Here is a 72,089-nt window from a genome sequence, read left to right on the forward strand (position 1 = left end):
CCTTCCCATGAGGTACATTTCTGCTTCTTTTGCAAACCCTGGCGAGCCTATTTCTTCTTTCTAGAAGATGTACTGAGCCACCCAGAGATTTGAGTGTACTATTGACATGCTAATTTGACAATCGTGGCATTGCCTCAATTCATGATTTTCAAACTTTACTCTTGGTTGGCTTTTTGCTTCAAAAAAATTTGACTGAATTTGCCTTCGCCACTACCATCAAGGGCTTTTTGGTCTCATTTACATGATTTCAGTTTAAGAACATTTGAGCTAGAAAACGATTTTCCCTCACTGCAATAACAACAATGACGTGACTACTCATACAGCACCGAACTTACACTGGCGTGGCCCAAATTCCTTAAAATAATTTACATAAGTTTATTTTTAAAACTCCTTTCATTGAAGATGGGGCAGAGAAAGCCAGAGTTATGTCCTTAGGAGTTATAAACTCTTGACATATAACGTCAATGGTGGGAGGGCAGGGGACAAACACATTAAAGATCCAACAAAATATCTAAATAATGAATCAGAGACACAACCTGTAAGCCACTTTATTAGGAATCAATTTCCAAAGCATCCATATGTGTCGATCACTCCCTTTACTCCAGCCTCTTCTGGCTGTATTCACCAATATCGTCTTTTTCCAAACAGCTTTGCTGTTTCTGAGTTAACCTGAGAACTCAAAAAGGACATCAGTTCCTCTAAGTAGTAGGACTGATACTAATATTGTACCTGATAGGATCTGATATCTATAGTGTGAGACACTTACATTGTCTATAATATTTATTTATTTATATATTTAATTATTGAGACAAGGTTTTACTATGTTGCCCAGGCTAGACTCAATTCCTGAGCTTAAGAAATCTTCCCACCTTGGCCTCCCAAAGTGCTGGGATTACAGGTATGAGCCACCCCACCCAGCATTGTCTATGAATTTAAAATTCTTTACCTTATCCTCACACCATTCCCAAAATACAACCATTTTTAACCCATTGAACATTTTTAACCCATTGATTTGATGTCTGCTTCAGTTTGTTCATGACTCCTGTTTCTTGATGAATTTTGGAACCTGTGCTGAAAACTACTCAATCAGCTCTCAATCCTCTTTTCTAACCCCACCTTCATATTCTCTGTACCCATAAGCATCTATTAAAACTTTGAGAGCTGTTTCTTGTCCTATTTCAAGTGTGAGCAGTGGTTTGAACTTTCTCCTGCAGCTGAGTTAGACTACAACAGAGACTGACAATATCTTCAACCATGACTGAGTTAGACGTGCTTTCTGGACATTGTATAATAGATCCCCCATTCTTGTTCCTGTGCTCTAATACACTCAGGGGGGATTCATTGTTGCCATTGCAATGCTTTAATCACTTCTAATAATTTATATTCCTATATGATCACTTTGAGCAGCATGAAATAATAAAAAGAATGCACTCTGACATCATACAGGTCAATAATACATTTTAAAAATTAACACCAAAATAAAATATGCACATGGTGATAATTCAAATTGTTCCAAAGAGTTTATTATAAAAAGCAACCATCTTTCCTAGCCCTACTGTGCCGATGCAAGTTCTTTAAGCTTTTTTTTTTTTTTAATTTTGAGACAGAGTCTCGCTCTGTCACCAGGCTGGAGTGCAGTGGCTCGATCTTGGCTCACTGCAATCTCTGCTTCCTGGGTTCAAGAGATTCTCCTGCCTCCGCCTCCCGAGTAGGTGGGACTACAGGCATGCGCCACCACGCCCAGCTAATTTTTGTATTTTTAGGGCAGATGGGATTTCACCATGTTGGTCAGGATGGTCTTGATCTCTTGACCTCATGATCTGCCCGCCTTGGCCTCCCAAAGTGCTGGGATTACAAGTGTGAGCCACTATGCCTGGTCAGCTTTTTTTTTTTTTTTTTTTTTTTAAGTTCTTCCAGTGATTTTTTCCATGATTCCAAATAAAACTCACATTTCTATTTCTGCAAATTGCAATCCAGTACTCCTTGCTCCTCTAATTCTTTTCCACTTTCCTTTTTATTTTTGCATTTTCTACTTTGAATTTTGATAATTATGTAATGATATTATTACTTTTCATTAATCTGTTGGTTACTTTTATAATTCTAAATACATTCTTGGCCATCTGTATTTTGCTTCGTTTCATTAAAATGAGAACAGTTGTTCCCATACTCCACTCATGTTCCTTCATCCCTTTCCTTCTTACTTCAGCCACATTTTAAAGTGTACCATGTCAAGGTTGTTGACATTTGATTCTATACTACACCATGGCCAAATGTCCATGCTTTGTCCGAAGGCTAACTCTAATCAATAAATTTTTACATAATCACACTTCTTTTGGGCCAAGATATGGGTTACCATTATGTTTTCTTCTCTGTGGGTCCTGTGTTTCAATTCCAATTTATTCAGAGGAGATTGCTTCCATCACTCAGATCACATGGCCTCTATTTGCTTAGACTCCATCTATTATCTCAACTCAAGCCACATTTTAATTTGATTCCCATTTAAATCCTGCCTTTCTTGTACTACTTTAATTTTTTTCTGATATTGCTAGTTACCTTTCCTTGAATTATCTGCTATACCCTTGATCTTCAATCCTCCCAATCTTTCTATTATACAATATTGTGCTTTGATCTGTTCTTCTCAGCATCCTCCTTCTGCTACTCCACACTAGACTCACTATCCTTTAGTCCTGTTCATGGTTGTTATCCAAGGACTTCCCTTCCCATCTCATTTGGTTTCGATCTACTGTTTCTACTGTTTTTCTTACTGTTTAGATCTACTATGCCTTTCTCTTTTTTGTGCTGGGCATAACTGTCAACATACTTGAGTGTGCAAGGAAATCTGGTTCTAAGATCCTGTTATGCCAACCTGATAGGAAGTTCAATCCCAGTTATTTTGGAACTCTTTTCTCCTCATTGCAATTGCATGAGGATCCAGGAAGGTTATGTGTTTTCCAGGAGGACAGGGCAAAGGGAGAAGGGCTTTTAATCTGCAGTGTGCCAGGATCACCACTGATTGTCCCATTGTTCAACGTGGGTTTTGGGTAGATCTATCCACTTTTAGGAGCTTTTTGGAACTTGTATTCTATACGCCAATGTTACATTTTCTTCTCTGTGGGTCTTGCGTTTCAATTCTGATTTATTTAGAGAGATTCCTTTATCTTAACCTGCAAAATAGGTGGTGCAGAGGGAAGCTTGAATGTTGTTTTACATGTAGCAGCCATAGGAGGGCGACTTCTTACTTCTTGCTCTGCAGTTAAATTCAACTTGTGTCTTCTCTAAATTATAAACTTTAAAAAATAAAACATTTTGTTTATTTGTCATCCTATTTTGGAGTTCTAAGAAAAGACAGATAAAGAAAAAGAGGGCCATCTTCTAGTTAAATGAATTCTGACAAGGGCCATGTAGAGTTGTTATGGAATTCTCCCGAATTTGATAAAATATCCACAAAATGAATGTATGTTTAATTTTTTTGGAGGAGGAATGATAAAGGAGCAATACTCACAAACAGCGTGTTGACTGAAATAGTTAACAACCATTGCATTAGGAGGTATCAACTGCTGACTGTAAGACGTAGACATGTGGATTCTTCTTGAGAATGACAAAAAGTGACACTAATGACCTGACAGTGAAGAAGAAAAGGAAACTAAAAAATGCTATAAGTAAGTTGGGGGGCCTTATTTAATGTAGCAGAAGTTGGTTGTAAGGGCACAAGCATCCGGTATAATCACTGATCTTCAAACTGAGGATGTAGAAGAGTAAAGTTTAAATGATCTTCATTAACAAAGATGATGGTGTCTTATTTATGCAGTTCTTTACAGTTTTAGAACATGTTTTCCATTGAGGACACATGGACACAAAGAAGGGAATGACAGACACCGGGGCCTACTTGAGGATGGAAGGTGGGAAGATGGAGAGGATCAAATACTACTTACCAGGCCATACGCTTAATTACTTGAGTGATGGAATAATCTGTACACCAAACCCCAGTGACACCCAGTTTACCTATATGACAAACCTACACATGTATCCTGGAACCTAAAAGTTAAAATATTTAAGAAAATGCATGTTTTCACACAGACCTACCTTTTCGCAGCAACTTTGTGAGATCAGGAGGCAAGCATCATTTTACAGATGAGGCAACTTTGTTTCAGAGAAACCAAGTGATGTGCTCCAGATCGATAATTCTGTTTATGATTTTGTGGACTCTGTTTTGTGCGTTAAGACAGCTTTTTATCAAAGAGGGATTAAATTGAAGTGTATCTACTTCAGTTCCTGCAAACTGTTGAACTTTCACCAACTGTTAAGTTTCCACAAAAACACATTTAACATTGCATTTCCTGATAAAGTTGAATCGATGGACTGTTACTGGTTACAAGTGGCAGTGCTTGGGTATACATATTTCTTTGTTCAAAAGTTTAATCTTTTCCTACTTGTATCTCCACTAAACAATTGTATACATATGCCAAGTTTATAGGTAGCTACTACTAGTTAATTGCTAGGGCTGTTTCTACCTGATAAAAAGAGAAAATTATATAGTGTTAAGTAAAACTCAAGTACACAGGTATTAGGTACAGTATAGAAAGCTGGAGTATTAATATAGAGCCAATAAGCATATCAAGGGTTTTCATTCATTTTCCTTTAGTCAACACAGGAATGAATTATTAGGAATAAAGCACTATAGCAAGATGTCAAGAATTTAGAATCTAGGGTTGAAAATATAAATACTGATGTGAACAAAAATAATGGAATAGCAAGTACCTAGGAAGAGGTATAAAAAGAAAAATTGAAGTCATTGGTTAATAAGAGAGTAAGAAGAAAAAATTGTTATATCTTTCAGCATCCAATAATGAAATTATATTATAACATAGATATTATTGACAACATCTCTAATACCTGTGGGGCCTTGGGCACAATTTGGTGCTCAGTGTATAGCTAACAAACAAAAATTTAAAACACTGTGTTTCTTGAGCTTAGATACATGAGCTACATATTTGAAAATTAATTTCTTTAAAAATATTTAAACAACAATAGCAATTTCACATGGTTGAGTTTTTGAACACTTCAAAAACTTCCAGCAGATACAAATGCAATGATTACAGAAATTGGTGCTATATTTAAAGGTATTGTAAAGTATCAGTGCCATATGCTTCATTATTTTTTCCAAAACACACATACTTATTTTTCTGTCTATCTAACTAACTTGCCTCAAATATATAGTTAGGTGGTCATACTGGCCTAGTCCCTCTTCCTGAAAATGTCAGATAAGCTTTCACCTTAGGGGTTTACACAAGCTGTTTCCTCTCTCTCTCCTGGGAAGGTTCTTCTCTCTGAAATCCACATGACTAACTCTCATCATCTTTAAGTGCTTACTGGAACGTGACCTCGGTGAGACTTTCCCAGATGAATAGATTCGAATTATACCCGTCCCACTCTCAGTAGTTCCAATCCCATTTGCCCTGTTCTATTTTATCTATTATTACTTAATATATGATTATCTTTAATTACTTTATCTCATCCTACTAGAATTTAAGTTTTATGTGGGCAGTGATGTTTGCCTCTTTTGTTCCCTGTTTCATAAGGGTCTAGAGCTGTGCCGTTTTATAGTGTAGCCTCTGTTCACTTGTGGCTATTTCAAGTTAAAAAAAACTTAAATACAATAAAAAATTATTTCCTCAGTCTCACTAGCCACATTTCAAATTCTCAATGGTCTCCTGAGGTTAATGGCTACCATGTCGGCCCATCATCACGGCCAGTTCTATCAGACTGTGAAGGGGTAGAGCACTGCCTGTCACAAAACAGGTAACTGGCCTAGTTTGTTTATGCTGCTATAACAGAATCCCAGAAAACAGAGATTTCTTTCTTTCTTACAGTCCTGAAGCTGAGAAGTCCAAGGTCGAGGGGCCCACATCTGTTGAGGATCTTCTTGCTGCAACATCCCATGGAAAAAGGTGGGAGGGCAAGAGAGCACATGAGTGAAAGAGAGCAAGAGGGGCCAAACTCACTTTTCTAAGAAGCCCACTCTGATGATAACAAACCAACTGTATGATGGCATTAATCCATTCGTAAAGGCAGAGCCCTTAGGACCCAATCACCTACCATTAGGCCTCAGCTCCCAATAATGTTGTGTTGGGGATTAAGTTTCCAATACATGAACTTTGGGGGACACAATTAAACCACAGCAGTGATCGGTAAATTGTTGAAGAAATTAGTGCTGAATGACTAAATGTTAAAATAAACATTTGGAGAAAGCTGAGCTAAAATAAATCTCACATCATAGAATGAATTATTTGGGATAAAAGAATAAATATAAACTTATCAAAAATCATTGCAGCTAAGGTTTTAGTAGTTCAATCACAAGAACTTGAGTATATAGTGCAGCAGTAATTACATAACACTCTCAGCTTCTGGATTGCAACAAACACTTACTTTCCAAGAGATTTATGGAGGACTAAAATATCTATCGGGCACTTAATTTTCCTCTAACACTTTCTTTTTTCCTTGATATTACTTGGCCTTAAATATCTAGATTGTACAATTTATCATAATTCTCGTACATGATTTTTCCTTATGAATTATGGGTTGTGCTTTATCCTTAAAAGATGTGAAGAATCTACAAAGTGGGAGAGAAACATATCTTAAATGAAATTTATGACTACTATTAGAAATTCTAGTTTACCAAACAGTTCTACAAATAATAGAATTATGAAATAATCTAATTCCTCTTTTTCTGCTTTGTTGTATTATATGAAGTTTAAAACCATTTGCAAAAAGGTCTTTGTCTTCCTAAAGTATACTACACTGTCTTTTAGTGTTTATATTCACTGCTGTTTCTTTTTTTGTTATGTGTTTGATTTCTGTTTTTGTTTATTTTTAAAACAGCAAAGAAGATATGCACATATTTTAATTTACACTATGGTTCTGTATAATTTTTTAAAATTATTATATTTTAAGCTCACTGTTGTTTCATTTCCTTATTTAAATATCAGAAGTCTCAATAGTTTTTAATATAAAATTAGCAATTCTTATAGTTGTTATGGTGGCAGTTTATTCTGGCAAAAATTAATGTGCATTTTAACTTTAACTGCTTAATAGAATTCAAGATATAATTAATTATATATAAGAATCAATAGAATTCAAAACATAATTATATATAAGAATTGATAGAATTCAAAATATAATTAATTAATTACATATAATAATATAATTCAAAATATAATTAATTACATATAATAAAATTCAAAATATAATTAATTATATATAAGAATTAATAGAATTCAAAATATAATTAATTAATTATATATAAGAATTAATAGAATTCAAAATATACACAGCAGAATTTTCACCACAAGTCGTATTTAGAGTATTTGTGAATATTTAAAATCAAATACTCAGATATTAATAAGGAATTTGAAAAATATGTTGTTTTTATATTACTAACGTTGTTATACCTTTGTGATCCTATGATCAGTGATCATTCCAGTTCAGGGGTGCTAGAAAGAAGTTCAAGTTGACATTCAGATCTTTGACATTTCATAAGCTGAAACCAAACAGTAAATTTTGGCAACATACCTAAACTGAAGCATAATTTTCAGAGCATTCTTGGTGGGTATTGCAATATGTACTTTTGTATCTTATTATGTTTCAGTCATATTATTTTGATTCCTTTCCAACGTTGCAACCATTCATTGCATCTAGGTGAGATTAAGTGATCTGTTTGCCCACCAATTGATTTTTGGGCACGAAATAAGACTCATAATTATTTCTATTCTTAAACTTCACTTGTGACATGAAACAGTCTATTTGAATCATAGTTTTTATATAATTTAGGTTTTTTTTGTAACCAGATATCTCTCTGAGAAATGTACTTCTAATATCTTGCTTGGTAAATGTTATATAACTCATTGGATTAACCTGTTAACACCATTCCAAAATGATGTATTTCTTATTTTATCATAATCAGTAAGGCCATGTTCAGATTTGACTTCTAGGATATGAGTATATCTATGTTGTTAGCTCTTTTGCTTAGTTTTTCTGACCAGTTCATCATTGTGCAGTACATTGTGAGCCCTCTTTCCACTCAGTTACTCAGAGTATGGACTCTTGGCTCCCCTTTGCACTTGGTCATTGAGTGTAACAACAGATGTATATTGGTCTTTCCTGTTGTTGGTACAGAATTGACTTTTCCCCCAGGATTAGTTATCATTTCTGGTACCTATTATATAATTTTACAAAGCAAAACAAAGTAAATAAATACTTATGCTTGGAATTGTATACAATCTTACTAGAGGAAACTAACATTTACATATATTAGTGTAATGTACATATCAACATGCTTTTTTTTACTAAAATCACTTAAAAGTAAAACATAATACTTATGATATTTTATATTATAAAAATTATTTCCCTTTTTGGATCATTATAAATTCATGAATTTTTATACATTGAAGCAGTTCCAATTAATCATCATAATGAAATAAACAGTTTTTCTACCTAAATTATTTATTTTTAATGAAACAATTTTTTCCTTTCAACTTTTATTTCAGGTTCAAGGGGTACATGTGCAGGTTAGTTACATGGGTAAATTGCAAGTCACAGGGATTTGGTGTGCAGATAATTTGCCACCCAGATAAGCAACATAATACTTGACAGGTGGTTTTTTAATCCTCACCCTCCTCCCATCTTCTACCCTCAAGTAGGATCTAGTGTCTATCGTGTCCTTTCTTGTGTCCACGTGTACTCAATGTTTAGCTTCCACTTATAAGTGAGAACGTTTGATATTTGGTTTTCCATTCCTGTGTTAATTCGCTTAGCGTCATGAACTTCAGCTCAGCAATATTGTAGCAAAGGACATAATCTCATTCTTCTTTATGGCTGCATAGTATTCCATGGTGTATATGTACCACATTTTCTTTATTCAGTCCACTATTGATGGGCATCTAGGCTTATTCAGTGTCCCTGCAATTATGAAAAGTGTTGTGATTAACATATATATGAATGTGTCTTTATGGTGGAATAATTTATATTCTTTTGGGTATATACCCAGTAATGGAATTGCTAGATCAAATGGCAGTTCTATTTTAAGTTACTTGAGAAATTGCCAGACTTCTTTCCGCAGTGCCTGAACCAATTTATATTTGCACCAACAGTGTATCAGCAGTCCCTTTTCTCAGCAACCTCACCATCTATTGTTTTTGGCTTTTTAATAGTCATTCTGACTGGTGTAAGATATCTCATTATGGTTTTGATTTGCATTTCCCTAATGATTAGCAATATTGAGCATTTTTTCATATGCTTGTTGGCCATTTATGTCTTCTTTTGAGAAGTATCTGTTCATGTCCTTTGCCCATTTTTTTTAATGGGGTAGTTTGTTTTTTGCTGGTTGATTTAAGTTCCTTATAGATTCTGGATATTAGACCTTTGTCAGATGCATAGTTTGCAGACATTTTCTCCTATCCTGTAGGTTGTCTGTTTACTCTGTTGGTTTCTTTTGCTGTTCAGAAACTCTTTAGTTTAATTAGTTCCCATTTTTCAATTTTTGTTTTTGTTGCAATTGCTCCTGGAGACTTTGTCATGATACCTTTGCTAGGGCTGATGTCCAGAATGGTATTTCCTAAGTTTTCTTCTAGGGTTTTTATAGTTTTAGATTTTACATTTAAGACTTTAATTCATCTTGAGTTGATTTTTGTATATAGTGAAAGGTAAGGGTCCAGTTTCAATCTTTTGCATATGGCTAGCCAGTTACCCCAACACCATTTATTGAATAGGGAATCCTTTCCCTATTACTTGTTACTGTCAGCTTTGTTGAAGATTAGATAGTTGTAGCTGTACAGCTTTATTTCTGGGTCCTCTAACTTGTTCCATTGGGCTATCTGTCTGTTTCTGTACAAGTGCCACACTCTTTTTCGTTACTGTAGCCTTGTAATATAGCTTGAAGTCAGGTAGCACAATGTCTTCAGTCTCCAGAACTGTTCTTTTTGTTAGGGTTGCTTTGTCTATTCAGGCTCATTTTTTGTTCCATATGACTTTTTAAATAGTTTTTTTTTTTTCTAATTTTGTGAAGAATATCATTGGTACCTTGATAGGAATAGTATTTAATGTGTAAATTGCTTTGGGCAGTATGGCCACTTTAATATTGGTTCTTTCTATCTATGAGCATGGAAAGTTTTTCCATTTGTTTGTGTCATCTCTGATTTCCTTTGAGCAGTGGTTTGTGATTTTTGTAGAGATCTTTCACTTCCCCAGTGGGGAAGCTGTATTCTCACGCATTTTATTCTTTTTCCGGCTATTGTGAATTGGATTGTGTTCATGACCTGGCTCTCAGCTTGGGTATTATTGGTGTGTAGAAATGCTACTGATATTTGTACATTGATTTTGTATTCTAAAACTGTTGAAATTGTTTATCAGATCTAGGACACTTTGGGTAGAAACTATGAGGATTCCTAGGTATAGAACAGAGATACAGTCTGTGAAGAGAGAGAGTTTGAGTTCCTCTCTTCCTACTTCAGTGCCTTTTCATTCCTTCTGTTGCCTGATTGCTCGGGCTAGGCCTTCCAGTACTGTGTTGAATAGGAGAGGTGAGAGTTGGCATCCTTGTCACATTCCACTTTTCAAGGGCAATGCTTTCAGCTTTTCTCCATTCAGTATAATGTTGGCTGTGGACTTGTCATAGATGGCTCTTAATTTTTTGAGGTATGTTCCTTCAATGCCTAGTTTGTTGAGAGTTTTTAACATGAATGGATGTTGAATTTTGTTGAAAGCCTTTTGTTTATTTATTGTGGTGATCCTGTGGTTTTTGGTTTTAGTTCTGTTTATATGATGAATTACATTTATTGACTTAATATATGTTGAACCAACCTTGCATCCCAAAGATAATACCTACTTGATTGTAGTGGATTAGCTTTATGATGTGCTGCTGGATTCAGTTTGCTAGTATTTTGTTGAGAATTTTTGCATTAATGTTGATCAAGAATATTGGCCTGATGTTTTCTTTGTTTGTTGTGTCTCTGCCAGGTTTTGGTATCAGAATGATGCTGGCCTCATATAATGAGTTAGGAAAGAATTTTTCCTGCACAATTTTGTGGAATAGTTTCAGTAGGAATGGTATCAGCCCTTCCTTATACATTTGGTAGAATCTGGCTGTGAATCCATCTGGTCCTGCACTTTTTCTTGTTGGTAGGCTTTTTTTACTAACTCAATTTCAGAACTCGTTATTGACCTGTTTAGGGATTCAATCTCTTCCTGATTCAATCTTGGGAGGTTTTATGTGTTCAGGAATTTATCCATTTTTTTCTAGGTTTTTTTAGTGTGCATGCATAGAGGTATTCATAATAGCCCCTGAGGGTTTTTTGTATTTCTGTGGTATCAGTGGTAATACCCCCTTTGTCATTTCTGATTGCATTTATTTGGATCTTCTCTTTTTTTTCTTTGTTAGTCTAGCTGATGGTATACCAATCTTACTCATTCTTTCAAAAAAAACCAACCTTTGCTTTCATTAACCTTTTGTATGTTTTTTCTTATCTCCATTTTATTCAATTCAGCTCTGACTTTGCTTATTGTATTTCTTTTGCTAGCTTTATGGTTGGTTTGCTCTTGTTTCTCTAGTTCTTTTAGTCATGATATTAATTTATTAAATTGAGTTCTTTCTAACTTTTTGATGTGAGCATTTAGTGGCATAAGCTTTCCTCTTAACACTGTTTTAGCTGTCTCAGTGATTCTGGTATGTTGTATCTTTGTTTTCGTTAGTTTCAAAATATTTCTTGACTTCTGCCTTAATTTCATTGTTTACCCAAAAGTTATTCAGGAGCCAATTGCTTAATTTCCATGTAATTGTATAGTTTTGAGCAATCTTTTTAGTATTTATTTCTATTTTTATTGCACTGTGGACTGAGAGTGTGGATGGTATAATTTCAGTATTTTTGAATTTGTAGAGAATGGCTTAGTGTGTGGTTGATTTTACAGTATGTGCCATGTGGCAATGAGAAGAATGTATATTCTATTGTTTTTGGATGAAGAGCTCTGTAGATGCCTGTTAGGTCCATTTGGTCAAATGTTGAGTTCACATCCTGAATATCTTTGTTAGTTTTCTGCCTCAATGATTTGTCCAATAGTGTCGGTGGGGTATTGTTTTCTCCCACAACTATTGTGTCATTATCTAAGTCTCTTCTTAAGTCTCTAGCAATTTATTTTATGAATCTGGGTGTTCCAGTGTTGGCCACATATATATTCAGGATAGTTAAGTTTTCTCATTGAGTTGAATCCTTTAGGGCTTTATGTAATGCCCTTCTTTGTCCTTTTTGATCATTATTTGTTTAAAGTCTGTTTTGTCTGAAATAAGAATAACAGCCCCTGCTTCTTTTTGTTTTCTGTTTGCTCGGTAGGTTTTTCTCTGTTTCTTTACTTTGAGCCTATTGGTGTCATTGGGCATGTGAGAAGACAGCAGCCAGTTGGTTCTTGCTTCTTTATCCAACTTGCCACTCTATGCCTTTTGATAGGGTGTTCAGCCTGTTTACATTCAAGGTTAATGTTGATATGTGCAGATTTGATCCTGTTATCATGTTGTTAGCTGGTTGTTATGCAGACTTCACTGTGTATTTGCTTAAGAGTGCCAGTGGTCTATGTTCTTGAATGTGTTTTTGTGGTAACCCGTAATGGTCTTTTCTTTCCATGTTTAGCATTCCCTTAAGGATCTCTGATAGGACAGGGCTGATGGTAACAAATTCCCTTAGCATTTGCATGTCTGAAAAGGATTCTATTTTTCCTTCACTTATGAAGTTTCGTTTGGCTGAATATGAAATTCTTGGTTAAAAATTCTCTGCTTTAAGAATGTTGAATATAGGCCCTCAATCTCTTCTGGCTTATAGGGTTTCTGCTGAAAGGTTCACTTTTAGCATGATGCAATTCCCTTTGTATGTTACCTGCACCTTCTCTCTAGCTGCCTTTAATATTTTTTTCTTTTATGTCGACCTGGGGGAATCTGATGACTATGTGTCTTGGGGATCGTTGTCTTGTATAGTATCTTGCAGGGGTTCTCTGAATTTCCTGGATTTGAATGTCAACCTCTCTAGTTAGAATTTTCAAGGACAATATTCTCAAATATTTTTTCCCAGTTGCATGCTCTCTTTCCTTCTCTTTCCGAGACACCAATGAGTTATAGATTTGGTATCTTTACATAATCCCATATTTCCCAGAGGTTTTGTTCATTTTGTAAATTCTTTTTTCTTTATTTTTGTCTGACTGAATTAATTCAAAGAATTGGTCTTCGTGCTCCAAAATTCTTTCCTCAACTTGATCTAGTCTGCTGTTAATAGTTCTAATTGTGTTATGAAATTCTTGAATTGAGTTTTTCATCCATATCAGCTCAACTTGGTTCCTTCTTAAAATAGTTAATTTGTCTTTCATCTCTTGAATTGTTTTACTGGATTTCTTAGATTCTTTGGAATGGGTTCCAACTTTCTTCTGAGTCTCAGTGGTCTTCATTGTCACCGAGATTCTGATTTTTATGCCTGTCATTCCTTCCGGTTAAGAACCATTGCTGGAGAGCTAGTGCGGTTGTTTGGAGGTAAGGAGACACTCTGGCTTTTAGAGTTGCCAGACTTCTTGCGCCAGTTTTTTTCTCATCTGTGTGGGCCGATGTTCCTTTAACTGTGGTGTAATTTGAGTATAGTCAGTTGGCTTCATTTCTGGATGTTTTCAGGGGACTGAGGCTTTGCATGGGATCTTTATTTGTGGCTGAATTCTTGTTCTTGGTTTCACAGGGAGGTATGTTAGCAAAGCATTTTTGTTGTTGAAATTTGGGCTGGGATGTAATAGATGGTGCCTAAGCGTAATGACTGGCAGGCAGGCTGTTGATCATCCATGTGGCTCCTCTGTATTTCCTCACATTTGTAGCTGTGCTCTGTCTCAGAGCTCTGATATTGTGGGCTTCTCTAATACTTGAGATTAGTGGCCACAGATCTTGGCTTGGCATTTCCAGGCTGCTCACCACAGCTCTGGGGTGAACTCAGGCATTTTGTTCCCTCCCCTGCTTGGAGGCAGCAGGGCCAGAAACCTTGGCAGTGGCAATGGCAGAGGGCCTGTCACTTGTCTCCATGGGCTCCACTTAAGAAAAGCATAGCTGCTGCCAATCAGAATGATCAGCATGGGGTGAGGTGGCTGTATTGTGAACCCAAGCCAGGGGGCCCTGCCTGGTGAAGAGCAGCAGGGGCATGAGGCTCATGGGGAAGACAGTCTGGTCTCTCCTCTGTAGTGTGACTATGGCATTCTGAAGGCATAAGCATTGAGACTCTTTGTTCCTTCTCCGGCCTAGTAGCAGCATGGGTAGATACCACTGTAGGTAGTGGCAGAGGGGCTGTCAGTTGCTTTTGGGAACTCCACCCCAGAGAGACATAGGGCTGATGCCGGTGGGCATGTTCAGCTGGAGATGGTGTGGCTATGCTATGGGCCCAAGCCCAGGGCCCTGCCTAGTGAAGAGCAGGGGTCAGGGGCTCACAGAGAGGAGAGACTGGCTCACCTTGTATGGTGGCTGCATATGCTGGAGGTGCCAGCAAAGCAATCAGAGTCTGTGTTCATTCCCTAGCCCTAGGTTAGCAAGGGCGATACCACTGCAGTGACAGTGGCAAAGTGGCTGTCAGTGGCCTCTGGGAACTCCACCCTAGAGAGATACAGAGCCACTGCCAGTGGGAATATTCAGCTGCGGTGGGGATGCCATGCTGCGGGCCCAAGAGGGGGGCCCTGCCTGGTAAAAAGTAGAGGGCAAGGGATTTACAGGGAAGAAAGACTCGGCTCCTCCTCATAGGGCAGCCGTAGCATGCTGGAGGTGCCAGGAAAGCGATCAGTCTCTTTATTCCTTCCCCAGCCCTAGAGCAGCAAGACTATATGCTGCCATGGCAGTGTAGAGAACCTGTGGTTTGTCTCTGGGATTTCCTCCCCAGAGAAATGCAGAGCTGCCGCCAGCTGAAGTGCCTCAGTCGGGGCGGGGCAGCTGCGCTGGGAGCTCAGGTCGGGAGGCGCTGCCTGGTGAGGAGTAGCAGGCACATGAACTTGCATGGAAAAGTGCGGGCCTGGTGGAGGGCAGGGCTTGGGGGAGTGTCAAGGGGATCTCCTGAGCCCAGGATTGTACAGGTTCATGGCAGAAGTATGTGTCCCTAGGGACTGTCACTCACTCATCATTTTCCCATTGTGGGAAGCCTCCCTTGGTTCCATGCCAGTCCTGGGTGGGCAGCTGTCCTGTGTTGCTCTTCTTTGCTCTCTGTGGCTCATGTTACTTCCGTGATGAATCCCAAAGTGTCCTCCTTCAAATTTTGTAAACTTGTTCTTGCAGTCCTGTCAAATTAACTATTTTACCTTTTACCTGTGATAAAGATTGTATCTACTACAGAATCGCTCTCTCTCTTTTTTCTTTTTTCTTTTTTTTCCTTAACAAGCCTGATTTCTATTATCTAGGAAGATCTTAGTTTTTAATTAACAACTCTGTCACGTCTTCTTCAACTCAAAAACAAAGGTTAATGGAGGTTTTGCTCATTGTTCATATTGTCTTTTTGTAATCTTAACTGTCTTGGACACAGCTTTTCATTCAGCTCAGAGAACTTTCTAGAGTAGAGTTTCCCTCATATTTTTGAAATTATAGTCACTTTCTGGGAACAACAGAATGTACCAGACCTATTCTATTTTTCTCCTGTTCTAAGCAAGATTTATGTATTCTCTAGGAGTCCCAGGTCCTTTTGATAGAAATAAATATTACTTTAGCCAAAAATCTAGTTTCCAGGGTTGCATATCAGAGTTTGTCATTAGTGCTATTGTTGCTATTGGAATACTTCTTGTAGTGACTGAACGGTGCCGGAAAATATATGGATTGCCAAATTTATAATTTTACCTCCTTCCGTCCCCAATTTAACATAGTAAAGTAGTAGTTCACTCAAGATCGCAGAATACATATACACACATATAATTAAAGTAATATGTAGTTTAGGGAAGAATTCAGGGAAAGGGCTACATTCTAGATTGTAGAAATCTTTCTTAAAGTATCTCTAAGCTGTTACGTACTTGTCTGAGTGAGCTTGGGCCACTATCACAGAACACCATAGACTGGCTGGTATGAAAGACAGACATTTATTTCTCGTAGTTCTAATAGCTGAAAGTCTAAGATCAGAGTGCCAGCATGGCAGAAGTGTGGGTCCCCAGGGACTGTCACTCACTCATCATTTTCCCATTGTGGGGAGCCTCCTTTGGCTCCATGCCAATCCTGGGTGGGCAGCTGTCCTTTCTCACCTTTCTTTGCTCTCTGTGGGTCATGTTGCTTCCGTGATGAATCCCGGTGTCCTTCAAATTATGTAAATTTGGTCTCGGAGTCCTGTCAAATTAACCACTTTACCAGTGAGGGCTTTCTTGTAGCCTTGCAGATGGCTGCCTTCTTGAGAACTCTTGGGTCTCTTCTTTTTTTTTCTGTTTCTCTCTTTCTAATATTTATATAATTTTCCCATAGCTTCGTTTCTACAATCACAACATTCCTGAGGTCAACAGGCAGGGTGTAATCATTCTCTTTTACAGAGGGAGAACAAGGAACTTAGGGGAATCAAAATGGGGACACTAACAGGATTTCTGTGGAAATTTAAGTAAATGAGAATTTGTAGTAAATTTTTTATCTTAAAACAAATAACTCACCTTGGCCGAAAAATGGGATGTTACGCAAAGTCCCCTACTGGGCCGGAGGAGAAAAGGACTTACGTCCTACAGGAGCACAAACAAGGCAGACCAGGACCCAGCAGGCAGCCAAGGCCCAAGCACACAAAAAGTAAGCAGAGGCAGGAGGTGGAGAGCAAAGATGCTGGCAGCCCTGCGTCTTGCTAGGTCTTCATAGCTGTGTCTCTGGATTTGTAGGCCACTCCTCGACGTTTCAGCTCCCGCACGGTTCTTTGGGGCAAGCGACCAGTGACTGACACCACATATACACCTGGCTTAAAGTTATTAACTCGCTGTCACTTGGAGACCCAGCTGTCGTCTGGACTCATCATCGCAATGATTCTATCAAAGGAGGAGCTGGTGCAGTCATATACCATCTCTCAGTTACCCTTCATCTGTAGATTTGCGTCACAATAGTCACAACCATCATATTCAAACTGGTCTATAGTACCTTGACCAGTGAACACAGCAAGCAGGCCCACAGATGCCGCAGGTCCCTCAGCACCGTCACCAGGGCCATCTTCTCCAACGAGAAGAGCAACAGCAAGGAAGACGGGCACAGCCTGCGCCCCCGCAGGAAGTTAACAGCTCGTTAGCCTGGTCTCTTCTTATAATTCCATCATGAGGACCCCATTCTCATGACCTCATAATAAACCTAATTACCTCCCAAACTTTTGGCCTCCAAATGCCATGACGTTGGAGGGTAGGGCTTCCACAAATGAATTTTGAGGAGATACAAACATTCACTCCCTAGCAGTGCTATAAATGAAGTCAGGGACTCTGATGGTGTCTTTAGCACAGAATCTTACATTTTCTTTGTCTTTGCCTTAACACAACTCTTTTTGCTCAGGTAGAAAGTTCTTGGGATTTAATTAACAGCTCTATCATCTCTTCGTCAAGTCTAAAACAAAGGTTGCTGTGTCTTCACATAAATGGACACACAATGTGTACTTTAAAAGCTTTTGGGCCGGGCGCGGTGGCTCAAGCCTGTAATCCTAGCACTTTGGGAGGCCGAGACCGGCGGATCACGAGGTCAGGAGATCGAGACCATCCTGGCTAACATCGTGAAACCCTCGTCTCTACTAAAAAAATACAAAAAAACTAGCCGGGCGAGGTGACGGGCGCCTGTAGTCCCAGCTACTCGGGAGGCTGAGGCAGGAGAATGGCGTGAACCCGGGAGGCGGAGCTTGCAGTGAGCTGAGACCCGGCCACTGCACTCCAGCCTGGGTGACAGAGTAAGACTCTGTCTCAAAAAAAAAAGCTTTTGTTCATTGTTCACATTATCTTTTGCTCTCAGACTCAACTTTTTATTCAGTCCAGAGAACTTTTTAGTATAGAGCTCACCTCAAGAATATAACTGTCTTTGAAAATACAATATTCACAAAAAGAATAACAAAAGAGGGGATATTTACTAAATTTTTACTGGGCATAACAATTATTTTTTTAGGGCGTTACTAAATTTTTTGTCTTAATGAAAAAAAAAACAAATTGAGAAATTCCACATTACACACTGATCTAGTGATCTCAACATACTTGTGGGTTTCTACTAACTGTTGTACTGTTTTTGGGTATTGCTTTCTCAATTTCCCTTTTTTTTTTTTTTGCCTCATCTCCCGGAATGAATCAAAGGAAACCCCAGTCTCTGAAAAAGACTTCTTTTGAGTTAACTTTCTTCTATTGGGAACTTTCTAATCTCACTAGAATATGTAACATTGGTGTTTGATCTCAAGTATTTCTGAATATATTCCTCTATCCACAGAAATATACTCTGGGGGAAAAAAATAGAACAAGTTCTTGCCCTCCTGACTATTGAACAAGAGACTAATTAGACAATGGGGCTAGAAAAACCTCAAAGTAAACGTGAGTACTTTCTCTCCTTTCAATTTCAAAGAAGCAGAAGGATTTATAACTAATTTAAAAGATATGAATTGACGGTAGTTTTAAAGATTGTTGATGGTGATGGGGAGGAGGAGGAGGTGGAAGGAAATAAAAATGACATTGATGAAGAGGAAGGACGTAGAGTTAAATAAGTTGGATAACAGAAACTTCTTCATAAAATGTCGATTGGACCAAAAGGGGAGATAAAACATATGAAAGAGAAATAAGATGAAAAGAAAGAGTAATATGAGAAGATTCTTTTAAAGAAAAAAGAGAAAAGGAAGATGTAGAAAACACACTTAGGCTTATGCTGTATCAGACGCTCTAATTGTCCCATTTTTATGTTTGACTTCAGTGACACCAGCGGATTTGTATTGTGATAATATTAAATAATATTTTTGATAGACATATAGAACAAATGTGGAAAGGTATAAATTAAAATTAAAGTTTTATTTTATCTCATCACCTTACCATGGCAACCTGTAATCACAGCGTGATCCTATTGAATTACCTAAAAATATTGTTACCTTTTTAGGTAACAATACTTCTTGGAGATTTTTTGCAACAGTGTATACTGATTACATGCTTATTTAATTACTATATAGAATATCACTGTGTGAAGTGACCATAATTTAGAATTTCCACTATTGATAATACACATGTGAATATTAGATTACAGTATGTTTTTTCTATTTTGAAAAGTACCGCAATGAATATCTTTTAACATAAACAAGCTCAATTATTTCTACAGAATAGATACCTATAATTGAAATTATTGTGGCAAATGTAATGCATTTAAAAATGGATAAATGTTACTAAATTGATCCTTCTAAAAGGCATTCCTAATTTTACAGTCGAGGCAGCAGGATTTATTTTCTTACCAAGAGCACTTATTTCCCCTCAGCCTTACCAACACTGCATGTATTTAATTTACTTAAAAAATCTGATGTGTGAAAAGTTATACCACAATCTTGTAGTTTACAGTTCCCTGATTGGGCATATTTTTGTTTGACTAGGGGCTATTTATAACTTCAGCAAATTAAAATTTCAGCAAGTTTCCTGCTCAGAGTTTTGCTCAGCTTTCTAGTTGATTTTGAAATACTTTATACAGTCTGCATATTAATATTATGACGAGACTTTCCTTGTGAATGTTCCTTGACTCTAACATTGCTTGTGTTATGTAGAAGTTTTAATTTTTATGGAATAAAATTATCAATTCTAATGGTTTTTGGGTTTTGTATCTTACTTATAAAATTCTTTTTATTCCAAAATTACCAAGAAAATTTACACTTTTCTTTCTTATTTATTCATCAATAAGCTCTAAAATTGATTTATTTGGAAAAAATACTTATGCTTTTCTCTAGATCTAAAATATTTTGTTTACTCTCGTTTTTAGATTGCTTCTTGGTAGAATTAGCTTTCCTAGCTTGTAGCTGAGAGGAGGTTAATCTCTATTTTTCTTTTGGTGCCAGTGGAAGGAGGCGTGCATTCCCAGTGGATCCCTTGGGTTATTGCTACAGTTTTCATCTCACTTCTCGGTGTCTGTTTTATTGCAAGTTGTTTGGGTAAGTTATTAGCCAAAGTAGGACTCTTCTTGAATTATTTTTTCCAAACAATTTTTCTGAGGTTGCTCTAAGCCTTTTGGTATCTTGATATTTCCTAGCATAACTTATCGATGGTATCTTCAGGGTCTTGCACTGAATATTCAGAGCTACATTCTTGACTTTCTGTCTTTCAATGGTGCTACCTTGTGATAGGGATTGAATGATGGAATTTAGACCATTTTCTGTACATGTAAAAGTTGGTTACTATAGTAAATTTCCCCCCATTTGGACTGGGATTACAAAGGGATACATTTTATGAGTAAAGAGTAAGCAGCAGAAAAATAACTTTCGGATAGATGGGCTTTGAAAAGAACAAGGTTGGAAGAATTGTTCTCTCTCTCTCTCTCTCTCTCTCTCTCCCTCTCTTTCTTTTTTTTCCCCCTTTCTTTCAACCTCTTTATTGATGTACAATTGACATATAATAACCTGTACATATTTAATGTATACATCTGAATTTGGGGGATAAGATACACCCTTGAAACTATCACCACCATTAAAAAAATTCTTTCTGATATCAAACCTAAAATAATTATAATTAAAGTAATATGATATAGGTGCAAGACAAATAGACTAGAGGAAAACGAAGGAGAGCTCGGTTACAGATCCCTCATGTATATAAGACTCTTTATATAAAACAAAAGAAGATATCTCAGAGATATCGGAAAAGGACAGTTTTGTTCAATTAATGTTGCAGAGCCCATTGATTATTTAAAAGATGAAATTGGTCTCCTGCATCATACTATATACAAAAACAAATCTAGAGTGGATTATTGTCCAAAATGTGAAAAGTAAATCAATAAAGTTTTTTTTTTTTTTTTGGAGATGGAGTCTGGCTCTGTCGCCCGGGCTGGAGTGCAGTGGCCGGATCTCAGCTCATTGCAAGCTCCGCCTCCCGCGTTTACGCCATTCTCCTGCCTCAGCCTCCTGAGTAGCTGAGACTACAGGGGAGAATATCCTCATGACCTTGAGGTAGAGAACGATTCTTAAACAAGTCACAAAATGCACTAGAAAATAAACATTGACAAATTATACTACATTAAAATGAGTTATGGTACAACAAAACATACCTGTAACAGTGAAAATAAAAAGCCACAGAAGGTACTTGTAATACATATAATTAATAAATAATTCACGTGTAGATTATATAAAAATTTTTTCAAACCAGTAGGAAAAATACTTACAATAAAAATGTCAGCAAAGTCTTAAATAGGTACTAACAAAAAAAGAGAGAAAAATGAAATCTAAACACACAAAAGTGCCAGCCTCATTAATTATCAGGGAAATGCAAATGCAACTCAAAGTCGCCTTTGCCAACATAACAGGATGGCAACAATTAAAAAGTCTGGCACTACCAAAGATTGATGATGCCATGGAGCAAATGGACCTCTAATGAATTGCTTCTGGTGGAGTTTAAGCATTACAATCACTCTGGAAAAGTTGACCACTATCATAGTTTACAATATTCACACCCTGTTGCCTGCAGTTCCACTCCTGCGTATGTGCCCTACAGAAACACATGCTTATGTGCTCCACAATGCATGGTTGAAAATGCTCAGAAGATCAGAGTTCACAGTAGCCAAACACTGGAAACAATGTACACATCTAATAGAATAGATAAGTATATTTTATTTCATGAAGACAATAGTTCACTTTACAGCAATGAAAATCCATTAATTATAGAGGGCACGTAACAAAATAGGTAAATTTCAGAAACAATTCTCAACAAAAGACAGAATCAGAATTCATACTGTATGATTGTCATTCAAAAACAGGCAAATCTGATTTATCACTTAACTAACATGTCCCCTGTTCTGCCATACAAAAACAGGCAAAACAGGGGACATGTTAGTAAGTGATAAAATTGTAAAGCAAAGCACAGTGGTTACTTTAAAAGCCAAGAGTGGCTACCTTTAAAGGAGAGGGAGTGAGTTGCGTTTGAGATGTGAAGGCTATCTGGGGTTTTGGCAATATTCTGTTTCTTGAGCTACGTAGTTGTTACCTGGACTGTTCACCTTTTTTACCTTTGTTTATATATTTCAAGGTGAAAGTATTTTAGAAATGCGTAAGCTTCATACAACCCAGTGCGCACCAAAACCCTTATTCTAACACAAATTTTGACAGAAAATCATGCTTGCAAGCATGTGCACATAAAAGTTTGCAAAACTTCTCCTATAAAGCATAAAATGGACAATATAATAAAAATATTAATTTTCAACAGTTGCTTTCAACCAATTCACCTGGAGCTGAAGCAAACGAGCTGCATAGAAAGAAAAGAGAATATGAGGGCCTTAATTATCAGGATAAGAGAAAGGTTAGGGAGGTCAGCTCCTATTTCCCTAATTAGTGGTTATATAGCAAAAGAAACCTAACTTGCTTTTATCCTTGACAGTGACTCATCACAACTTTTCCCGCTGTAAGAGAGGCACAGGAGTGCACAAGTTAGAGCACCATGAAAAACTCAAATGCATCAAAGAGAAATCAGAACTGAAAAGTGCTGAAGGTATAGAGCATAAGATAATTTCTTTTTTAATTTCCATTTTCGTTCAAATTCATAATTCGACTTAAGGAATGTCAGTAGTGAACCAGGAAAGATTAAAATAGCATAAGATGAGAATCTGGCATCGGAGTAAATAACAGTACCTTAAGATAGAATTATTTCTCATTACTGTAATCAGTTAATAACTGGAGAATATGGCTTAATAGATCGATGGGTTATTTTTGACATCCAAAACGTAATATTTATCAAATTCAATTTTCCCATGATTCAGACATATCATAAAGACAGTTTCCTCCTAGAATATATAGCTTTGCTGACATGTCTTTATTTCTTTTATTATTGTGGAATTTGTCATCTCATTTGGGAGAATGGGGGAGTGCTTGAGTTTTAGTAGGTTCTTTACCCCCTTTAGGTAAAATATTCTGCAAAAGCTTCATAATGGAAACACTTTAAATATGAAAGTCAATGGATGTAGGAACATTGAATAATAGTCATGCCTTCTAAGATAATATTTTGTCATTTTCTTGTAGTCATTATGTGGTGTCTAGTACTTATGTTTAGAAGATATTTAGGAATGTAATTTTCAGGATCTTTTGGCAGGAGAACAGATTAATTTTGGTGATCTTGATATTATTCTCATAAATATTAATTGGATATAGGTAGTAGAATAGTCATGCAATCTGTTAAAGATGAAATACTCTTTTGTTACCAATTTCCACTTTAATTTTCACTTGAGGGAGCACCTGGAGCTGTTGTCCTGTTGGCTGGAGAACCTTGCAGTCCAACTGCTATTTTCCTCTTACTGACAACAAGACATGGGCTGAGAGTGAAAGGAACTGTTCAGGGATGGGGGCCCATCTGACGACCATCAGCACGGAAGCTGAGCAGGTGTGTTGGGAGGATCACATCAATTTCTCTGCTCGTTTGAATCTCTTTCCAGAAAAAGAGGAATTTCTCTGTCCTGTTATGCCTCTGTCTGTTTTCATCCGCTCCATCTGCCTGGAAAGCCCTTTCTTCCTCTTCAACTTTTTGTTATATGGCCAACTTCTTTTGGTCTTTCTATATTTGATTCATATGTTATTTCCTCCAGAAAGCTACCCTAACTACCTTCCTCATTCTACCCCTCCCTATGCTAAGTGGGAGGTGCTTCTGTGGGACTCTGTGCACAATGAGATCATGGCATTTACTCCACTCCACTATAACTGTCTGTTCACTGCTCCATCTCTTCCAGTGACTCTTACTACGTGGAGGGCTGGAACCATGCTCTACTCACCTTTGCGCTTCCAATGTCCTGTGCAGTGTGAGGCACACTGAATAGGTCTTGATAAATGTTTGGTTAGTAGATGAATAAATGATTGATTAATCAGGACTGAACTAGCTTCTCAAGATAAGTATAGGAAAAATAATTCAGATGTATGGATCTAATGATAGTAAAGAAATCTTAGGGTAAATTCTTTACAGGCTAAAACTTATTTCCTCATGTAATATGATTCCATTTATGTACCATGACTCAGATTCTAACTTTTTCTTGGTTAATAGTTTCCTCAAGGATTTTGTCTCCATAGATTTACAATCTATAGGTTTGGTGATTCTGAATAAAATGGAATTTAATGAAATATGCACACAATTAAAGAAGGTGATATTAAAAACAAAACCTCCTAAAAAAACTAATCCTATTAATCATTGTGCTAAAAGGGTTGCAAGTCTGACCTCACTTAATCTTCATAGTAACTCTATAAAGTAGTGGAGTTGTCCATTCTGAAGACAAGAGCACTGGAGGTTTGGTAAGATTGAAGCACTTACTAACATTACAGGCAGGATTTGAAAACAGATCTATCTGATTGCCAGAGCTTTTGTGCTTAACCAGTAATCTAGTTGACATCTTTCCTCTTTTTCCAATGTCATAGCCATCATCTGATTCATGCAAATATATTACAATTTATATTTTTATGCAGAACTTTATTACTCAATTTCTGGATAGACGCTTTTCCTATTTCCTTGGACTGAGAGATGAGACCGCCAAAGGTCAGTGGCGCTGGGTGGACCAGACGCCATTTAACCCACGCACAGTGTGAGTATATTGAGTGGGCTAAGGGGATTTATAAGCAAAGATTAGAAGATGGTAGCAAGAAACATTCATTTTGAAGCGGAGTACATTGATATAAAAATGTTAGGAGAGACCAGAATAGGTTGAGTAATCTCTATATGCTATGTCCCAGTTCCAGAATGGTCCTATAATTTCCATGAAATATTCAGTATTCTTATTTGTACAGTGTCAATAATGAAAGAATGAAAAACATGGAAATGATATAAAAATAGTTTTAGGTTTGACATTTAGATAAACAATATAAGTGATAAAAATTGTCTTTGAAAGAGAATTGAAATCTTGTCATTTTCTTTCTGGAAGCCAATATCGTTTAATAAAAATATAATGCAAAGCCACATGTGCAATTTAAAATTTTTGTTAGTTATATTAAGAAAGTAAAAAGAAACAAGTGAAATGTATTTCAATAATGTATTAATAATGTATTTAACCCAATATATCCAAATCTTATCATTTCAACCTGTGATCATTATAAAATTATTACTGAGATCTTTGACATTCTTTATTGGTAATAAGTCTTAAAAATACAGCACTTAAGACTTAAAGCACATTTCAATTCAGAGAAGCCACATTTCAAGTGCTCAGCAGCTACATGTGTCTAGTGAGTATAGTATTAGTGCAGTTCTAAACTGTTCACTAGGGACATTTCTCTGAATTGTCTCCTAATATATCTATATCTAATCTACACCTCTAATCTACATTATCTATATATACATATAAATCTCTATCTATGTTGTTTTTCTTTCAGATTCTGGCATGACAACGAACCCAACAACTATCAGGGAGAAAACTGTGTTGTTCTTGTTTATAACCAAGATAAATGGGCCTGGAATGATGTTCCCTGTAACTTTGAAGCGAGCAGGATTTGTAAAATACCTGGAACAACATTGAACTAGAAATCCACAAAGTGGTTCTTGTGATGGAGAGAGAAAAGAAGAACCAATTAGAATAGGGTAGAAGGCACCTGCGTCATTGGGACACAGAAAACATGCTGGGTCATAGAGCGTTTTTAGTCATGATGGTCTTTTTTATTTTGTTTGATTCATTTGAGACGTGTGTGTGCGTGTGTGTGTGTGTGTGTAGATAATGTGGTTTTTGTATGGTGTTTGAGGGAAGGAATAATCTTTCTTTGTAGTATTTCAAGATGTTTACTTTTCAATTGGTGCGCACTGAATGCATGTTTAGAAGAGTGGCATGAATAGTGCATCACTTTTGTCATTTTTCCCCTGCTCAGATTCTTAGCTCTTAAAATTCAAAGGTGGGATATTCTAACTGGTAGTGGTGCACCATTTTTCACCCAAATATTACAAGCACTTTAAACCACATTTTTATTGTTTGATGCTTCATTTTCAGACTTTTTAATGTCAGTCATTACATTTGCATCCCATGAGAAAAATGTTTCCAGAACAACAGTGTGGAATAGTTCTGAATTATGCTGTTATAAAGATAGAAAAAAAGTCCTAATGCCTTTAACAAATTTACTTCTTACTCCACCCAACATGTCTTTGCAAAGCAAGAAGTCTTTGTAAGACACTTGAACAAAGTCCTTCAATTCTATAGCAGAGGAAATAAAATCCCCCAGAAGCCAAAGGGTTCACCTTCACATTGCTAGTTCGCGACAGACCCAGCTGTGCTTCTTTAGAGATAAAATACATTCCCTTTGGTATCACAGGAAGTTACTGGGGATGACTTGGCCTCATTACTTAGCTAATGACGATAAAATTTCTTAATTATTTGAAGTAACATTGTATTCATGTTTGCATTTTTAATTTGAATAGAAAATAATCACATTTTCAACCCATTTATATAAATTGTTAATGTTTCTTTAGAGCTGTATAACTACAGCTTGAACTAGCAAGGAAGTCATTGTTTTGACAACTAGAAATTATGCTTTTCCTGGTGCATAGGAAGGGCACCACATCCAACTTTAATAAAATATGGTGGTCTTTCTTAAAATTCTCAATTAGCTAATTTTTCTTGGATCTAAGCTGAAAAATTCCAAGCAATGGCTTTTTAACCTAACTTTCCTACTACTACTTTCAAAAACAGTATTTATTTTGTAAATTAGCTATTGATTTTTGGGGTTTGAAATACTGGTGTTTGATTATGTGTGGTGGTGGTGGTGGTGGTGATGTGTGTGTGTAGCTGTGTTAAAAGCTGATACTTTTAGCTGAAATGGTGCTAAATAAATTTGATTGTGTTTGCCATATTCATTAAATTATGTAGCATGAAACCTATGAAACTTGTTGAAGTAACTTTATGCAAATGCTAGTGGGCTTTGTATAGTCAATATTATCCATTTTTAATTTGTAGAGAACCATATATAGGTCAAGATTCAGTTGTCAATAAGTTATGAAGTTTTTGCCCATGCCTATGTCCTGAATGGTATTTCCTAGGTTTTCTTCTAGGGTTTTGATGGTTTTGAGTTTTACATTTAAGTCTTTAATCCATCTTGAGTTAATTTTTGTACAAGGTGTAAGGAGGGAGCCCAGTTTCAGTTTTCTGCATATGGCTAGCCAGTTTTCCCAGAACCATTTACTGAATAGGAGATTCTTTCCCCATTGTTTATTTTTGCCAGACTTGTTGAAGATCAGATGGTTGTAGATGTATGGTGTTATTGCTGAAGTCTCTGTTCTGCTCCATTGGCCTATATGTCTGTTTTGGGATAAGTACCATACTGTCTTGGTTACTGTAGCCTTATAGTATAGTTTGAAGTCAGATAGCATGATGCCCCCAGCTTTGTTCTTTTTGCTTAGGATTGTCTTGGCTATACAGGGTCTTCTTTGATTCCAGATGAAATTTAAAATAGTTTTTTCTAATTCTCTGAAGAACGTCAACAGTAGTTTGATGGGAATAGCATTGAATCTATAAATTACTTTGGGCAGTATGACCATTTTCACAATATTCATTCTTCCTATCCATGAAGATGGAATGTTTTTCCATTTGTTTGTGTCCTGTCTTATTTCTTTGAGCAGTGGTTTGTAGTTTTCCTTGAAGAGGTCCTTCACATCCCTTGTTAGCTGTATTCCTAGGTATTCTATTCTCATTGTAGCAATGGTGAACGGGAGTTCATTTATAATTTGGCTCTCTGCTTGCCTATTGTTGGTGTAAAGGAATGCTTGCAATTTTGGCACATTGATTTTGTATCCTGAGACTTTGATGAAGTTGCTTATCAGTTCAAGAAGTTTCTGGGCTGAGATGATGGGGTTTTCTAAATATAAAATAATGTTGTCTGCAAACAGAGGCAACGTGACCTCCTCTCTTCCTATTCGAATACCCTTTATTTCTTTCTCTTGCCTGACTGCCCTGGCCAGAACTTTCAGTACTATGTTGAATAGTAGTGGTGAGAGAGGGCATCCTTGTCTTGTACCGATTTTCAAAGAAAATGCTTCCAGCTTTTGCCCATTCAATATGATATTGGCTTTGCATTCATTATAAATAGCTCTTATTATTTGAGATACGTTACAGCAATATTTAGTTTATTGAGAGTTTTTAACATGAAGGATGTTGAATTTCATCAAAGACCTTTTCTGCATCTATTAAGATAATCATGTGGTTTTTGTCTTTGGTTCTGTTTATGTGATGGATTATGTTTATTGATTTGTATATGTTGAATGAGCCTTGCATCCCAGGGATGAAGCCGACTTGATTGTGGTGGACAAGTTTTTGATGTGCTGCTGGATTCAGTTTGCCAGTATTTTATTGAGGATTTTCGCATCAATGTTCATCAGGGATATTGGCCTAAAGTTTTCTTTTTTGGTTGTGTCTCTTCCCAGTTTTAGTATCAGGATGATGCTGGCTTCATAAAATGAGTTAAGGAGGAGTCCCTCCTTTTCAATTGTTTGGAATAGTTTCAGAAGGAATGGTACCAGCTCTTCTTTGTATTTCTGGTAGAATTCAGCTGCGAGTCTGTTTGGTCCTTGGCTTTTTTTGAGTGTGTGGTAGTCTATTAATTGCTGCCTCTATTTCAGAGCTTCTTATTGTCTATTCAGGGATTCAGCTTCTTCCTAGTTTAGTCCTGGTAGGGTGTATGCATCCAGGAATTTATCCATTTCTTGTAGATTTTCTAGTTTATTTGTTTAGAGGTGTTTATAGTATTCTCTGATAGGGGTTTGTATTTCTGTGGGGTCAGTGATGATATCATCTTTATCATTTTTTACTGTGTCTATTTGATTCTTCTCTCTCTTCTTTATTAGTCTAGCCAGTCATCTATCTACTTTGTTAATTTTTTCAAAAAACCACCTCCAGGATTCATTGATTTTTTGAAGGGTTTTTCATGTCTCTATCTCCTTCAGTTCTTCTCTGATCTTAGTTATTTCTTGTCTTCTGCTAGCTTTTGGATAACTTTACTCTTGCTTCTATAGTTCTTTTAATTGTGATGTTAGAGTGTCAATTTGAGGTCTTTCCAACTTTCTGATGTGGGCATTTAGTGATATAAGTTTCCCTCTTAATACTGCTTTAGCTGTGTCCCAGAGATTCTGGTACATTGTCTCTTTGTTCTCATTGGTTTCAAATAACTTCTTGATTTCTGCCTTAATTTCGTTATTTACTCAGGTGCTGTTCAGGAGTAGGTTGTTCAATTTTCATGAAAGTGTGTGTTTTTGAGTTAGTTTCTTAATCTTGAGTTCTAATTTGATTGTAGTGTGGTCTGAGAGACTGTTTATTATGATTTTAGTTCTTTTGCATTTGCTGAGAAGTGTTTTACTTCCAATTATGTGGTCGATTTTAGAATAAGTGCCATGTGACACTGAGAAGAATATATATTCTGTTGATTTGGGGTAGAGAGTTCTGTAGACATCTACTAGGTCCACTTGATCCAGAGCTGAATTCATGTCCTGAATATCCTTGTTAATTTTCTGTTTCATTCATCTGTTTAATACTGACAGTGGGGTGTTAAGGTTTCCCACTATTATTGTGTGGGAGTCTAAGTCTCTTTGTAGGTCTCTAAGGACTTGCTTTATGAATCTGGGTGCTTCTGTATTGGGTGCATATACATTTAGAATAGTTATCTCTTGTTGAATTGTTTCCTTTACCATTATGTAATGACATTCTTTGTCTTTTTTAACATTTAGTCTGTTTTGTCAGAGACTAAGATTGCAATTCCTGCTTTTTTTTTTTCTTTCCATTTGCTTGGTAAATTTTCCTCCATCCCTTTATTTTGAGCCTGTGTGTGTCTTTGTATGTAAGATGGGTCTCCTGAATACAGCACACCAATGGGTCTTGACTCCTTATCCAATTTGCCAGCCTATGTCTTTTAATTGGGGTATTTAGCCCATTTACATTTAAGGTTAGTATTGTTATGTGTGAATTTGATTCCATCATCATGATGCTATTTGGTTATTTTGCACTTTAGTTGATGCAGTTTCTTCATGGTGTTACTGGTTTCTATATTTTGGTCTGTTTTTGCAGTGGCTGGTACCAGTTTTTACTTTCCCTATTTAGTGCTTCTTTCAGAAGCTCTTGCAGCGCAGGCCTGATGATAACAAAATCCCTCAGCATTTGCTTGTCTGGAAAGGATTTTATTTCTCCTTCACTTATGAAGCTTAGTTTGGCTGGATATGAAATTCCAGGTTGAAAATTCTTTTATTTAAGAATGTTGAGAGTTTGTGTCCTTTATAGGGACATGGATGCAGCTGGAAACCATCATTCTTAGCAAACTATCACAAGAACAGAAAACCAAACACCGCATGTTCTCACTCATAGGTGGGAACTGAACAATGAGATCACTTGGACTCGGGAAGGGGAACATCACACACCAGGGCCTATCATGGGGAGCGGGGAGGGGGGAGGAATTGCATTGGGATTTATACCTGATGTAAATGACGAGTTGATGGGTGTAGCACACCAACATGGCACAAGTATACATATGTAACAAACCTGCACGTTATGCACATGTACCCTAGAACTTAAAGTATAATAATAATAAAAAAATAAAATAAAATAAAAAAAGAAAAATAAATAAAATAAAAAAAATTAAAAAAAAAAAAAGAATGTTGAATATTGGCCCCTAATCTCTTCTGGCTGGTGGAGTTTCTGCTGAGAGGTCTGCTGTTAATCTGATAGGCTTCTTTTTGTAGGTACCTGGCTTTTCTCTCTGGCTGCCCTTAACAGTTTTTCCTTCATTTTGACCTTGGGGAATCCGATGATTATGTGTCTTGGAGTTGATCTTCTTGTGGAGTATCTTAATGGTGTTCTTTGTATTTTCTGAATTTGCATGTTGGCCTGTGTTGCTACGTTGGGGAAGTTCTCCTGGATAATATCCTGAAGTGTGCTTTCCAGCTTGTTTCCATTCTTCCCATCTATTTCTGGTACCCCAGTCAATCATAGGTTTGGTCTTTTTATGAAGTCCCGTATTTCTTGGAGGATTTGTTTATTCCTTTGCATTCTTTTTTCTCTATTCTTGTCTGCATGTCTTATTTCAGTAAAGTGATCTTCTAAGTCTGATATCCTTTCTTCCGCTTGGTCAGTTTGGCTGTTGATACTTTATGCTTCACGAAGTTTTCATGCTGTGTTTTTTGAGCTCCATCAGGTTGTTTATCTTCCTCTCTAAACTTGTTATTCTAATTAGCAATTCATCTAACCTTTTATCAAGGTTCTTAGCTTCTTTGCATTGGGTTACAACATGCTCCTTTAGCTCATCGTAGTTTTTTTTTTCACCCATCTTCTATAGCTTACTTCTACCAATTCATCCATCTGATCCTCTGTCCAGTTCTGCACTCCTGGTGGAGAGATGCTGCGATCATTTGGAGGAGAAGAGGCACTCTGGTCTTTTGGGTTTTCATCATTTTTTCATTGATTCTTTTTCATCTTTGTGAGTTTGTCTAGTTTCAGTCTTTGAGGCTGCTGACCCTTAGATGGGGTTTTTGTGGGGGCCCTTTTGTTGTTGTTGTTGATGCTGTTGTTGTCACTTTCTGTTCGTTTGTTTTTCTTTCAATGGTCAGGTCTCTCTTCTGTAGGGCTGCTGCAGTTTGCTGGGGGTTCACTTCAGGCCCTGTTCATCTGATTCACTCCAGTGCCCGGAGATATCACTCAAGGAGGCTGGAAAGCAGCAAAGATGGGTGCCTGCCCCTTCTTCTGGGACCTCTGACCTTTAGGAGCACCAACCTGATGCTAGTAGGATCACTCCTGTGTAGGGTGTCTGACAACCCCTGTTGGATGGTCTCACCTAGTTGGATGGCACAGGGAGTAGGACCTGATTAATGAAGCACTTTGTCCCTTGGTGGAGAGGGTGTGTTTTGCTCCGGGGAAACCCACTCATCTGGGCTGCCCGGATTCCTCAGAACTGCCAGGAGGAGAGGCTAAGTCTGCTGGTCTGCAGAGACTGTAGCCATCCCTGCCCCTAGGGGCCAGGCCAGGGAGAACCAAATTCTGTCCCTGAGCCTCTGGCTGGGGTTTTTGGAGATCCTGCAGGGAAGCCCTGCCGGCTGAGGAAGGATGGGTCAAGGTTAGGCCTGAAGAGGCACTCTGGCCGCAGACTGCCACAGCCAGTGTGTTGGGTTGTGGGGACAAATCTTGGGACCAAGCTCTCCAGCCTCCCTGGCTCGGCAGGGGAAAAGCACAGCCTGAAGCTACAGAAATGGGTGCTTCCCTTCCCCTGCCCAGGGAGCTTTACATGTTAGGCAGCTGTGAATCCCAGAGCTGGCTGCTGCCCCTCCCTCAAGGAGCTCAACCGGCTTAGACAGCAGGCAGCCACAGCCAGTGCTGGTCGCCTTCTGCCCGCACCTCCACACCCACCCCGGAGTTCAGTAGGCCTTGCACATTCCAGCTGAGAGCCCGTCAGAGTAGCGTGTTCCAGGGTTGGGATGCTAGGCCCCGGTGGCGTGGGTTTGTGAGTGGGCCCTTCCAATTCGTAAGTTACACAGTTCCGTGGAAAAAGCACAGTTTCCCTGGCTGGGTAGCTTGCTCGCCGACTGCCTCCCTTGGCTGAGGGGTGGGAGGCGGTTCCCCTCCCCACTGTGGCTCTTGGGTGGGCGCTGCACCACACTGCTCTTTCTTCTCTCTGTGGGTCACACTAGCCTTTATGATGAGACAGCCTGGACATCTTGGTTGCCGGTGAAGGATCCACTCACTTATTACTGTTTTTTTCCATGGGAGTCTCAGTACACCACTGCCTGAGAGGTGGGGCATTTAAAAGGCGATCGGATCATGAGGGTTCTATCCTCATGAATGAATTAACTCTCAGTTAGAGAATAGTGGATTAATGGGCTGATGTATTAATGGGTTATCCTAGGCAGAAAACTGGTGGCATTATAAAAAGAGGAAGAGGGACCTGAGCTAGCATGTTAGCACACACAGCACCCTCACTGTGTGATCCCTGTACCACCTTGAGACTCTTTAGGGAGTCCCTACCGGCAAGAAGGCCCTCATCACACACAGCTTTTTGACCTTGGACTTCTCAGTCTCCATCACGATAAGAAATAAATGTCTTTTCTTTATAAATTTCCAGTCTCAGATATCCTGTTAAAAGCAGCAGAAAATGAACCAATACACATCCATAGTCTCTTTCAGTCTATTCTGAACTCTCATGGCACCTCATCACAGTCTCTTCAAGACAAAGACAGTAATCTCATAAAAATAGGTTCTAATTATTTTAGTACATTATGGTAGCCCTAGAAGCTTAAAATTCCTAAAAATTTCAAACAGTGTTCTCATTTTTGAAACAGTAATATATGTATGTTAAAAAGGCAAACTGTAAAAACATTAGTAAAAGTATAAGATAAATAAATCTTCTACCCTGAACTCTAGTTACTGAAATGCCTCTTCAGAGTAACTATGATTATCAGTTTCTTATTTACATTTCTATATGTACTACATATAAAGTGTATAAGAATATATACTACATATAAACTATGTGCTATACATAATAAACTATATATAATTACATACATATGTTATATACTAAACTTATATAGATATATAATCCACATTTTAAATATGAATAGAAATGTAATCTACATATTCTTAAACATTTGCATTTTTTACTTAACAATGTAGTTTGGAAATTGTTTTATATCTTGTTCTTATAAGTGAATAGCATTTATAGTGTATTGTTGCATCATAATTTGAAATAACCTTAAAATTACAAAATATTTTCTTTTTTAATAACACTTAACAAAATAATGACTGTGAAGCAAACCACCAGAGCAATCTCGGTTCAGACTGGGAAAGGAAGGAAATTTTCCAAGAAAGATTTTTTTTTCCCTACAAAATTATGGGATAGATGGAATGCATTTGAATGAATTGAGAGGTAATATACATTTCTGGGGAGTTAAAAGATCAATTATGTCAGTATGTAGAAAGCAAGATAAATATATTTAAAAAATGGGTCCAATGTGGTGGCTCAACCCTGTAATCCCAGCACTTCGGGAGGCCAAGGTAGGAGGATTACTTGAGGCCAGCAATTTGAGACCAGCCTGGGCAACATAGTGAGACCCTGTCTCTACCAAAAATTTAAAAAATTAGCTGTGTTTGGTGGTGTGCACCTGTAGTCCTAACTACAACTACTTGGGAAGCGGAGATGGGAGGATTGCTTGAGCCCAGGAGATCGAGGCTCCAATGAAGCCATGATTGTGCCACTGTACCCTGGCCTGGTGACAGAGTGAGATCCTGTTTCCAAAAAAAGAAAAGATGTCAATATTAACTCCATAAAAAGCAAAATATAATTTAAAATATGTAATAAGAATACAGTAAATAGTTCAGCTATGAATAATATTTACATATTCATATCAATGCAAATGTTGAATATTGGTTTTTAAATAAATAATTATATAGTGTTAGCAGGGGGATGGGAAAGAGAGAGAGAGAAAGAAGACGTCTTGTTTTCATTGTGTCACATCATTCAGTGTGGTACTCACAGAAATTATCTGAAACTGAAAAAGCTCAAGGAATTATAGTATAAACTAATAGAAATAGAAACATGGAACTCAATAGAAAAGAAGCATCTAAAGAGTTGAACACGGCCAGGCGCGGTGGCTCAAGCCTGTAATCCCAGCACTTTGGGAGGCCGAGACGGGCGGATCACGAGGTCAGGAGATCGAGACCATCCTGACTAACACGGTGAAACCCCGTCTCTACTAAAAAATACAAAAAACTAGCCGGGCGAGGTGGCGGGCGCCTGTAGTCCCAGCTACTCGGGAGGCTGAGACAGGAGAATGGCGTAAACCTGGGAGGCGGAGCTTGCAGTGAGCCGAGATCGCGCCACTGCACTCCAGCCTGGGTGACAGAGCCAGACTCCGTCTCAAAAAAAAAAAAAAAAAAAAAAAAAAAAAAGAGTTGAACACGATTGCCACCTAGGTGTGGGAATCAGAAGTGGGCAGGAAACAGCTATTTTTAATTACAATCCTATAGAAGAATTTGGTTTTTTAAACAATGTGCATATATGTACATAGTGTGCAAATCTATTAATGTAATAATCTTATCAACATTTTAAAGGAGATGCTTAAGCATCATCTAGTAAAATCAATAAACCACTTAGTGTTAAACATTTAACAAATGAGAAATGAAAGGAATTTTCTGCAAGGTGCCTACCCCAAACCTGTAGCAACTATTATATTTAACAGTAAGCCATTAGAAGCATTTTCTTTAAGTTTAAGAACAAAACTATAGCAGTTTTATGCAACAATACATTGGCATTCCTAGCCAGCTCAATATGACCAAAAGAACTGGAAAGGAATTTTAAAAACCTACAACTATCATTATGTCTAGACCAGAACTGTCCAAGGGAAATATAGTGAAAGGCAAAAACGTGAGTTGCATATGTCTAAATTTTCCAGTAATTATATCAAGAAAGAAAAATAAATAAATAAATAAAAAAGCCCAAACCGGTGAGATTAATTCTAACAACTTATTTTATTTAAGTAAACATATCTAGAATATTATCATTTTAACATGTAATCCATATAAAATTCTTAGTGACATATTTTATGTTCTTTTTTCAAATTATCAAAAATCTAGTGTGTATTTTACACTTCCAGAATATCTCAAATAGGAGAGTGCTTAATAGCCTACTGTGGCTGGTGGCTACTGTACTGGATAGCTCAGTTTTTAGACAGTATAATTATCTACACAGAAAATAAAAGGGAATGTATGGACAAAATGTTTTTAAAAATTAGGAAAGTTAAACAGTGTTTCTGGATAAATTATTATTATACAAAAATCAGCAATATAATACTCTGCAAAATGTAGAAAATAAATATTACACTTACAATGGCAATAAAATGCTAAGATACCCAAGAGTAAACTGTGCGAAATTTTAAATACATGTTGCAAGACATGTATGCTGACCCACTCAGACTCTCTCTCCCCATCCTGTGCTGAATGACTTGTGTGAACGTTCACCTCACCCCGCCAGGCGCCCTGTGGCCCTCCTAGGCAGTCCTCCCGCTTCAGCTCAGACACCTTTGCTCAACTATCCCCATGTAGGGGTGTCTTCCTCACTCTAGCTCAGGCTTTGAGACTTTGGGCCAGTCCAACCCCCACTAGGATACCCTGCTCAACCCACTGGCGTTCTGACATCCTTACTCTCTCCTCCTTCCCCCACAATCTCCGCTTTACACTGTCTGGGATCTAACTCCCTCAGGGGTAGTCATGCATCCGTCTCCCCCTCCCACATATACATTCGCACACATAAAGGCCACCTTACTTGGCTCCACCCACCTGGCAACGATTTTAGGAGTCATTATCAGGAAACGGAAAGGCAGAAAAGGGGATTAGGAAACAGAAGAGCAAAAACATTTGACTTAATTGTTGATTGTTTATAATTTTTTGTTTGTTTTGCTTTGTTTTTTACTTCAGAGGGACCTTCTGGGAAATACTTTTCTTCGTAATCTATAAAGGCTGTAACATTCTTGAACTCAGTAATTCTTCAATTTCACTTCAATTTTTTACACGTTTGAGGTAGTGAATGTGCTAATTACCCTGATTTGATTATTATAGAACATACACATGTATTGAAACATCACATTGTATCCCACAAATGTGTACAATTATCATGTGTCAATTAAAACCAAAGCAAATTAAAAAATTAAAGTATTATCTGTTGTATAATTCCTTTCTAAAAGTGTCAGTGCGTGTATGTGTGTATGCATATAAATATATATATATATATTTGTTTTTTTTTTACTCTTTGTTTTTCCATCTTTTCGTCTAACTCTTGAAGTCATAGGGGAGAAAAAGTAGTATCTTTTAAAGTAGTATCTTTTACTGCCTGCTTCCGGTAAGAAGGGCAAGGGAAAGATGAGCGTGGACTTCGCGCTTTTGCTGTTTTCTCAATTCCCAAGGTGCCATATTTTGAGGTAGCATTTCCTGCACCCCATTAAAAGCATAAAAAGTTTCCTGGAGGCCGGGGGCTGTGGCTCACGCTTGTAATCCCAGCACTTTGGGAGGCCTAGGCGGGTGGATCACGAGGTCAGGAGATCGAGACCATCCTGGCTAACACGGTGAAACCCCGTCTCTACTAAAACTACAAAAAATTAGCCAGGCGTGGTGTCGGGCGCCTGCAGTCCCAGCTACTCGGGAGGCTGAGGCAGGAGAATGGCGTGAACCCGGGAGGTGGAGCTTGCAGTGAGCCGAGATTGCGCCACTGCACTCCAGCCTGGGCGACAGAGCGAGACTCCGTCTCAAAAAAAAAAAAAAACAAAAATAAAAAACCAGAAAGTTGCCTGGAGTGACGTTCATGATAATTATTACTGTAACTTGGAAATGGAATTTTTGAAAATTTTCATCTTTCTGTAATTGTGATCTGTAGGAATTTTTGGTAATGAGCATGTATCATTTTACAGAAAATAGTAATTTTTCTTAAAAAAATTGGGAACTCATATATTAGTATGTAAATCTTAACAGCGGTTTATTTTGGGAATTGCTCTTCAGAATATGTATCATTAATTAATCTATTATCCCTTGAAAATTTCTGGGTTTTCTGGTGCCTCAGGCGGTAAAGTGTTTGTGTAACCCCACTTATAAAATATTATATTTTAAAACAATTTCAATTGGATGACCTGCTTCTCAAAAAATAATTTTCCTAATAGATAATTTATGTTCCAACAACCTCTAACCACTAAACCCTTAGCAGTTCTTTCTTTTCTTGGCAAACTGTAAAGACAAGTTTATAAAATTAAACTTGTCTTTAAACTTAAATTCGAAATATATATGGAGAAATAATATAGAATAATATTTCCTGTGTCTTTCAATCTAGAAATAAAACTTAAATTATAGCCACCTTCAGGAAAACACCAATGAACAAAAAAAATGTCTTTCAACATCTCCTTACTGATGTTCGTGATTTTAAAAAAGGGAATTAGAATGTTGAAAGTGTGTTTAAAATCACTGTTAGGTTAAATAATGTTTGGCTTAAAGGTGTGTTGATTTCAAAACCAGATTGTCACAATGCCTAAGAGAAATAAACTTTTGTAAAGAAAGCTGATGTGTTATATTCACTTGTCCAGTTGAATTTTCTCATTCAGTGATTACACGTGACGTCCAATGATTGAATTTTGAAGGTCTCCTCATGGCACTTTGTCCAAGAAACATGGTTATGAAAGCTGCCACGTTATTGAGGTACTCTTTAATAACATCATCAGTGTTGGTAGAATTTTATGCAATAAATACGAATGGGCTATTACTGGATATATACTCAGGGAAATATAAATCATTCTACCATAAAGACATATGCACATGAATGTTCATTGCAGCACTATTCACAATATCAAAGACATGGAATCAATCTAAATGTGAGTTTATAATAGATTGGACAGAGAAAACGTGATACATAGATACCATGGAATACTATGCAGCCATAAAAAAAGATTATGTCTTTTGTGGGAACATAGATGGAACTGGAGACCATCATCCTTAACAAACACAGGAACAGAAAACCAAATGCTGCATGGCCTCACTTATGAGTGGGAGCTAAATGATGAGAACTCATAAGCACAAAGAAGGGAACAACAGACACTGGGGTCTACTTGAGGGCGGAAGGTAGGAGGAGGGAGAGGAGCAGAAAAAAAATAAATATTGGGCACTGGGCTTAATATCTGGGTGATAATATAATCTGTACAAAAAACCTGCATGAAATGAGTTTACCTATATAGAAAACCTTTACATGTACCCCCGAAACCTAAAATAAAAGTTAAAAAAAAAATGGATGGGCTTGAGACAGGAAAATGTGGAGATGAATGTTCTCTTATAATAATTTGACTCTTGGACTCTGGTCCTAGCTGAGCAATAGATACAAAATCTGGTGAGATCCATTCAGGTAATTGAAAATAAGGCAGAGCAAGGGAAGCCCCAGGGATGGGTGGACTTGGTTACAGCCTGTTTGGAGCTGATGGCCAGCATGCCCTTCCCTAAGAAGGTGCAGTGGAGGCCTGTAGCCAGAAAGGCGACACCAGTATTCTGAGCAGCAACAAGTTCCAAGACTTAAAGGAGTTTCTTACTCCTTATATAGGGAAGCACAGAGACGATACACTTGGGCAGGAGATAAGAACGGTATGAAATCAAGAAAAGAAGACAGACTTGTCAGAAGCTAGAAAGAAGAGGACCTGCTACAGAGCCTAGATTCAGGCGATTGTTGGAAGACACCTTCCAAAATCCTCTTCTTTGCTAGACTCTGTCTTGGCTCCGTGTCCCTGAACTTTCATATAAATACTTAAAAATGAGGCAAATGTAGCAAAAGGTAGTGAATTGCTTTGTAAATTCTGGGAAGAGGACCTGAGACTAATGTAGAGAGAAAAGGCACTTCAGCCGGTAACATGAGTTAAAACATTTAAAACTACTTATTTTTATTTATATCAGAGTAACAAATACTTATGAAGTCCTTTGAAGTGCAGCGCACACGTTTCCCGTGTGGGGCGGTGGGTGTGGCCATGTTCTTGTCCTTCCTTCCTTATCCATTGAAGTTATGCCTTCTGTTCTTAAATAGATTTTCCTTTGTTCAAAATATTTATTCCTAGCCTTTCACAAATCCGAAAATAACTGAAGAAACAGGTAGCATCATTCCAATTTTGCCTTGGGTTTGAAGAGTCCCTCATGGTGGCACAGTCCTCCAGGGTAGCTATGTTATTGGGTTCCCCTACATCCCAGAAGCTGAAAAAGAATGACATAGGAGACTTCGAATCCCAGCAAAAAGAGGTAAAGTAACCTCATATACCAGGCAAATTGTGTTTGTGTTGTTTAACCTCACGACAGTTTTGCGAGGCAGGTATTATAATGTCCATTTTATTGAAGAAGAAAAGGAACCTCAGGAAAGCCAAACCATTTGTCTAAGTCACAGTTTGTGAGTACTGAAGCTGAACTGGATCTTTCTGACTTTCTATTCTGTCCTGTTCCTTTGTTCCTTTTCTATTCTGTCCTGTTCCTTAGCTATAGAATGACAAGTTATAGGGAAGATTGATATTCTGATAGATTTGTTTTCTTCACACTCATATCTCATATCGGCTTGGCTCTCTTTATTCTGCACAGAGCGTGTATTAACTTAGGTGCATCCTGCAGTGGTGTTCCAGTGTGGTTGTGAAGCAGCATTTCTAAGTGTCAGAGTATCTGTGTTGTATTCTTAGAACTGCTCATTCGCTAAATCCCTTAACTTTTCTGAGTTTTAGTTTCCTCAAATGCTAAATACAGATTAACAATTAACATTCTAGAAAAGTGTAATTTAGGTAAAATGAAATAATAATAAAATAATAAAACTGAAATAATAAATGAGAAAAGAACTTTGAAAAATTAAAAATGCTATGCTTTATTAAGAAGAATACTTAATGGATGCTGGGCTTAATACCGGGATCATGGGATGATCTGTGCAGTAAACCACCACGGCACACGTTTACCCATGTAACCTGCACATCCTGCACATGTAGCCTGGAACTTAAAATAAAAGTTGAAGAAAAGAAAAAAGAAAAAAACCTTACTCACTAACAAATCATGAGAAACAATATATATAGCAAAATATTTTATGTATCAATTAATCAATCAAACAAAAAAAGCATATCCACAATTTTAAAAAAAGCTATGCTCTAATGATGTGAGGATATTATTAAGGAGAAAAGACGCATTGTCAAGAGATTCTCATTTTTCACTGCATAAGAACCTGCTGTCTTTCTCAACTTACTATTTTTTTCCTCATTTCCTTCAGTTTTGGGGAATAAGACTCTTAATTCCACCTCTTGTCTCTTTTGCATTCTCAGTGAATGATTCTTCAGTTCATTTTCATTTATTATTTCCCCTTTATTCTTGAGACAATCCCAGGAAAGGAGAGAAGTGAGTGCTTGTACTTCTCCTTCGTCTTTTCTACCTCAGCTCTTTTCTTTCCTGCATTTAATACCACCAAGAATGGACCTGATCTGTTGCAGGAAACAGAACGAGGTTTCAAGAACTCCTCTCAATAGGAGAGTAATTACCTCAGAGACTTTGTCAAAGGTGTGCCATCCACCCAGTGCCACTGACCCTCGACCACCTTGTCTGACAGTCCAATAAAAAACTCTTTCATTTTAGGTTTCTTATAGGCAAGGAATTCCTATGGAAGATACAAAATAAAAGGAGATCAGTTATTTCAGTTCTGAATAAACGTTGCTGGTAATTCTTATTAAAAGAGATAAGAATCTGGAAGAGATCCTAGCACTTTGGGAGGCCGAGGTGGTGGATCACCTGAGGTCAGGAGTTCGAGACCAGCTTGACCAACATGGCGAAACCCTGTCTCTATGAAAATTACAAAAGATTTTGCAGGCATGGTGGCGGGTGCCTGTAGTCCCAGCTACTTGGGAGGCTGAGGCAGGTGAATCGCTTGACTCTGGGAGGCAGAGGTTGCCGTGAGTCGAAATCGCGCCACTGTACTCCAGCCTGTGCAACACAGCGAGACTCCATCTCAAAAAATAAAAAAGGATCTGGATGAGAAATGACAGATAAATGAAACTGTAAGATCATGAGGATTATCTACTGATTTTTTTGGTGGTGAAATACACATAACATAAAATTAAACTGACAAAAAATAACCTTCAACAGAAAAGGAGATCTTCAACAATTCTTTCAAAGTTAATCTACTGTTATTGGTGGCCAAATTTATTGAATATATCTAGTGCAAAACATTATTAATCACAGCTTAAAGAAAACGGACAATATTTGCTTCGCTTCTTGCATATAATATGTTCATAAACATAATGATTAGTCTAAAATTAACTTCCAACCCTCTTTTTTCCCCTTGCCTAATTAAAGGAACTCCACATGGAAATTCCCTTTTTCTTAGGTTCTTCTAGGAAGGAAAATAAATTAAGGTAGGCAGTGACTTTACCGGAATGGTAAGAACAGCATGCATTTTAGTACATTCATTAACCACAGTCATTGGGGATCAAGCATTGAGCATATGTATGAAAAGAGAGGTAGACCATGTGGGGAATGTTACATTGGCATTGGAGGACTGCAGCTACCTGCTCCTCCTGTGAGTTGATAATCACCAGGTGAGCGCCCATGGCTGAGCAGTTCTTTAAACTTGATGTCCAGGGAATGGTGTCAGTAGAAAAGAAGTAGCAGCTAGATTGAAAATACTCCCAGTTCGATGGACAACAGTTCTTGACTGAACCTAGGATGAGAGATGTTTCAGTGAGTGTCCCAGGTGAACCGAATAAGAAAACCCAAAGCTTCATCTGGCCCCATGGAGTCCTCATTTAAGTCAGAAGCCTTGGAATCACTTGCTCATACCCCACATCTTAGTATCTAAGACTTTAGATAATTCCAATGTCAAGAAACATCAACAGAATTTTTTTGGTCTTTTGAATATAATTCTCGTTCTCTGGATGTCAATGCCAGGAAATGCAACTATATGTGCAAGCTATCTTAGTTATGCTATTGATATAGAACCTTATTATCTGTTCTTAGACTACTAATGTCAGAGAAATTTATGCATTTTATTTGGGTGACCCCCAAAGAGCCATCTCTTATGTTTCCTGAACAATGTATCCTCAATCAAATCTCCATACTGTAGTATATAGATGTGTTAGATTTCTTAGAATTACAGAACTTTTGCCTTTGAGGTCTATTATAAATAATTCATCTAACTTCTCTCAATTTAATGGTGAGAAAATTATAGCTCAGAGAAGGAGGCCACTTTTTTAGTGTCATGTAGCATTTTGCTAAGACTTGGAATAGGATGACATACAAGAGCATAGAGTATATTTGTGAGATATTTATACATTCTCTACTCCATACGTTTTTTTCTCCTTCATCTCATTGCGGAAGTAGGTGAATGAAGTACACTCCTGGGAATAATACCTTCCACTTCTGGATTTACTGTTCAGACATACCTCAAATGTATTATAGAAGTTTACTATAATTTCCCCAAGACTTCCTGCTCCAATGCTAATTGCATCTCCAAATTTCTAGGATTTTACATTTTGCTTTTGAAAAATAAGACCTAATCCAACTATATTTCACCTGTTCCAAAGTCAATCTAGAAGCCAGAAAATGTTGCTATGTAAATTTTGATGTTCACCTTTGGGACTATTATACCTGATCCATCATTGTAGCAGGACAGCTCTGTGAAATTCTCATGTAGCTGAAACTTTTTCTCATGACAGGTTTGAAAGATGTGATATGTCACTGTAAAGGAAAGGGTATAATGTTTGTTAGTCTTATTTTGGTTAAAAAAATCAGTTCCGTCAGTTTTGTATTTATAACAAAAGTGCCAATAATTATCATGTTTTTTCTTACAACCTGCTTTTTCTCATGACCCAGAGAAAACAGATATGTTTGCACTCCCTCTTATGCCAAGTCCACTCTCTCTACCCTTCCTTCCAAAAGTAATTAGTCATGTCTCTGGCCCCGACCAGTAGTTCAAGCTCTGAGGCAGAATCTCCTAGAGAAGGTTATACTAATAATAGAAGCTGAAAGAGGAGGACTCAGGACTGCCAAGGAAGTGAAAAATGTCCATCATGAAAAGTAAGTCACAGGTGATTAAAATTCGGAAACAGTTCCCTGCTTGTTGAGGTTTCTGGTTTGAGAAATAACCTAGAGATTAATAGGAAAAAAAAAAAAAAAGAGTGAAATAGAAAGACCTTTTGAGGGAAAAGAGAATGTACAGGCAGCATGGAAGAGTTTTCACCTAATATGCACCAGGAAGAATTAAATTGAATTTGACCTTCAGAACCCACCAACACATCTGGTGATGAAACAGGCGCTGAGAAATAGGATGGGGATCCCAGAAACAGTCCATAAGAACATTTGGGAAGAGAAGCATCCTCTCTCTGTAGAAAGAATGACACAAGCATGATCAATCTTCCCTAAGCAAGGTACAAAAGAGCTAGAAGAGATTCTTTTATTATTATTATTATTATTATTATACTTTAAGTTCTAGGGTACATGTGCATAACGTGCAGGTTTGTTACATATGTATACTTGTGCCATGTTGGTGTGCTGCACCCATCAACTCGTCAGCACCCATCAACTCGTCATTTACATCAGGTATAACTCCCAATGCAATCCCTCCCCCCTCCCCCCTCTGCATGATAGGCCCCAGTGTGTGATGTTCCCCTTCCCGAGCAAATCAAAACCACAATGAGATACCATCTCACACCAGTTAGAATGGCGATCATTAAAAAGCTAGAAGAGATTCTTGTGCATCCTTACTTATTTCCTTCTACTTCTATTGTCTGTATTGAGTAATCCCCAAATTTCAGCATGCGTCAGAATCACTTGGAGGGCTTATTGAAACACAGATTGCTGACCCTTACTCCCAGAGTTAGCAATCAGTAGAGATTGTATGGAACTAACAAGTTCCCAGGGGCTACTGCTGCTGCTGGACTGAGGACCACAGGATTAGAACCCCTGGAGTAAGACTCTGACTCATGAACTCAGATATACAATTTTTCCTTTCTAAGTCTCTCAGTTAAATTTTTTTCAATATTTTCTAAGGCCACCTTTCTTTTTTTTCTTTCTTTTCCCTTTTCTCATCATTGCTTTTCTTGTCTTTCTCCTGATCTTTTTTTTTTCTATGTCTCATTTTTCAAGCTCTTTGTAAATTAGGTAAAATATTAACAGTTATCTAGTAGTTCCTCTCTTCCTCCCATTACATATTTTACAGACAAAGAGCGTTCCAGAGAAGTGAAGTGATTTGCCAAAAGGGACACAATGCATTGCAGAAAGGGTGGAAATAGTGTGATAGTTCTCCCTTAACTAGAGTCCAGTAGGCTTTCTGGTATAAGAAATAGCCTTCCAATCTCTCTCTCTTCACCGTCTCCTTTTTTTTTTTTTTTTTTTTTTTTTAACTTCAGTGAATACTTTTCTATGGTGCTATCTTTCACCATATTTATTACTTGTTCCAAAAAGAGATCTGTGAAAGAAAAGGAAGAGTTGCAAATTTTACCTGTGCCTTGTGATTCAGATGATGTTGATGAATTCATTTTTTTCTCTCTCTTTGGCTTTTTGTTTCTCTCTCTCTCTCTCTTTTTCTCTCCCTCCCTCTCTTTCTTTCTCCTCAGGGGTGTTTTGTTGGTAAGATTCAGGGAGAATGAATCTTGAAAGATGAACAATTTGTCTTTTAGGAAGTTCAACTCCGATAGACGTAGAATATTACTTGTTCTGTGGTTATACATTAAGTCAGGATATCCTTTCTTGCATAAGGAGAACAAGGAAGTTTATTGGACAGCATGTCAGTTCTCTTCACTCCATGAAACAACGAAATGAGGAAATTATGAAATGGTAAAGCATCAACACAAATAGACTGCCCATGGGGAAACAGGAGAGTTTTAAAAAATCTTGTTTTGTTTTGTTGGACCAAATGTCTCCAGTTTCTTCAAGGCATAACTCATCCCCTAGTTTTTCCTTGACAATATGGAGCTCACCTCTGCACTCTCAATTTCACTTTGGATCTGTACCATCCACACATTTGGTAACTGAAAAGAAGACTTAGACAGCACAGCACAAAGCTGAGCATATAGTGTGTGTATTTAAGACATGGCAACCTGAATTCTTTTTCATCTTTTATGGTTTTTCTTTCTCCTTCATTTGCAGCTCTTGAATATTCTAATGTTGCGGATTTATGTCCCTCTTACCTTGTGCAGACTACTAGGCTGCTACTACTAGGCTGACTACTAGGGTCCACCTCAGCAGGGCAGCCTCATGTGATAAGACCACTTTGAAACTCAGCTTAGTTTTTCACAACATAACGCAGCTTCTGAAGTCTCAGAGACCCAGCAGGTCGTTTAATTCTCTTGTTCTGAATTATTTGGGGATTTTAGTTCTATGTTGCAGCCTACACTGGGAGAAATGTATTTGAAGGTCACAAAAAGCAGTTTCAATTAGAGGTTAGAATTCAATGCTTCTCTGGGCCGGGAGCAGTGGCTCACACCTGTAATTCCCACACTTTGGGAGGCCGAGGTGGGTGGATCACTTGAGGTCAGGAGTTTGAGACCAGCCTGGCCAACATGGTGAAATCCCACCTCTACTAAAAATACAAAAATTAGCCAAGCATGGTGGCACGCATCTGTAATCCCAGATACTTGGGAGGCTGAGGCAGGAGAATCGCTTGATCCTGGGAGGCAGAGGTTGCAGTGAGCCAAGATTGCACCACTGCACTCCAGCCTGGGTGACAGAGCAAGACCCTGTCTCAAAAAAAAAAAAAAAAAAGAATTTAATACTTCTCTGGAAGAATAGTTAAATGTGCCTTCTCCTTACTTAAAGATACTTGAGAATAAGATCACACTGGTCTCAGTTGATTTAAGTTCACAAGTCAGGAGGTATAAGTATGATGTACATGACTTGGTAATCCCCACATCCAGTGACTCACGGATTTTCCATGTGTGAGAAAATATTCTTGTTCTCAAAGGGACTTTTTAAAATTTCAATGTACTGGTCAATTTTCTCTGCATTCTCTGTTTTATAGTAATACAATTTTTAAAGTATCTTTAAATCAGGTAGGTGTATATTATAGAATATACCCATATTTAATACGTGTATTCTCAGCAAATGGCTTTTGATCAGTAAAAAAAGAGAAACTATCTAGTGGATGAGCTATATGAATTATAAAGTGATGAACATAATTACCATAGTTCATCTTTTATTAATTACAATCAACCGGCAACCATCAATATTACTAAACAACTGTATGTTAATTTTTATCAATATACAATTAAGTAGAAATCAATAAATTAATATTTTTTCAGCCAAAATATATATTTTTATATCTTTTGTTTCATTGATTTCCCCCAAATTATAGAAGTAATATGTTTTTGATTAACAATATGAAAAGCATGGGACAAGTAAAAGCCCTCCTAACTATCCTTAGTGCATTCTTCTAAAGTTGACCATGATTAATGATTTCTTGTATCTACTTTGAGATATTTGCTAGGCTTACTTAACTGAAATATGTATAAAATATTGTTTATTCATTTTTATACAAATAGAATTACTCTATGCATACTTTTATGTTTTGAAAATTACCTTTATATTAAATCCATGCTTTTGGAAGTTGATCTTAAATATATTGTTTAGTTTTTTTATAACTTATAAACTAGATGCTGCTAAAGAACATTTAAATCATTTCTAGTTCTCCCTGCTCCTTACAAATGAGGCAATGACTATATTTATATATTTTTTCAGGTGTAAATTTTTTTCACATAGATTTAAATAGTATTAAATAAATAATATTCACATAGCATTAAAATCAATATTTGGCATGACAATCATAATAGAATAAATTCTAAGATATAAAAATAAATATAAAATTTTATCTGAAGGAAATTTTCATTGCAATTTAATATTACAAGCCTTATTAGGTAAGTGTAACACAATGACGTTATAGTATAGGAACAGCAATTACTCTGCAGTGCAGCTGGTAAATTGTTTCCATGACAGCTATGCCGCAATTTTTCCTACAAAATAAACAATTTTAATAGTGAAGACATAGAGAAGCAACATATTTCCTGATATGTACTTCACTTTTCTTTAACCCTTTCTTATTCATGCTCTTCTATTAAAAAATTCTCCTTGTATCATTGTTCAGTTCCCACCTATGAGTGAACAGTGAGAACACTTGGACACAGGAAGGGGAATATCACACACCGGGCCTCTTGTGGGGTGGGGGGAGGGGGAGGGATAGCATTAGGAGATATACCTAATGTAAATGACGAGTTAATGGCTGCAGCACACCAACATGGCACATGTATACCTATGTAACAAACCTGCACATTGTGCACATGTACCCTAGAACTTAAAGTATAATTTAAAAAAAAATTCTCCTCGTATCAAATGTAACTTATTCTGTATTTTGTTGAATAGGATTTTGGAATTTCTCTGTCTTTTAAAATGTTGAGGTGAAAAGGCTGATATTATGCCATTAATTCATCTTTGTTAGATGAGAAACACTCTCAAATAGAATTTATATTGAAAAATTTATGCCTAAATCAAAATTAAATAAGTAAATAATTAATTTCATTTAAAAAGATTATGTCTAACAGACCTATTCTACAAAGACTAGAATTATAACTTTTGAATCTATCTCTTTTACTTTTTAAAAGCTGCTTCATTGAGGTATGATTGACATACAAAGCTGTAGATATTTAATATATACAACTTGATGTGTTTGGAGAGAAGCACACGCCCATGATCTCATCTATATTCATCAGGGATATTGACCTGTAGTTTCCTTTTCTTGCATTGTCTTCATTTGGCTTTGGTATTGGGGTGATTCTGGTTTCACAGAATGAGTTTGAAAGTGTCCCCTATTATCCTTCTTTTTTGAAGAATTTTTAAAAAATTAGAATTTTTTTAATTTATTTTTTTTTAGGTTTGGTAGAATTCACCAGTGAAAACATCTGACCCTGTTTCTTTGTTGGTGGGTTTTTTTTTTTTAATTGTTATTACTCCTTTAGTCTTCCTAATTACAATTGGTTTGTTCAGGATTTCTGTTTCTTCTTGATTTAGTCTTGGTAGGCTGTATGTATCTAGGAATTTATCTGTTTCTTCTAGATTTTGCTGTGCAATTGTTTGTAATAACTCCTTATGATTATTTTTATTTCTCTGGCAATCATTTTAATGTCTCCACTCTCAATTCTGATTTTATTTATTTGTCTTCTTTCTTTTAATCTAGCTAAAGGCTTGTTGATTTTGTTTTTCTTATCAAAGAACCAAATCTTGGTTTCATCATTTTTCTTTTCTTTCAGCCTTTATTTTAGGTTCAGGGGGTACATATGTGGGTCTGTTACATGGCTAAATTGTGTGTCTCTGGGACTTAGTGAACAAATCATTTCAACACCCAGGGAGTGAGCACAGTACCTGATAGGTAGTTGTTCAGTCTTCACCCTCCTCCCACTCTCCACCCTCAAGCAGGCCCCAGGGTCTATTGCTCCCTTCTTTGTGTCCATGTGTACTCAATGTTTAGCTCCCACATATAAGAAAGAACATGCAGTATTTGGCTTACTGTTCCTCTGTTAATTCACTTAACAATAATGGCCTCCATCTTTTTTGCTGCAAATGACATGTGATTTTTCCTTTTTGGAGATTTATCTCTATATTTTATTTGGCCTTGACAAGTGGTATATGTGTTTTACGAAGAACGAAATTTAAAACTTTTCTTTTGAGTATCATTATAAACTCATGATTTTTACAGACTTGAACTGTTTCAATTAGTTATAATTAAAACTTATTTTCGTTATGTTTGATTTGACAAAAACTAACTGATAGTTTTTCCCTTTAGGCTGACTTCATTGTCCTTTTAATGACACTACATATTTTTTCCCTTAATTTTTAGTTGACACATAATAATTGTACATATTTTATGGTACAGGGTGATATTTCAATACATGTATACAACGTGTAATGCTCAAATCAGGGCTTTTAGCATATTCATCATCTCAAACATTTATTTTATTTTATTTTGATAGGGTCTTGCTCTGTTGCCCAGGCTGGAGTGCAGTGGTGCAATTTTGGCTCACTGCAAACTCCACCTCCAGGTTCAAGCAATTCTCCCGCCTCAACCTCCTGAATAGCTGGGAGTACAGGCACGTGCCACCATGCCCAGCTAATTTTTGTAGTTTTACTAGAGACAGGGTTTCACCATGTTGGCCAGGCTGGTCTCAAAGTCTTGGCCTTAAGTGATCCACCCGCCTCGGCCTCCCAAAGTGCTGGGATTACAGGCATGAACCACCAAACCTGGACTGTATTTCTTCTTTCGATAAATGTCTATTCAGATTTTTTGTCCATTTTAAAATAAGATTATTTGTTTGCTTGTTTTCTGTTGAGTCATTTGAGTTCCTTGTATATTCTGGATATTAGTCCCTTGTTGGTTGAATAGTTTGCAAATATGTTGTCTCATTCAATAGGTTGTCTTTTCACTCTGTTGATGGTTTTATGTGATATGCAGAAGGGTTTAGTGTGATGCAGTCCCATCTGTCTTCGTTTTTGTTTCCCATGCTTTTGAGGTCTCACCCGTAAAATCTTTGCTAGACTAATACCTGAAACATTTGCCCTCTGTTTTCTTCCAGTAGTTTTATAGTTTTGGGTCTTACATTTAAGTTTTTAATCCATTTGAGTTTCTTTTTGTACATGGTGAGAGATAGGGGTCTAGTTTCCATGTTCTGCATATGGATATTCAGTTTCCCAGCACCATTTAAAGAAGGGTACCCTTTCCCCAGTGTATGCTGTTGTCGACTTTGTCAAAGATCAATTGGCTGCAAATATGTAGCTTTATTTCTGGATTCTCTATCTGTTCCATTGCCCTATGTGTCTGTTTTTTTTTTTTTTTTTGCCACTATCATATGGATTTGGTTAATATAATTTTGTAGTATATTTTGAAGTCAGGTAGTGTGATGCCTCCACTTTTATTCTTTTTGCTCAGTATTGCTTTGACTATTTGAGGTCTTTCGTGGTTCCACACAAATTTTAGGATTGTATTTTCTATCTCTGTGAAAAATGTCATTGGCATTGTAATAGAGATTACATCAACGCATCAGTGAATATACAGGTTCAATCTGTACGTTGTTTTGGATAGTATGGTAATTTTAACAATATTAATTCTAGTCCATGAACATGAGATACCGTTGCATCTTTTTGGTGTCATTTTTGATTTCTTTCATTAGTGTTTTGTAGTTTTCATTACAGAGATCTTTCACCTCTTTTGTTAAAATTATTCCTGAGTAGTTTTTTTCTTGTAGCAATTGTAAATGAGATTACTTTTAAAATTTCTTTTTCAGCTAGTTGGTTATCGGTGTTTAGAAATTCTACTGATTTTTATGTATTGATTTTGTATTCCGCAACTTTACTGAATATGTTGATCAGTTCTAAGACTTTTTTGGTGGAGTCTTTAGGTTTTTCTATATATAAGATTATGTTGTCTGCAAAGAGAAACAATTTGACTTTGTCTTTTTCAATTAAAGGAAAAGAAATAAAAAATAAAGAGGAAAATTTTACAATTATTAGAAGCCATATGGGCTCTGGAGAAGGTGGTTATCATTCATTGCACAGGACACCAAATTGGGAAAAGCTATGAGGCGCAGAGCAACAGAAATGCAGACTGAGAGGCTAGGTGGGCAGCAATGAGCAAGACTTTACCTGAACAAAGAACTCTAGCAATGCCCCTCCTTATAGAGCCCCTTTTGCTGAAGGTACCCAATTACTCTTCAAGTGAAAAAGCTTGGTTTGGTTAGGAAACAGGGAAATATATTAAAGGTGGATGGTGACTGTTCTCTGACGGGAGGCTAGCCATCCCAGAGACAGTAGCCCCAAGGTTTGTGAAGCAGATCCATCAAGGAACACACATTGGAAGGACGGCCCTAGGGATTTTGATAGGTCGACACTTCTATGTGCCATGGCTCTGTGCCATCACCCGTGCTGTTTGTGAACATGTCTATCTTGTGCCCAGAATAATCCAAAATAAGGACCTACTGGACCCCCAGGAATTCAGGAAATGGGAGCTGTGCCTTGTGAGAACCTTCTTGTAGACTTTACTGAGTTGCCTCGAGCAGGAGGTGACTGGTACGTGCCAATGTTTGCTTACACCTTCTTGGGGTGGGTTGAGGCCTTCCTCACCAGAACTGAAAAGGCACAAAAGGTAACAAAGATGCTACTAAAAGACATCATACCAAGGTTTGGATTGCCTTTAACCCTAGGATCAAACGATGGTCCTGCATATGTGGCAGAAGTAGTACAATAGCTGACTCAACATTTAAAAATCAAATGGAAACTACACACAGCCTACCAACCACAAAGTTCAGGGCAGGTGGAATGGATGAACTAGACACTCAAACAGCTACTAAAAAAGTTTTGCCGGGAAACTAACTTACGGTGGGATCAGGTCTTGCCCATGATCCTCCTCCAAGTCAGGTGTACGCCTACAAAACAAACTGGGTATTCGTCCTACGAAATATTGTTCGGAAGGCCACCCCCAATCACAATCAAATTAGAGAGGATTAAAAGAAGTTAGGAGAGTTAACCCTTAGAAGACAGATGCAGGCTTTGGAAGTGGCAATGCAGGAGGTGCAAGGCTGGGTAAGGAAAGGATATGTGTAAGTCTAACAGACCCAGTGCATCCACATAAGCTGGGGGACTCTATCTGGGTTAAAAGGTGAAATCCAACAACCCTGGGTCCCTTATGGGATGGCCCCCATATTGTGATCATGTCTACTCCCACAGCTGTTAAAGTTGTAGGTGTCACACCTTGGATTCACCATAGCTGGCTAAAACCAGCGGCAGCAGTGACTCCCGACGACGACCAGTGGACTAGCCAACAAGACCCAGATCGACCCACCCGAATAATCCTACGGTGAAACCCAACCACCAGTAAGGACAACTGTCCTTCTCTGACCACTCTGGAGGCTGGTCAGTCTATGCACAGCTGAAGCTTGAGGATCCTGCAAGCTCTGCTCTAATCACATCCTGGAAGCTGACTAGTCTACGCACAGCCTAAGTTAAGAGGACCATCTCCGGATAAGTAAATGTAAATACAATTTATAAGCCTGATCATAATTCTGTCAACACTAATTGTTCTGTTGTTATGTTATCACTGCAAATGCTGCTAATGTGTATGCCCAGAGGAAGGTTTACTGTGCCTCTGTGTAATATAAGCATATTTCTATTACATACACTAATGTTACTGTTTCTGCCTATACTAAAAGAAAAACTCTTAAGATATACAGTTTATGATGAAAATAAAAGAAGAACTAAAAGAAGCATAATCACAAAAATAGACACAAATATCAAACAGGATGTGGACATAGGAGACTGAAAAAGTAATGAATGGCCTCCTGAAAAAATTATTAAATTCTATGGGCCAGCTACCTGGGCACAAGACGGGTCATGGGGGTACCGTACCCCCATCTATATGCTCAACTGCATCATAAGGTTGCAGGCAATCCTAGAAATTATAACCAATAAAACATCAAGGACACTAAATTTATTGGCAATACAAGCAACAAATGAGGAATGCTATATATCAAAATAGATGGACTTTAGATTACCTCTTAGCCTCGGAAAGAGGAGTATGTGCAAAATTTAATTTAACTGACTGTTGCTTAAAAATCAATGATAATGGCTGAGCTGTCGTGGAAATCACAGCTAGAATGTGCAAGTTGGCCCATATTCCAGTTCAGATTTGGTCTGGGTGGTTCCTGGATTCCTTGTCTGGAGGATGATTCTCAGACTTTGGAGGATTCAAAACCCTCATTAGTGGGTTCTTACTTATTCTAGGCATCTGCCTCTTCCTCCCTTACCTTTTACCCCTGTTTATTAGGAGTATTCAGTCAACTACAGAGGCAATCGTGGCCCGACACACTGCCGTGCAGTTGATGGCATTAACCAAATATCAGCCACTGCCGGTAAAAGAAGCAGCTCAGCTTTGTGAGGAGAGGGCAAATAGTGGTGCTTTCCATTAACACCTCTGTTACAAAAAGCACCAAAGAGGGGAATGGAGCAGGAATGAAAAGAAATTAAAGAGTGTGTAAGCAGAAACTCAGTTGTATGTAAGAAAACCCAGTTCCCCCTGAGAAAGAGAAAGAGCTGGAGTCCTTTAAAAACCAACTGTCTGTTTTTCTGTAGCTGGTGAGCTCTGTCTCTCCTCCCTTCCCAGGCATTGTGAAGACCCTGTTTCCCTAGCTGTGCAGCTGCAAGTTTGCTGGACAGATAAACTCAAGTCGCAAAATATGTTTTTTCCTTGAAAAGTAAGAAATAATGTAATGCATGTCTCAATTAAATAACTGTCTTTGTTTCTCGCTTCTGTAATATGCTTCCCCCTGCACAAATCTTCCCCCACCCACAAAATGCTTAAAAGGTAACTTAACTCTTTGTTCAGGACTCAATCCTTTGGATGTTAATCCAACTGGGCCAGTGCACCTAAATAATTAATAAATATCCTCCTGAACCCCATTGGTCTCTCTGATTCCTTAAAAATCCCAAATATTCATTGTACTCCCATTTCGTTTCTAATTGAGCTTATTTGCATCATCTCTCTTTTTCTCCTGGTTAATCTTTCTAATGGTCTATCAATTTTATTTAAGTTTTCAATGAATCACCTTTTTGTTTCATTTATCTTATGTATTTTTTGTTTCAATTTCATTTAGTTCTGCTCTGATCTTTATTATTTCTTTTCTTCTGCTGGGTTTGGGTTTGGTTTGTTCTTGTTTCTCTACTTCCTTGAGGTGTGACCTTATATGGTGTATGCTGTTTCAGACTTTTTGATGCAGGCATTTAAAACTATGAACTTCTTTCTTAGTACTGTTTTTGCTGTATCCCAAAGGTTTTCATAGGTTGTGTCAGTATTATCATTCAGTTCAAATAATTTTCTAGTTTCCATCTTGATTTCATTGTTGACACAACGATCATTCAGGAGCAGGTTAATTTCCATGTATTTGCATAGCTTTGAGGGTTCCTTTGGGATAGGCCAATTCTTAATGGATACAACTTTACAATTCACTGTGTTTACTTCAAAATTTTTAAAAAATATTTACTTCTAAAGTGTCTTCCTTTCAGTATTATTCTTTGGTGTAAGAACTAAAATAATGACAAATCTCTTGTAAAACTGCTATGAAAATCAAATTATAACTTAAAAAGAAAGTACTTACCTCACTTCCTGAAGCATAGATAATAAATATTATAATTATTTCTAAGCTTTCCATAATTAAAGCCCAGAGTCTCAAAATGTGTTCTCTCTTCCTTTCATGTATGACTATAGCAAATATATTTTTTCACAAAGTCTATGTTTTTTCCTCAATATCATCTTCGAAATTTCTGCCTCTGTCATTTAATTCAGTATACTCTTTCTGTATTGTTTATGAATTCAAATGTATAAGAGATTATTTGTCTCCCAATAAGGAAAGCCCTTATTTAGTTTGTTATTTTTTCATGCTATAGTCCAGTGAATGTTTAACTGGGCACATTTCCTTCAGAATGCAAATATGTTTCTGTTCAATACATATTTGTTATATATATATATTATATATACACATACATACATACATATATACACACACATATATATATGGTGTGACTGATAAAATATAATAAATCAAGCTGTATGCTTTTCACATATGAATCCAAGTGTCAAGTGTCCTGAAGACCAATATCCAAACAAATAGAGAAATCACTGTTTCCTCAAATTATGGCATTTTTGTCCCATGAAGATCCCGTAGGAGCTGTTTTGGTCTCCATGGCTGCACTTTCTCTGTCCTCACTGCTCTGATTTTAGGACTATTTGTTTGATATTGAGACACACCCATCATTGCAGCAGATAACCAAAATCTCAGTTACATCCTCCTCATTTCCTTAACGCTCTGCCTTTTCTGCTCCTTGACTTTTATTGGTGAGCCTTGTGTAGTCACCTGTATCCTCACATAAACATTCTTTGAAGTTATATTTTCTGTAGCTGTTTCTACTATTTTAGCAAAGACTTTATTATGGGTTGTGGCCCTCAAAGCTATCAAGCCAAAAACACATTTAAAATGTGGATGGTGGAGGGGCCAGCAATATGGCCAAATAGGAACAGCTCTGGTCTGCAGCTCCCAGCGAGATCCACGCAGAAAACGGGTGATTTCTGCATTTCCAACTGAACATGGTTCATCTCGTTGGGACTGGTTGGACAATGGGTGCAGCTTACAAAGGGTGAGCCAAAGCAGGGCAGGGTGTTGCCCCACCCGGGAAGCACAAGGGTTGGGGGATTTCCCTTTCCTAGCCAAGGGAAGCCGTGAGAGACTGTACAGGGAAAAATGGTACACTTCTGCCCAAATACCGCATTTTTCCCATGTTTTTCACAACCGGCAGATTAGGAGATTCCCTCCGGCGCCTGACTTAGTGAATCCCACACCCACGGAGCCCAGCAAGCTAAGATCCATTGGCTTGAAATCTTCACTGCTAGCGCAGCAGTCTGAGATCAACCTGGGATGCTCGAGATGGCGGGGGAGGGGCGTCCGCCATTGCTGAGGCTTGAGTAGGCAGTTTTATGCTCACAGTGTAAACACAGCTGCCAGGAAGTTTGAACTGGGCAGAGCCCACCACAGCTCAGCAAGGCCAACTGCCTCTCCAGATTCCATCTCTGTGGGCAGGGCATTGCTGAACAAAAGGAAGCAACCCCAGTCAGGGACTTACAGGTAAAACCCCCATCTCCCTAGGACAGAGCACCTGGGGGAAGGGGCAGCTGTGGGCGCAGCTTCAGCAGACTTGACGTCCTGCTTGACAGGTCTGGAGAGCAGTGGTTCTCCCAGCACGGGGTTCGAGCTCTGATCACAGACAGACTGCCTCCTCAAGTGGGTCCCTGACCCCCATGTAGCCTGACTGAGGACACCTCCCAGTAGGGGCCGACAGACACTTCATACAGGAGAGCTCTGGCTGGGATCTGGTGGGTGCCCCTCTGGGTAGAAGCTTTCAGAGGAAGAATCAGGCAGCAATAGTTTCTGCTCTGCAGCCTCTGCTGGTGATACCCACGCAAACAGGGTCTAGAGTGGACCTCCAGCAAACTCCAACAGACCTGCAGCTGAGAGGCCTGACTGTTTGAAGGAAAACTAACAAACAGAAAGATAGCATCAACATCAACAAAAAGGAAATCCACACCAAAGCCCAATCCGTAGGTCACCAACATCAAAGACCAAAGATATATAAAAAACACAAAAATGGGAGACACCAGTGCAGAAAGGCTGAAAATTCCAAAAACCAGAACGCCACTTCTCCTCCAAAGGATGAAAACTCCTCACTAGCAAGGGAACAAAACTGGATGCAGAATGAGTTTGAAAAATTGAAAGAAGTAGGCGTCAGAGGTGGGTAATAACAAACTCCTCTTCTAGGTGGACACCGTGGGATTGATCAAGGAAGCAACATGACCCACGGAGAACAGAGAAAAGCAAGACAGGATAGTTGCCCACCTGGGATTGGCACAGACCCAGGGAGGATCCCCATGATGGGGAAATGGTGACTGAGTGAGAACCCCCAGGTACTCACACTTCTGCCACAGACCTTTGCAAGCCTGGGCTCAGGAGATGCCCCTGATCCCCGCCACCGGGGCCTCCAGCCTGTCAGCAGTGGAAGTTATCTGAGTTAACTGACGGCAAATGCGTACGAGTCTGCAGCAACCTCAATTGTTGCCTCCTCAGAAGAAAGAATTCACCTGAGGGGTATAAGGCAGAAAAAGAGACCAAGGCAAGTTTCAGAGCAGGAGTGGAGGTTTATTAAAAAGCTTTAGAGCAGGAAGGAAAGAAAAGAACGTGCACTTGAAAGAGGGCCCAGCAGACATCTTGGAGGTCAAGTGCCCCGTTTGACCTTGAACCTAGGACTTTACATGCTGGCCTACTTCTGGCGTCTTGCACCTCTTTCCCTTGGCTCTTCCCTTAGGGTGAGCCACCTGCATGCGTGGTGCTCTGCGTGCGCTTGGGAGGCGAGCATGCGCAGTGTGTGTACTGGAGTGGTACGCATGCTCGCCTGAGGCTTTCCACCCTTTTCCATTGGAATGCACCCAGAAGGTCGTACTCTGCCATTTTGCCTCTGAATGCACATGCTTGAGCCGACTTTCCTAATTCCTGAGATCTTATTGGAAGCTGCCAATGACCAATTTCAAGTGTTTTTAATCTATTGGGAAACTGTCTTTCCCTGGTGCCGGCTGCGACCAATTATCATTTAGAGAGGCAGTGTGACAACAGCCAGACCTGACTGTTACCTGACATTCCTGGTGGGTGGGGGGAACCCCCTCCTACCCTGCTCATGCCTGACTAGCTACCTACCATAACAGACTGACAGAGAGAGCTATGTGGAATCTGGGCAGAGCTGTCACTCAGTCATGCAGAGAGTCCCGGGGGCCTCGGACCCCTGGTAACCCTGGCACAAACAACTGTAGCTCCAGCAATGGGGGAGGCCAGGCTCCCTTACACGCCCCAGGGATAGGGGACAAATCAGGCTGTGGAGGGAGTGAAGAGATTAGGGACTAATGCGGGCCCCCAGAACAGCACAGCTGCCTTATGGAAAACTGGCCTGTTTTCCGTGCGATGTCCTGGCCTGGCTACTCCTCACTAGGCAGGACTTCCTGACCTGGGACTCCAGCCGCCCAACTCCTGCCTGGCCTTTCAGGCTGGTAGCAGCTCTGCACCTCCCTGTGATGGAGCTCCCAGAGGTAGCAGGCACCCCCCACCACGTCCATCCTGGTTTTGCTGCTCTGCAGCCCCCACCCTGGCTGTCATCAGGTTTGGGAGTGAGTGAAGAGCTTAAGATCTAACACAGCTGCCAGCACAGCATAGCTGCCTGACAGAAAAGCAGCCAGAATGTTTTCCATGTGGGTCCTTGCCCCTGTTACTCCTTACTGGGTGGGGCCTCCCATTCTGGGCCCGCAGCTCTGCATTTCTCTGGGGAGGAAATCCCAGAGACAAACCACAGGTTCTCTACCGTTGCTGTGGCAGTAGTACCACCCTTACTGCCGTTGGGCTGGGAAAGGAACAGAGGACCTGGCTGCTTCGCTGGCACCTAGAGCACTCTGCAGCCACCATGTGGAGAGGAGCCCAGTCTCTCTTTCTCCTTTTTTTTTTTTTTTTTTTTTTTTGAGACAGGGTCTCCCTCTGTCACCTAGGTTTGAGTGCAGTGGCATCATCTCGGCTCACTGCAACCTCTGCCTCCTGGGTTCAAGCGATTCTCCTACCCCAGCCTCCCTAGTAGCTGAGATTACAGGCACCTGGCACCACGTCCTGCTAATTTTTATATTTTTAGTAGAGACGGGGTTTCACCATGTTGGCCAGTCTGGTCTCGAACTCCTGACCTCAGGTGATCCACCCGTCTCGGTCTCCCAAAGTGCTGGGATTACAGGTGTGAGCCACCGCACCTGGCCCCAGTCTTTCTTGTGAGCCTCCATTCCCTACTCTTCACCAGGCAGGGCCCCTGGCTCTGGATGGCAGGGCAGCTTCCCTAGCCCATGCTGAGTGCTCCCACCAGTAGTCATGCTGTGTTTCCCTGGGGTACAGCTCCGAGAGGCAACCGACAGCCCCTGTGCCACAGCTGCTCTAGTGGTTCTGCTCCTGTGCCCTGGGATCGGGGAAGGAGCAAAGAGCCCAAGGGCGTTACTCACCTCCAGCACCACAGTCACCACATGGAGAGGAGCCCAATCTCTCTTCCCTGTGAGCCCCCAATCCCCTACTCTTCACCAAGTGGGGCCCCGAGCTGGGCACCACAACCACCCTAAGGAGAAGAGGCAAAGCAAGTCTTCCCCATAACAAGAAATAACCAAAATCAGAGCTAAACTGAATAAAATTGAGATGCAAAACAACTATACAAAAGATCAACAAAACCAAAACTTGGCTCTTTGAAAAGATAAATAACATAGACCACTAGCTAACTAATAAGAAAAAAAAAGAGAGAAGATCCAAATAAACACAATCAGAATTGATGACGGAGATATCACCAATGACCCCACATAAATACAAAAAACCCTGAAACTATTATGAACACTTCTATACACACAAACTAGAAAACCTATGAGAAATGTATAAATTTCTGGAAACACATAACCTCCCAAGACTGAACCAGAAAGAAATTGAAACCTTGAACAGACGAACAATTAGTTCTGAATTTGAATCAGTACTAAGAAGCCTACCAACCAGAAAAAGCTCGGGACCAGATGGAGTCACAGCTGAATTCTATCAGATGTATAAAAAAGAGCTGGTATCATTCCTACTGAAACTACTCCAAAAAATTGAGGAGGAGGGACTCTCCCTAACTCATTCTATGAGGCCAGCATCATCCTGACTACAAAACCAGGCAATGACACAACAAAAGAAAATGTCAGGGCAGTATTCCTGATGAACATAGATTCAAAAATCCTCAACAAAATGCTAGCAAACTGAATCCAGCAGCACATCAAAAAGCGAATTCACGATGATCAAGAGGGCTTTATCCCTTGGATGCAGGGTTGGTTCAACATATGGAGATCAATAAATGTGATTCACCACATAAACAGAACTAAAAACAAAAACCACATGATTATCTCAGTAGATGTAGAAAGTGTTTTTGATAAAATTCAACATTCCTTCATATTAAAACCCATCAACAAATTATGCACTGAAGGAACATATCGCAAAATAATAAGAGCCATCTATGACAAACCCACAGACAACATCATACTGAACAGGCAAACCTGGAAGCATTCTCTTTAAAAACCAGAACAAGACAAGGATGCCCTCTCTCATCACTCCTATTCAACACAGTACTGGAAGATCTACTCAGAGCACTCAGGCAAGATAAAGAAATAAATTGTCCAAATAAGAAAGGAAGTCAAAAATACCTCTGTTTGCAGATGATATGATTTTATACTTAGAAAACCTCATACTCTCTGCCAAATATCTCCTAGATATTATAAACAACTTCAACAAAGTGTCAGGATACAAAATCAGTGTCCAAAAATCAGAATCAGTAGCATTTCTATACACCAATAAAATTTAGTTTGAGTGCCAATCAGGAATGCAGTCTCATTCACAGTAGACACACACACACACACACACACACACACACACCCCCCTAGGAATACAGCTAAGCATGGAGTTGAAAGATCTCTTCAATGATAATCACAAAACACTGTTCAAAGAAATTAGAGATGACACAAACAAATGGAAAAATATTCTATGCTCATAGACAGGAAGAATCAGTATTGTTAAAATGACCATACTGCCCAACAGAATTTACAGATTCGGTGCTATTTTTATTAAACTACCAGTGACACTCCTCACAGAATTAGAAGAAAAACTATTTTAAAAATCATATGGAACTTAAAAAGACCTCAAATAGTCAAGGAATCCTAAGCAAAAGCGACAAAGCTAAAGGATCGCATTACCCGACTTTAGACTGTACTACCAGGCTGCAGTAACCCAAACAGCACGGTGCTGGTACAAACACAGACACATAGAACAATGGAACAGAACAGAGGGCCTAGAAATAAAGCCACACATCCATAGTCATCTGATCTTCAACAAAGTCTACAAAAAGAAATAGGGAAATGGGCCGGGTGCGGTGGCTCAAGCCTGTAATCACAGCACTTTGGGAGGCCGAGACGGGCGGATCACAAGGTCAGGAGATCGAGACCATCCTGGCTAACCCGGTGAAACCCCGTCTCTACTAAAAAATACAAAAAACTAGCCGGGCGAGGTGGCGGGTGCCTGTAGTCCCAGCTACTCGGGAGGCTGAGGCAGGAGAATGGCGTGAACCGGGGGGCGGAGCTTGCAGTGAGCTGAGATCCGGCCACTGCACTCCAGTCCGGGGGACAGAGCAAGACCCCGTCTCAAAAAAAAAAAAAAAAAAAAAAAAAAAAAAAAAAAAAGAAAGAAATAGGGAAATGACTCCCTACTCTATAAAGGTGCTGGAATAACTGGCTAGCCATATGCGGAAGATGGAAGCTGGACCCCTTCCTTACACCATATACAAAAATCATCTCAAGACGGATAAAATAATTACGTGTAAAGCCTAGAACTGTAAAAACCATTGAGGAAAAACTGGGAAATATCATTCTGGATATACATTCTAGTAAAGATTTCATGATGAAGATGCCAAAAGCAATTGCAACACAAACAAAAATTGACAAATGGGACCTAATTAAACTATGGAGCTTCTGCACAGCAAATGAAACTCTCAAAAGAGTAAACAGACAAACCTACATAATAGGAAAAAATATTTGCATACTATGCATCTGAAAAAGGTCTAATATCCAGAATCTATAAGGAACATAAATTTACAAGCAAAAAAACAACCACCACCACCACAAAACAAAATAAAAAGAGGTCAAGGAGGTCAGGCGTGGTGGCTCACACCTGTAATCCCAGCACTTTGGAAGGCAGAGGCGGGCAGGTGGCTTGAGGTCAGAAGTTGAGACCAACCTGGCCAACATGGTGAAACCTCAAAACCTCATCTCTACTAAAAATACAAAAATTAGCCGGGTATGGTGGCATGTGCCTACGGTCCCAGCTACTTCGGAGGCTGAGGCATGGAGAATTGCTTGAACCCGAGGTTGCAGTGAGCTGAAATCACAGCACTGCATTTCAGCCTGGGCGACAGAGGGAGACTCTGTCTCAAAAAAAATAATAAAAAACTTTAAAAAAGAGTGCAAAGGACATGAAAAGATACTTTTCAAAAAAAGACATTCGAGCTGCCAAGAAGCATACACAGAAATGCTCAACATCACCAATCCTTAGAGAAATGCAAATCAAAACCACAATGAGACACCATCTCACACCACTCAGTAGAAAGCAGTTTGATGATTTGCAAAAGAACTTAGAATTACCATTCTACTCAGCAATCCCATGATTGGGTGTATACTCAAAATATACACATTTTTCTGCCATAAAGGAAATATCATGCACATGTATGTTCATTGCAGCACTATTCACAAGAGCAAAGACATTGAATCAACCTAAATGCCCATCAATGGTAGACTGTATAAAGAAAATGTGGTGCATATATACCATGGAATACTGTGCAGCCGTGAAAACGAATGAGGTAATGTACTTTGCAGCAACATGGATGGAACTGGAGACTATTATCGTAAGTGAACTAATGCAGCAACAGAAAACCAAACACTGCATGTCCTTACAAGTGGAAGCTAAACATGAAGTACACATGGACACAAAGAAGGAAATCATAGATACTGGGGCCTACTTGAGGGTGGAGGGTGGGAGGAGGGTGAGGATCAAAAAACTACCTATTGAGTACTATGCTTATTACCTGGATGACAAAATAATATGTACGCCAAACCGCTGCAACACAAAATTTTTCTGTATAACTTGCATATGTACCCTTGAACCTAAAATAAAATTTAAAATAATCAGAAAAACAATACATATTTTAAAAATTTATTTATTTATTTATTGTTATCATTAATTCTTTTTTAAATTTTTATTTATTTATTTTTTAAATTTTACTTTAGGTTCGGGGGTACGTGCGCAGGTTTGTTTTATTGGTAAATTGCATGTCATGGGGGGTTGGTGTGCAGATTATTTCATCACTCAGGTAATAAGCATAGTACCCAATACATAGTTTTTTAATCCTCACCCTCTTCCCACCCTCCACCTTCAAGTAGATCCTGCTGTCTTTTGTCCCTTTTTTTGTGTCTGTATGTGTTCAATGTTTACCTTCAAATTAAAAGTGAGAATATGTGGTATTTTGTTTTCAGTTCCTGTGTTACTTAACCTAGGAGATAATGGCCCGCAGCTCTAGCTATGTTGCTGCAGAGGACATTATCTCATTCTTTTTCATGGCTGTATAGTATTCTGTGGTGTACATATACCATATTTCCTTTATCAAGTCTACTGTTGATGGGCATTTAGGTTGATTCCATGTCTTTGCTATTGTGAAGACTGCTGCAATGAATATATATGTGCATGTGTCTTTATGGCACAAGGATTTATATTCCTTTGGCTATATACCAAATCATGGGATTGCTGGGGTTGCTAAATAGTAATTCTGCTTTGAGAAACAGTAACACTGCTATCCACTGTGGCTGAATTAATTTACCTTCCCAGCAGTGGTGTATAAGCATTCCCTTTTCTCTGCAACCTCACCAGCATCTGTTATTCTTTGACTGTTTAATAATAGCCATTACGACTGGTGTGAGATATCCATTGGGGTCTTGATTTGCCTTCCTGTAAGGATTGGTGATGGTGAGCATATTTTCATATACTTATTGGCCACATGTGTATCTTCTTTTGAGAAGTACCTGTTCATGTCCTTTGCTTGCTTCTTAATGGGGTTGTTTGTTTGTTGCTTGTAAATTTGTTTAAGTTCCTTATAGATTCTGGATTTTAGACATTTGATGAATGCACAGTGTGCAAATATTTTCTCCCATTCTGTAGGTTGTCTGTTTAATCTGTTAATAGTTTCTTTTGCTGTGTGGAAGCTCTATGGTTTAATTAGGTCCCATCTGTCAATTTTTGCTTTTGTTGCAATAGTTTTTGGCATCTTCATCATAAAACATTTGTCAGGGCTTAAGTCCAGAATGGTATTCCCTAGGTTAGTTTTTTGTAATTCTCTGAAGAATGTCATTGGTAGCTTGGCTTGATAGAAATAGCATTGAATCTGTAAATTACTTTGGGCAGTATGGCCATCTTAACAATATTGATTCTTTCTATCCATGAGCATGGAATGTTTTTCCATTTGTTTGTTTGTGTCATCTCTGATTTCACTGAGCAGTGTTTTGTGCTTCTCATTGTAGAAATCTTTCAGTTCCCCGGTTAGCCGTATTCCTAGGTATGCTATTCTTTTTGTGGCTATGACGAATAAGATTTCATTTTTGATTTGGTTCTTAGCTTGGATATAGTGTAGAAATGCTACTGATTTTTGTACATTGATTTTGTTTCCTGAGACTTGGCTGAAGTTGTTTATAAGATCTAGGTGCTATTTGGCAGAGACTATGAGGTTTTCTAAGTATAAAATTGTATCATCGCAAATAGAGATATTTTGACTTCCTTTCTTCTTATTTGGACACTTTATTTCTTTCTCTTGCTTGAGTGCTCTGAGTAGGACTTCCAGTACTATGTTGAACAGGATTGATAAGAGAGGGCATCCTGGTCTTGTTTTACAAACAGAGATATTTTGACTTCCTTTCTGCCCATTTGGTTGTCTTTTACTTCTTTCTGTTGCCTGATTGCTCTCGGTAGGACTTCCAGCACTATGATGAATAGGAGTGGTGAGAGACGGTATCCTTGTCTTGTTCTGGATTTCAAGAGGAATACTTCTAGCTTTGCAGGTTCAGTAGGATATTGTCTGTGGGTTTGTCGTAGGTGGCTCTTATTACTTTGAAGTATGTTCCTTCGGTGCCTAGTTTGTTGAGAGTTTTTAACATGCGGTGTTGAATTTTATCAAAGGCCTTTTCTGCGTAAATTGAGATGATCATATGGTTTTTTTTGGGGGGGTTGTCTATATGGTGAATCACATTTATTGATTTGCATATGTTGAGCCAACCTTGCATCCCAGGGATGAAACCTACTTGATCATGGTGATTTCACTTTTGAGGTGCTGCTGGGTTCAGTTTGCTAGCATTTTTTTTTTCACTGTTTTTTTTTTTCTTTTTATTTTACTTTCTCTTTTTATTCCTATTTTTTTGGAGACAGATCCAGACTCTGTTTCCCAGGCTGGAGTGCAGTGGTGCAATTTTGGCATGTGCCACCACCCCCAGCTAATTTTGTATTTTTAGTACAGACAGGGTTTCTCCATATTGGTCAGGCTGGTCTCAAACTCACAACCTCAGTTGATCCACCTGCCTCAGCCTCCCAAAGTGCTGGGATTACAGGCATGAGACATTGGACCCAGCCAATATCCCACTTTCAGTAATGAATAGAATAAATAGGCAGAAGGTCAACAACAACAATAACAAAAAATAAGAGACTTGAACAATTTACAAACTAACTAAACTGTATGGACATCTATACAACACTCTACTCAACAGCAGAAAAATACAATTTTTCTCAATGGCACATGGAACTTTCCCCAGGATAGAGAATATGCATGGCAATAAAACAAATCTCATAAATCTAAAATGATTCAAATCATGCAAAGCATGTTTTCTGATCAAAATTGAATTAAAATAAAAATCAATAACAAAAGAAAATGTGAGATATTCACAAATATGGAAAAGAAAGAAACAACACATTCTCAAATAACCAATGGGTCAAAGAAGAAATTACAAGAAAAATTAGAAAACATCCTATAAATATTTTATGACTGGATATATATCCTAAGGACATGAAATCAGAATGTTGAAGAGATATTTGCACTCCCATGTTTATTACATTATTCAGAATAGCCAAGATATGGAATCAGCCTAAGTGCCCATCAGTGGATGAATGAATAAAGAAAATGTGGTGTATATACAAAACAAAATACTACTCAGTCTTAAGAAAAGAAGGAAATTCTGTCATTTGTGACAACATGAATGAACCTGGACACATTATGCTAAGTGAAATAAGCCAAGTATAGAAAGACAAATACTGCATAATCTCACTTATATGTGGAATTCAAAAAAATCTAATGCATAGAAAAACAGGTAAAATAGTGGCTATAAGAAGCTGGGTGATGGGGGAATTGGGAAGATGTTGGTCAAAGACACAAAATTTCAGTAAGACAGGAGAAATAAGTTGAAGAGGTCTACTATAGATCATGGTGACTACAGTTAACAATATATTGTATTCTTAAAAAGTTCTAAAAGAGTAGATTTCAAGTGTTCTGACCACATATACAAAAAGATAAATATGTGATGTAATGTATATATTTTAATTAGCTTAATTTAGCCATTCCACAGTGTATACATATTTCAAACCATCATATTGTATACCATAAATGTATATGAATTTTATGTGCCAATGAAACACACAAAACAGATGGAGACCAGCATTAAATAAAATGTTACCAAAAGACAAAAAATACTTTTGAGATGAAGAAAACAAAAACACAACGTACCCAAACTTACAAGATGCAGTTTAAAGCAGTGTTATAGTAAAATTTATAGCTGTAAAGCCTATATTAAAAAGATCGTAAATCAATAATTTCCCTCCTTAAGAAACTGAAAAAAAAGGAGCAAATTAAATGCAAAGCAAGCTGAAGGAGGGAGATAACAAAAATGAGAATGGGAATGAATGAAATAAGAATAGAAATCAGCAGAGAAAAACAACAAAACCCAAAGCTTATCCTTTGAAAAGATGTTTAAAATTTACAAACATTTAGTAAATGAGAGACAAAGAGAGAACATCACTATTAATCATTCAGAAATAGAAATAATTACAACAGAATTCTATGAACAACCCTATGCAAAAAGTTAGATAATAGAATAAATGGATAAGTCTTATAAAGACAAATTGCCAAAACTCACTCAAGAAGAAATAGAAAATCAAAACGCACCTATAAAACGTTTTTTAAAATTGCATGAGTAATTTAAAAACTTTACACACACTTGACTGCTTCAATAGATGCATAAAAGGCATTTGAAAAATCCAATAGCCTTTATGATAAAAAAAAATTTTGTTGTTGTAACAGGGAATTTTTCTCAACGCAATAAAGGGTATCTGCAAAAACACCACAACTAACATCCTCCTTAATGGTGAGAGACTGAATATTTTTCCAACATCAAGAATGAGACAAGGATATCTGTTCCTGCCACTTTTATTCAACATTGTACTGGAGATTTTAGCCAGGAAATTTGGCAAGAAAATGAAATAACAAGCATCTACATTGGAAAGGAAGAAGTAAAATTATCTCTATTTGCATATGATACAATTTTATACACAGAAAATTCTAAGGAACCTGTTTAAAAAGCTATTACTACTAATCAAGGAGTTTAGCAAGGTTGAAGGTTAAAAGATTAATACACAAAAAGGTCAATTGTATTTCAACAAATTAACAATGAAAAGTCTAAAAATAAAATTAGAAAAACAATTTCAATTATAATAGTATTAAAAAGAATAAAACACAATACTGTTAATACAAGAAGTGCAAGATATATACACTAAAGAATTCAAAACTATGCTCAAATAAATTAAAGAATAACTAAATTAAAAGACATTCTATATTTATGGATTAGAAGATTTAATATTGTAAAGTTTCCAATACTCCCCCAAATTGATTTTCAGATTTGGTACATTTCCTAAAAGATATCTAGCTACCTTTTAAATTTTTCCAGAAACTTAAAAGCCAAGTCTAAAATTCATGTGGAAATTCAAAGTACCCAGAATAGCCAAAACAATCTTGTAAAAGAATAAATTCAGTGAGTTACACTTCAAGACTTCAGAACTTGTCACAAAACTACAGTAAACAACATAATATAGCACTGGCATAAAGATAGACATATATGTCGATAGAATTCAATTCAGAATCAAGAAATAAACCCTTGTATTTATGGTCAATTGATTTTTTTCACAAATATACGAAGAAAATTCAATGTAGAAAAAATAGCCTTTTCAACAACTGGTGGTAAGGCAGTGTAAAATAATGAAGTTGAATTCCTAGTACACACCATAAACAGAAAGGATCATAGACCTAAATGTAAGAAGAGCTAAATTACAAAACTCTTCTGAAAAACACAGAAGAGAAACAAGAGAGTGACCAAGATGACAATGTAGGAGATATCAGCCTTCATCTCCTCCCCACCAAAAACAAACAAACACAGCCATCCACAAACAAGGCTAAAGAAAGAATCTACAGCAACACAGCGGAACAAGAACCACCACAAATGGAGAACATCCACAGAGAGGTTGATTGGTGAGATCAGCACACCTGAGATGCCAGGAGACAGCTGTGAACAAAGAAGAGAAGTAGAGGCCATTGCCATCAACCACACAGAAGGAACCACCATGGTCCCCAGCAGCCTGCTCCACAGAGGACACCGACATCTTTTGTCACTGAAGTAACTAACAGCCATTCCTGCTGGGGAGCAGGAGTGAGTGAGGTGTGGCTGCAACCCCTACCGCCACTCCCAACCCCAACTTAAGAAATAGCCCTTGCTGTGCTCCTTCAGTACTGGAGCTGGCACCTCTCCCAACCCCACATGTGCTTTGACCCTGAGCTGCTGCAGTCCCACACGTGCCCACACTCCAAACCCAGCTCTGTGACTACCTAATTTCAAAATCTAGTACAAAGCTATAGTAATTAAAACAGCATGCTCCTGACATAAAGAACAGATGCATTGACCAATGAAATAGAATAAAAAACCCAGGAATAAATTCACACATGTACAGTCAATTGATTTTCCACAAAGATGCCAAATACACACTATGGGGAAAGGACAGTTTCTTCAATAAATGGTGCTGAAAAACCTGGACATACTTATGCAGAAGAATGAAATTAGACCCTCACCTTACCCCATGTATAAAACTCAACTCAAAAGAGATTAAAGATCTCAGCATAAGACATAAAAATGAAAAGCTACTAGAAGAAAACAGAAAAAGCTCCGTGACATTGACCCAGAGAGAGGTTTTTGAATATCGCCCCAGAAGCACATACAACAAAAGCAAAAATAATCAAGAGGGCTACATTAAACTGAAAAGCTTCGTGCAGCAAAGAAAACAATCAATAGAGTCCGGGCACGGTGGCTCACACCTGTAATCCCAGCAATTTGGGAGGCCGAGGTGGGTGGATCACCTGAGGTCGGGAGTTCGAGACCAGCCTGAGTAACATGGAGAAACCCCGTCTCTGCTGAAAATACAAAAAATTAGCCGACGCTGGTGGTGCATGCCTGTAATCCCAGCTACTCAGGAGGCTGAGGCAGGAGAATTGCTTGAACCCAGGAGGTGGAGTTTGTGGTGAGCCAAGATGGCACCATTGCACTCCAGCCTAGGCAACAAGAGTGAAACTCCGTCTGAGAAGGAAGGAAGGAAGGAAGGAAGGAAGGAAGGAAGGAAGGAAGGAAGGAAGGAAGGAAGGAAGGAAGGAGGGAGGGAGGAAGAGAGAGAGAAAGAAAGAAGGAAAGAAGGAAAGAAAGAAAAGAAAAAGAAAAAAAGAAAGAGAGAGAAAGAAAGAAACAAGAAAGAAAGAAAAGAAAGAAAGAAAGAAAGAAAGAAAGAAAGAAAGAAAGAAAGAAAGAAAGAAAGAAAGAAAACAATAAATAAAGAGACAACCTATGAAATGGGAGAAAATTTCGCAAACCATACATCTGTTAAGGGCCTAATGTCCAATACATATAAGGAACTCAAACAACCCAAAGGTTAAAAAAAAAAAAAAAAAAAGCTGATAAAAACATGGACAAGAGACCTGAATGGACATTTCTCAAAAGACATACAAACGGTCAACAGGTTTATTTGGAAAAAAAAAAAAAAAAAAAAAAAAAAAGAGCTCAGTATAACTAATCATCACGGAAAGGCAAATTAAAACCATAATAATGAATTTTAATTTGACATTAATGAGACATTATCTTACACCTGTTAGACTGGCTAATACAAAATACAACTATTGCTAAGGGTGTGGAGAAAGAGAACTCTTGTACACCGTTGGTGAGAATGCAAATTAGCAGAGCCATTATAAAAACTAGTAAGGAAGTTCCTCAACAAGTTACAAATCAAAACTGCCACAGGATCCAGCAATCCCACTACTAGATATATATTCCAAAGGATATGAAATCAAATCAGAATCTCTCTTCAGATATCTACACTTCTAGTTATGGAATTAACCTAAGTGCCCATCATTGGATGAATGGATTAAAAAATATGGCATATTTACACAATGGAATACTATTTAGCTTTAAAAGAAAGAAGGAAATCCTGTCATTTGTGAAAACATGAATGAACCTGAAGGACATTATGCTAAGTGAAATAAACCAGGCACAAAAAGACAAATACTCCACGATCTCACTTGTATGTGGAATCTGTAAACATCTGACACATAGAAACAGAGATTAGAACAGCGGTTATCAGAAGCTGGGAGGTGAGGATATGGAGGAGATAATGGTCAAAGGACACAAAATTTCAGTTAGAAAAAAGAAGTAAGTTCAAGAGGTCTACTGTATATCGTAGTGGCTAGTTAATAACAATATATTGAATTCCTGAAAATTGCCAAATGGGTAGATAAGTGTTCTTGCCATAGAAATGATAAATATGTGAGATAATGCATGTTATTTAGCTCGACTTAGCCATTCCACAATCTATACATATTTCAAAATATTCTGTTGTACATCATAAACATTTAGGTTTTACTTATCAATCAAAAATTAAGAAAACATAGAAATTAAGTATTCATGACTTGTGTTAGTGTTTTCTTAGACACAAAACCAAAAGTCCAACCAAGTAAAAATAACCAAAACAGGAAGTTGTACTATATCAAAGTGAAAACTGATTACAATGCAATAAAGAAAGTGAAAAGACAGCCCACAGAATGGGAGAAAACATTTGCACAACACATGTGATAAGGGATTTGTACCCAGAATATATAAGAACTCATTCAATTCAATAGTAAAAGATGAATAACCCAATTAAAAATTAGATTTGAACTGACAATTCAACAAAGAAACAATGCAAATAGATAACAAGCACAAGAAATGGTGCCCAACATCATTAGTCATAGGGAAAAGCGAATCAAAACAATTGAAAACCACTTCACACCCATTTATTGGCTATAATAAAAAGACACTAACATCACAAAATACTAATATACAGATACTAATATAATAAAAAAGACAGATACTTGAAGATGTGGAGAAATTGGAACCCAAACACATTGCTGGTGGGAATGTAAAATGGTGCAGTCACTTTGGAAAACAGTTTGGCAATTCTTCAAAATATTTCAAATAGAATGAATATATTATCTAGCAATTCAAGTCCTACATGCATAGCCAAGAAGAATAAAATCACATATCCACACCAAAACGTATACATGAGTGCATTATTATTATTCATAATAACCAAAAGTTGAAACAACCAAAATGTACATCTGATGAATATTTAAATAAAATATCATAGATCTATACTATGGAATATTATTTGACAATAAAAAGAAATAAAGTACTGTACATGCTACAATGTAGGTGACCCTTGAAAATAGTATGCTAAGTGAAAAAAGACAGAAAAGCTCACATATGATCCCATATGTGTGAAATATTCAGAATAAACAAATTCATACAGCCAGAAAGTAGATTAGTAGCTTTTGAGGGCTTAGGTAGAGGCATGGGGTGGATGGATAGAGGAAGATTACGAATTGACTGATAATGGGTACATGGTTTCTTTTGAGGAAGGAAAAATGTTCTAAAATTGGTTTGCGCTATGATTATACAACTCAACCCTTTAGAAAAAAAACATGGATTCTATACTTTAAATTGGTAAATTGTATGGTCTATGAATTATACCTCAATAGAACTATTAAAAATCAAGCATATTTCTACACACCGGCAACAAATAAGTAGAAAATAACATTTAATTAATAACATCATTTACACTGGCATCAAAAA

General features: G+C 37.9%; 2 protein-coding genes and 1 pseudogene across 6 annotated transcripts; 1 reads left to right on the forward strand and 2 right to left on the reverse strand.

The window, feature by feature from the left end:
* Window positions 1–5,882: 5,882 nt before the first annotated feature.
* Window positions 5,883–26,946, forward strand: LOC105499873 (C-type lectin domain family 4 member D). 3 transcript variants are annotated; one of them, XM_011772695.2, is made up of 6 exons: window positions 18,281–18,537; window positions 20,028–20,120; window positions 22,549–22,659; window positions 23,393–23,544; window positions 24,612–24,727; window positions 25,509–26,946. In XM_011772695.2, exons 1-6 carry the CDS (start codon window positions 18,510–18,512, stop codon window positions 25,654–25,656), a joined length of 648 nt encoding a protein of 215 aa, XP_011770997.1. In that variant the 5' UTR covers window positions 18,281–18,509; the 3' UTR covers window positions 25,657–26,946. The 3 variants fall into 3 exon arrangements, with proteins under 3 accessions (XP_070928315.1, XP_011770997.1, XP_070928314.1); XM_071072214.1 differs by lacking the exons at window positions 24,612–24,727; window positions 25,509–26,946 and adding an exon at window positions 5,883–5,948 and having other exon boundaries at window positions 18,437–18,537; window positions 23,393–24,590; XM_071072213.1 differs by lacking the exons at window positions 24,612–24,727; window positions 25,509–26,946 and having other exon boundaries at window positions 18,331–18,537; window positions 23,393–24,590.
* Window positions 5,902–17,544, reverse strand: LOC112423344 (transcription elongation factor SPT4-A-like; annotated as a pseudogene).
* Window positions 26,947–38,306: 11,360 nt separating the features above from the next.
* On the reverse strand, window positions 38,307–45,283 carry LOC105499874 (C-type lectin domain family 4 member E). 3 transcript variants are annotated; one of them, XM_011772696.2, is made up of 6 exons: window positions 45,102–45,283; window positions 43,891–43,983; window positions 43,250–43,339; window positions 42,172–42,323; window positions 41,149–41,264; window positions 38,337–39,841 (listed from the first exon to the last, which is right to left on the reverse strand). In XM_011772696.2, the coding sequence occupies exons 1-6, from the start codon at window positions 45,136–45,138 to the stop codon at window positions 39,670–39,672; spliced, it is 660 nt and encodes a 219-aa protein (XP_011770998.2). In that variant the 5' UTR covers window positions 45,139–45,283; the 3' UTR covers window positions 38,337–39,669. The 3 variants fall into 3 exon arrangements, with proteins under 3 accessions (XP_070928316.1, XP_011770998.2, XP_011770999.2); XM_071072215.1 differs by lacking the exon at window positions 42,172–42,323 and having other exon boundaries at window positions 38,307–39,841; window positions 43,233–43,339; XM_011772697.2 differs by lacking the exon at window positions 43,891–43,983 and having other exon boundaries at window positions 39,464–39,841.
* Window positions 45,284–72,089: the final 26,806 nt, after the last annotated feature.

The sequence above is a fragment of the Macaca nemestrina genome, chromosome 10 (genome assembly GCF_043159975.1).
Source record: "Macaca nemestrina isolate mMacNem1 chromosome 10, mMacNem.hap1, whole genome shotgun sequence".
Classification (NCBI taxonomy): Eukaryota; Metazoa; Chordata; class Mammalia; order Primates; family Cercopithecidae; genus Macaca; species Macaca nemestrina.

Excerpts from the sequence above, each read along its gene's own strand:
- LOC105499873 (XM_071072214.1), top strand. The coding sequence starts at position 18,510 with ATGGGGCTAGAAAAACCTCAAAGTAAAC. Across the intron at positions 20,121-22,548 it reads TTTTATTGCAAGTTGTTTGG|TGACTCATCACAACTTTTCC; the intron begins GTAAGTTATTAG and ends TATCCTTGACAG. Across the intron at positions 22,660-23,392 it reads AGAACTGAAAAGTGCTGAAG|GGAGCACCTGGAGCTGTTGT; the intron begins GTATAGAGCATA and ends TTTTCACTTGAG.
- LOC105499874 (XM_011772696.2), bottom strand. The coding sequence starts at position 45,138 with ATGAATTCATCAACATCATCTGAATCACAAGGCACAG. Across the intron at positions 41,265-42,171 it reads TCAACTCACAGGAGGAGCAG|GAATTCCTTGCCTATAAGAA; the intron begins GTAGCTGCAGTC and ends TATCTTCCATAG. Across the intron at positions 39,842-41,148 it reads CCTTTGACAAAGTCTCTGAG|CTTCTGGGATGTAGGGGAAC; the intron begins GTAATTACTCTC and ends ATTCTTTTTCAG.